This window comes from Vigna umbellata, chromosome 6 (assembly GCF_029865625.1).
Source record: "Vigna umbellata cultivar VRB3 chromosome 6, Vumbellata_1.0, whole genome shotgun sequence".
NCBI classification, from domain to species: domain Eukaryota; kingdom Viridiplantae; phylum Streptophyta; class Magnoliopsida; order Fabales; family Fabaceae; genus Vigna; species Vigna umbellata.
Window position 1 is genome coordinate 27,033,758 of NC_142170.1, and position 72,089 is coordinate 27,105,846.

At 31.3% G+C, this 72,089-nt stretch overlaps 4 protein-coding genes across 4 annotated transcripts; 3 read left to right on the top strand and 1 right to left on the bottom strand.

Moving 5' to 3' along the window:
- Positions 1-31,860: 31,860 nt before the first annotated feature.
- LOC148197087 (transcription factor MYB13-like) lies at positions 31,861-33,537 on the bottom strand. Its single transcript, XM_088093365.1, has 3 exons — positions 33,290-33,537; positions 32,747-32,876; positions 31,861-32,500 (listed from the first exon to the last, which is right to left on the bottom strand). The coding sequence occupies exons 1-3, from the start codon at positions 33,420-33,422 to the stop codon at positions 32,062-32,064; spliced, it is 702 nt and encodes a 233-aa protein (XP_087949491.1). The 5' UTR covers positions 33,423-33,537; the 3' UTR covers positions 31,861-32,061.
- A 6,137-nt stretch (positions 33,538-39,674) lies between these two features.
- Positions 39,675-40,247, top strand: LOC148197088 (uncharacterized). The gene has a single exon (XM_088093602.1). It carries the CDS (start codon positions 39,675-39,677, stop codon positions 40,245-40,247), a length of 573 nt encoding a protein of 190 aa, XP_087949728.1.
- A 94-nt stretch (positions 40,248-40,341) lies between these two features.
- Positions 40,342-44,799, top strand: LOC148197089 (uncharacterized). The gene is made up of 11 exons (XM_088093165.1): positions 40,342-40,487; positions 40,564-40,715; positions 41,934-42,090; positions 42,202-42,443; positions 42,542-42,748; positions 42,816-42,908; positions 42,989-43,090; positions 43,924-44,139; positions 44,238-44,279; positions 44,373-44,483; positions 44,560-44,799. Exons 1-11 carry the CDS (start codon positions 40,349-40,351, stop codon positions 44,611-44,613), a joined length of 1,515 nt encoding a protein of 504 aa, XP_087949291.1. The 5' UTR covers positions 40,342-40,348; the 3' UTR covers positions 44,614-44,799.
- A 25,014-nt stretch (positions 44,800-69,813) lies between these two features.
- Positions 69,814-71,582, top strand: LOC124848838 (uncharacterized). Its single transcript, XM_088093275.1, has 2 exons — positions 69,814-70,430; positions 70,577-71,582. The coding sequence occupies exons 1-2, from the start codon at positions 70,188-70,190 to the stop codon at positions 71,099-71,101; spliced, it is 768 nt and encodes a 255-aa protein (XP_087949401.1). The 5' UTR covers positions 69,814-70,187; the 3' UTR covers positions 71,102-71,582.
- The last annotated feature ends 507 nt before the right edge of the window (positions 71,583-72,089 follow it).

A 72,089-nucleotide genomic window follows, 5' to 3' on the forward strand; every position in this document is an offset into this window, starting at 1 on the left:
TTCCATAGCTGATCAAATGTGGGGAGATTATCAAAACTCGTAGTTATTGTATTATATTGTGATGTATGACTATTTTATATAAAAAATCAACTTCCTTTTATGGCTGTTTAATGTTAACTTCTTCCAATTGTGTTTATTAATTAGGTTTAAAATGAACCGAGGGAAAGGAGTTGACATTGAGTCCTCTGGTCCTATAAAGTGGACAGAGGACATGGACGCACGTCTTCTACACACCATGATTGAGGAATCACGACTCAATAATATAGTTGACGGAAGCTGGACATCCTAAGCTTATAGTAACATTATTGATAATCTTCATAGCTCTGGATATGTGGCAATTACGAAAAAAATGTCAAAAATCGGCAGAAAGTGTTGAAAGACAAATGGCGTGAGATACATGACCTCTTTACTAGTTTGAGTGGATTTGGCTAGAAACGCCGTTACTATGAGATTTGAAGCTGAGGACGAAGTCTGGGAGGACCTCATTCAGGTAAATGTTAAATGCTTTCTTATGGTGGATTCATAATATACATAATATTATCATAGCATTATGTGTAATGTATGTTGTTTCAGTCGAGGCCAAGTGCGGCAAAGTGGAGAGTTAATAGTATCAGACACTACGATTTAATGGTTGAGTTATGGGCTACGGATCGAGCTACTGGGAGTGGTGTTCGGACTGCTCATCAAGCACATCAACAACGGGTTCGACATCGTGTACAGGTTGATATGAATCAGAATATGGAGTACATTCCAGAAGAGCCTATCTATTCGGCGTATAGAGACCAAACTCCACCATCACCTCCTCCATGTGTGGATGAGTATAGTCCAGGGCAGACTCAATCTGTGCCTTCCGTCTCATCCGGAGGAACTTCATCCTCACGAGGTTCCAAAAGGAAGGCACCTATGGTCGATGTCATCGATTCTCAATTTGATAAGTTGACGACGAGCCTCGATGGTTTCACAAATGTCCTTTGCTCTATAAATGTTCATTTTGGTGTAATTTTTGATGCAGTCCTGCGTCAAGTCTCAGCAATGGAAGATAGAAATCAAATATTACGTTCCCAAACCGAGATCCTTCGTTGCTCCCCGACGTACACATATACAGAGGCCGACATTTATGAAATGTTGAGTGCTATGAACATTGCTGATGAAAACTTGCTAGAGCAATGTTATGATTTCTTATGTGGAAACCCCACATGTACAAAGAGGTTGATGAGACTTCCACCATACAAGAGGTGGAATAAGTTATGTAAAATGATATCAGGTGGTGACTGTTAGGATGTGTTATATGATTACTTGTATTAAGATTATATTATTATACGTACGTGTTTTGTAATTATGACTTATTGGTTTGGACCCATCTTCAATTTTGAAGTTATGGTTATGATGAAATGGTTTGTCGTTGCTTGTTGTTATTTTTAATATTCAATAATTTATTATGACTTACCTTGTTAATTTTTTCATTTATGGTTTTGTTAAAGAAATTGCAAAATGGCCTCAACATCAACCAAAAGGCCTAGAAAAAGTCGTAAGGGAAAAAAAAACCGTTACTGAGCCATCAGATGCAGCCTATGTTAGACCATCTGTTGCAGAACAATTAAATCAGTGTCGTTTCTTCAGTCACAGCCATCAGATGAAAAACTATGCAACTGATTTCTACACAAGGAATATTGTTGTTCCAAAAATAATGAATTTCGAATCATTTGCCGGTTCAGGGTTATTTTTTCAACATCATCTTCTATTTCAAGGGGTCGTCGAATTTATGACATTGCAGGGACCCTTCTATCCGAATTTGATCAAAGTTTTTTATTCAAATCTGAAGATATTTGGAAATGGATATTTGCTCACTAAGGTCAACAAAAGAAGAATTAGATTGAAACCTGCTGATTGGTTAAATGTTGCTAATATGAAGTATGGGGGGTAAAAAATCGTCTTTATCAAATATCCTAGATGAGTTTTCATATGATCGGGAGATGACATTAGCTACTATGGTCAGACCAGAAATGCAGGGTCAACGTGTTAAAACAGTTGGGTGTTTGAATATTAATGATAGACTTCTGCATTATGTTATTGTGCACATGTTGACTCCACGACCTGAAAATTTTGCAAAGTTATTGCAGGAGGATATCTTTATGTTATGGGTGCTTAAAAATAATATAGATATCAATTGGCCTCATCACATCATGCAGCATATGCTTAAATGCAAGGCCAGTGACACACCTCTACCATATGGTGTACTTATCACGCAAATCATGCAATATTGTGAAGTACATGTTGATGCCGATGCCAGCACTCATATTGGGACCCAACATCATTTTTCAATTAATTCTTTGAAAAGGTTGAATATTGTTAATGTCAACGGTGTTTGGCAACATGATGTCGGTGATGATGAAGAAGAAGAGCAACCACACCATCATGACAACCTTGAGCAACCTCCTCCACCTCTTTCAAATCCTAATATGATGACTCAAATGTGGGAAAGGATACAAGACTTGCAACACAGAATGCAGGGTATGGAACAAATGCAGGTGCGGGTTCAACATATTAAAGATAACTTGGCAAACCTTTCCCTCGACATGAACCGCCAATTTGCCACCTCAATCAGAATGTTAACTTAATTCTTCACCATTTAGATGATTAAGTTGATTATTATTCCGATAATGTATTACATGACTTTTTTTTGCTTAAATTGACTTATGTGTTTGAAATATTACATTACCTATTTTTCAATGTTATTATCTTTCACATAAGCTTTGCTAGTTTTATTTATTGTCAACTTAATGCATCTGCAAATTAGATGGATTCTCGAATCATTGATGAAGTGCAAAAAGAAATTAATCGAAGAAGAAGACTATGTGTTGCTCTTGAACGACAAATACAGGTCATGGAGCGTCGAAATTCCCTGTTAACGGCTAGGATTCAATCATCTAATCCAACCTCAAAAGAAATTCATAACTTATTATGGACTATGAACATTGAAGATCAATATTTATTCAGACAATGTTTTGACTTTCTATCTTCGCATCCATCCCATACAAGACGTCTAAGAGGGATGCCAATACAATATCGTTTCAATAAATTGCTTAGATACCTCACTGAAGCAACGTCATCATGAACTATTACAAATATATTTGTATATTATTATGTTACCACTTTTTTAATATTTGTTGTCATGTAATATTACAATCTTCGTATAATTATATGTTTCTTTAAAATTAATCAATCTCACTTCCATAACAAATAAATTGATACTACTTGGTACTAAATTATATTATGGTGGAATACTACATTTAAAAATAAATTCATTTTACTACATTATAATTTTTATAAAATTATTTATAATTTTGGTCTTTTTATACAAATTTTAACATTTAAATATAACATTAATAAATAACATTTTATATTACTTTAATAACTAGGGACATTTTGGTAATCTTTCATTTTTACCCATTAAACAAATTTTTTTAATCAGTCACATCAATCAAATCTTACACTAATTCTCACAAACTTTATTTCCAAATTTACTCTCAATTACCCACAAATCCATTCAAAAAAACAACAAATAAATTACACTCAAATCTCCTCAAATTCATTCAATTACTCTGTCCAAATCATCTTCCACAAATCAATGTGTGCGAACAAAGCCTAGATGACACTTAAAAGTGGTACATTTATTTTGTAACTTCCATTCTCAATAAAATCCGTCTACAAATTGTATTGGAAGAAGTTTAAAAGAAAGGCCACCGAAGTATTTGTGAATATCCTGTCCTACATTTTAAATAGGTTTAATCCTTTACTACATCCCTATTTATGTACGAATTTCTCAATTGGGTCCTCGTTTTTTAAAGTGTATCAAAATGGTCCCTAATTTTGAAAATTGATATCAATTGAGTCCTTTCCGTTAAGTTGGCTGGACGGCGTTAAAAAAATTGATGAGTGGATGCTGAGATGACAAACGAGCGCTCGTCCACCAGCGAATGAACGCTCGTCCAGCAGCGAACGAACGCTCGTCCAGCAGCGAACGAACGCTCGTCGACCTCTTACTGCTGGACAACCGTTCGTTCCACATTGGTGGACGAGCGTTTTCTGGTGGACGAGCGTTCGTTCTCTGGTGGACGAGCGTTCGTTCGCTGGTGGACGAGCGTTCGTTCGCTGGTGGACGAGCGTTTTGTTCGTCATCTCAGCATCCACTCATGAATTTTTTTAACGCCGTCCAACCAACTTAACGGAAAGGACTCAATTGATATGAATTTTCAAAATTAAGGACCATTTTGATATACTTTAAAAAACGAGGACCCAATTGAGACATTCGTACATAAATAGGGATGTACTAAAGGATTAAACCTTTTAAATATTACAAATGTCAGTGTTTGGGACCAATGTCATAACCGTGCTTCATAGGTGCTGAGCTGTCTTCGTACGTTGTTTCGTGCCAAAGGCCAAACCACAAAATGTGGTACTCATCCAAAAACCTTTTCAATCACAAACATGTCTTACATTGGGTACGGAGATGCTTTCTTTTAACTGTTCATATGTAAGGGATTGCGTAACTGAACAAATAAAATAAAATACAAATACATCATTCTTTTTTATCAGTGTTTTCCAGATCACTCCCACCATTAACTGCATCTTTCGTGCCGTTAATTTTAACTGAGCATAAACACGATGCAATACTAATGAAATATAGAAGGGCAGTGCAATGTTCTATACCTATAAATAAGACTGTTAGTTATTTTTAGTTTTACATGAAATAGAACGAGTAGTATTGGTTGTTGATGTGTGATGATGGAAGGTGTGTGACTTATTTAGAAAAGAGATAAAATATTAGAAGTAGTAATATAATGTTAATGAAGATATTTGTGTGTAGTGGATGAGATGATAAAATTACTTTATATGTGACGTGAGTCTTTGAGTGGTTGATTTATAATAATTTTCTAAATCTCTAAATATAATAGTTTATAATGTGTTATGTGGTTGCAGTGATCTTTCTGTTATAAACCATGTGTTGCACAAAATATAAAACAAACAAGTGAAAATGTTCAGCAATGAATGGTTGAATGTACTTTTGGATGTAAACATATTTTGATGTATGTATTGATATTTTGTTAATGACTAGTTCACATGTTTATTAGGAATCTGATCTATATATATATAAATATTAAAAGAAATTTCTCATTTTATTATCTTTGTTATACAATTATAACTTTTAAATATTTTTTAAAATAAAATGATTATTTTATTTTTAAGTTATTATTTATTAAATTTAACTATTTTTTATTTGATTGCTTTATAAAATTAACTATTTTTTAATTAAAAAATCATCTACGAAATAAATAAAGTAAAAATTACTTAGAACAAAATTATAAAAAATTATTCATTTTTAATTTTATAATTATAATAATAATAATAATAATTTTATTATAAAGAAAATGAACACACATGTCGTGTATGCATTTTCACTAGACAATGATAAAATAACTAATACATCGACACAAAATATAAAAGACTTAATTACTTTATTCGTTCCAAGTTTGATTGAAATGTTTTAAGTCGGTTCATAATTTTGTTTCAATCAAGTCTTAATATTTGAAAAATTGAATAAAAAAATAACAAATAAAAAGACTGAATTGAATATAAAATAATAACATTTAATATTGACATAAAATTAACATTGACACGTTGATACCGTCATGTGACTCATCATAGACCTGACATGTAAACAATAAAAATTTTGTTAACTTTTTTTTTTTAAAATATTACAAACCAATATGTAACATGTATTTAACATAGTTGATAAAGTACTAATAGAAATTATCATTAAATCAATTTAAAAAGAAAAAAAATTGATTGAAATAAAAATTGAAGTAGAACTTCAAACATTTCAACAAAATTTAGGATAAATGGAATAATTAAGCCTGAGATAAAATGAAAAAATTTATAAAAAAGTTAAAATATTATTTTTAAATAATAAATACAATGTAAATTCTCTTTATCAATCATTTAAAAATCATTTCATTGTCTGAAAATGACAGACATTTTGTAGTCAATATTCTATATAACGAAAACATTGCCACAGAGAATATGCATAGTCAATAGAAATTTATTTTTCATATTTCTTTTCAATTACTGAGACTTAAAGAAATAATATTGGGTACAAACAAAGTTTCACATCGCATAAAATATGAAATACACAGGTTTATATACACATAAGATACTTTCCTTAGTAAGAGGTCTTTTGGAGTAGTACCAAAAGTAAATCCGTGAGGCCTTAACCAAAAGCAGACAATATCTTACTAATGGGAAGATATATGGATATGTGTTCTTACACACCTTTTTCTCACATAGGTGGTGGTAAAGACTTTTATCAACTTTTCACCGCTTAATACATTTAATTATATGTTTTAAAATATGAGTACAGTTTCAGTATTTTATATACACAATTCCCCAACTACTTACATTAGTCTCAACCAAGGTCAGTTTACAGTAACCATTTTTTTTTCTTATTACATATTAAAAATATCATTTATGTTTCAATGCAAACATCACATTTTATACAGAAAGAATCAAACATTTAAGTATTAACATTCTATATTGACACACTTATAAGTATATAACGTTATAGTAAAGCCTTTGAATTATATGATACAACAATTAGAAATAATAAAATGTAGTTTATTGAAGTAAAACATGTTATATTTAATAAGGAAATATTTTTTGAGAATGTATCCTTAGGTGATATCTAATATTAAAACTAAGATAACATACTGGTAGGAAATGTACTCAAATATTCCTATCTAAATTTGTGACACCTGTACCAAAAATTGGTTAGTTAGTCTTTTCCGTTCTCAGTTTTTCTTTAATATCCCTTCTGTTATAGCATAAACCTGTTCTCAAATGTTGTTTTTTTTTTTTCATTCTGGATGTTGTTGTGGATTTTACCAAGTTACCCTTGCTTTACTTCATTGTATGACCATTTTTAATGTTATTTTCGTCTTTGCAGCCTCCTTCGATATGCGCCAACACTGTAACTGGTAGACGTTGTTGCCTCTGTTTTCAAATGTGTATCATTGGGAGAAAAACATTTTAAAAGCTCTGTATTTCGATTAAGTAGTGTAGGTTTTTTAGGCTTGTATTAAGACTTAATTAGTATATGATTTATTTTAAGCTAGCCATCCAAACTATGTGAAAAATATGTGTCAGGTGTCATGCTTTCATTTGAGAATATTTAGCTTTAGTAATAGTCACATGACACTTTAAGAATGAAGAGAATTTCTAAAAGTTAGTGACCACATGTCTTTCCCTTATTGGAAAGGAATTATGGACACTTGTCCATTCCTTAGAAGACCACTTAGGTAGACATGCAAAGTTTTGGTTTTTAGTCCGTAGCCTATAAATAGAGGTATCTCCTTCATGTATTCACCTTTGATGTTGAATAATATTATTATGTTGCTCATTTTTAGCCATACTACTTATCTTAAAATTAAGACTAGAGCAACTATGAAACTGCTCTAGTCATCTTCCTCTTAGAGTTGACTTAACCTCGCTTTGATCCTTTAAACACCACACTACCACCATAACACCACCCTAGGCCGTGAGCCTTCTTCCATATCCATCCATAGCTTTCACATTTCATACCTCTTTGCCCACCATTTTTGCACCTACATCTTCAAAGGGATCATCCTCCATATCAAATCTTATAGTCTAGCTTGAGGAGGTTGTCATCATTTGATAATCAAAGCTTAGGTTATTTTTGTTTCCCTTTGTGTTATGCTAAACTTGTCTTGTTATAGTTATCTTGGAATGATCCAAATCAACCTCCCTCACCCTATAGTAGACATTGACAAATTAAACTGCATCTAGCTTATTGGTTCAAAAAATACGTATTTATAGTGAAATGAAAGCCCTTTGAGTCTAGTTTCCGAAAAAAAACATATGATTTGGAATTATGTGGAGAAAGTTATGATCAAAATAGTTAGCAAAAGTCAGAACTGCCAGAATGTTATCATCAATGTTTTCTAGGTTTTATTTGGGTAGTTTTAGCTACTATTTGTGTGGTTTTAACTTTCTTGAGTCATACCATATATTTTGAGTTATTTTAATTTTTAAATCGTTCTATGTTGTCTAAAGTCGTGTCTAGTCCTTTTTATGTCATTTTTTCCTAGTTTAACTTTATAAAAACGACAAAAATATATGTCCAAGTGTGTTTTTTGAAACTGCATTATATATGTATTTTTATTTTACATATTTGAGTTCATAATTGTTGTTAGGTCATCAACAAGTTCTTAGAGTTAGGTTTCCTTTGTGTCATTTTTTTGAGTTTCATGTTCTATGTTGATTATAGTAGGATTTTCTTCCATTTGGTATATTTGAACTTGTGAACTTTCAAGAGAGTTTTCAAATATGAATTTATGATGTGTAATAGAGGTTTTATGAGCTTCAAAATCAAGACAAAAGAAGAGACAAAAGGTATAAAATAAAAAAGTAAAATCAAAAAGCAAAAAACAAAAGCAAAAGGTAAAAAATAAAAGAATATTCATGTGCTACTACCACTACTTTTTGGCGTGCACTCTCATGTTGATTTTGAGGTATTTACATGAATGTGATGTTGTTTTACAGCCTTGTCACTTTGCAATTGAAGGTAAAAGTGTGTCCATTAGGCACAATTTGCTCATTACTTGCTAAAGACAAGAAGTACCACTTTTAGCTTAGTATTTTTTTTTTTTTTGGTTTTGTGCATCTAATCTAGTGCTTTTCTTTAGGACTTTCTTTTTTTGTGCTAACCTTCTTTCTTGACCATTTATTTTCTTGATTACCTCCTTGTTATTCATAGTTTTGTCATCATAAACTCCTTGAGTTAGCGTTTGTTTATTTTAAACCTTTTATTGCTTTCTCCTTGGACTCCATCGATTTTTGTCGTGTTATTCTTTCTGTGGTGTAGGCTTTTCTTTGTGGTGAGCCAACACTTGTAGCTAGCATCCTAGGTGGTAAAGACCTAGTGGGAGCTTGAGGTCTTGGTGGAGTTACAAGAAGACAAAAGAGTAAACACTTGGTGAGGAGAGTGATTTGTGTATATTTCATTTTGAGTTGTAATTTTGTGCTTTATTCTTTCTTTTGGGCTTGTAATATCAACCTTGTTAGGTTGTCTCCTAACAAGAACCTTAAAATTTGATTAAATTGCATGTTTAGTTGGTAAGTGCGATGAAACCAAAGTTCCTTCTAACTTCACCATTAGGCTACATAGCCTAGCTTCACTCGCTTCCTTAATTGTGGTAGTTTAGTGCGTGTCCACTCGTATTTCAAGTTTAAATCCCTTTAAGAAATTTGGTACAAGAGGAGGTAAGCCTTGGCTATGAAAAACTTGATTTCTAAGCAATGCATAGTCATTCACCTCTCTATCCTAGAAGTGAACTTAAGCTTCTTTTGTCTCTTTAAATCTCTTCAGAAATTTTATTTGAAATACCAAGTTTGTTTGTGCATAGTATATTTTTAAGATGTGTTTTTACATTGGATTGAATTTAAGTCATAGTGAGAATGAGCTACATCATAAAGTTGAGAGTAACATTCCATTATTTGGTGAGAATATTAGTGCATTATCATATTTAGCTTGGGAAAAAAAGATATAAGAGCTTCATCCATTCTTTGTTAGGCATACTAAAAATATTATATAGTGTTAGTTTATGCATTTATAGGCTTGTAGGACATGCAAGTGAGTGGTGGAATCATAGACAATCAAGTGTTGAGAGAGGTAGAAAATTTCCAATTAAAGATTTGTATGATTTGAGAACATGCATTAGAAGAAAATTTGTTCCTTCTTCATTTGAGAGAAATCAAGAGCTAATGTGTGAGATAGAAGAACTCGTTAAAAGAGGAAAATCATTCATTAAAAGTGAAAAAGTGAAAAAGCTCTTGAGTGAAAAAAGAAAAGAAGAGAAAGAGAAAGATGAAATAAGTAAAGAGTGTAAAGAGAAAAGGATAAGAGAAAGAAATGAGAAAGAAAAGAAAGAAAAAGAAAGAGTTGAAAGGAAAAACTATCTTGCTTCATTAGAAGAAAAACTTAGGATTCTTAAACAAAATAAGAGAAGGATTCTTAAACAAAATAAGAGAGAACTCAATAGGAAATAAGAAAAAGTAAGATTAGGAGTCTTTAAAAAAGGAGTACAAAAACTCAACACCAAGCACACACTTTGAGAAGGATAGTAGGAGTGTCAATTAATATTATCAACCTCCTCCACATAAAATGAAAGAAGAGCTCACTAGTGAGGAAGAAAGCAAAGAATATTCCTTTTCTTGTGAGGGAGATATTCTCATGATAAGAAGAGTCCTTAAAAATCAACCATGTCCTCAAGTCCTAAACAAAGAGAGAACATATTTCATATAGGACGTAAAGATGCAAAAAATATTTGTTCTCTCATTGTGGAAAATGGCTTATATTGTAAATGTTGTAGTACAAGGTTGGTAGAAAAGTTAGGTTTCACTATCAAACCCCATCCTAAACCTTATGAACTTCAATCGCTTAATGGAGGAGGGGACTTGAAAGTGGACAAACAAGTGGAGGTCAAGTTCTCCATAGAAAGTTATAAATACAATGGTTTGTGATGTGATCCCTATATAAGCTTGTCATATTCTCTTAGGTAGAACATGACAATTTGACAAAAAAACTATTCATAATGGTCTTACTCATGAGATTAGTCTCACCCTATGGGAGGAAAATTTGTTCTTCATCCCTTGCCACCTTCCAAGGTTTTTGAAGATAAAAACAAATAAAGAAAAGGAGGATGAAAAAAAGGCAAGACAGAATAAGCGCATATACATAAGGGAGCAAGCTCCCAATTCATGCATCTAGGAAGAAAGAGAGAGTAGTACTCCTCCTAAGGTCACTCAAAAAGAGAGAAATTTATCAAAGAAAACTCTTGTTAGTGACCAACATTCCCTCCTTTTTTATAATTGGTAATTTGGTTACGTGACACAGGTGGGAACATTAGGCCCAAAAGAACAACCCGAAGGCCTGTAAGGTGGTCTAATTTTATCCATTCTTAAAATTTACCTTAGAATATTCTAGAAGGAGTTTGTTATAATTGTTATGTTTTTGTTAGGCTTGAGTGCCACGTAGCAGAGAAGAATCTTCTCTCATTCTTTCCTTTAATTGTAGTATTTTGCATTCAATGAAAGGGAGGAAAACAATATTCTCATCTTTCTATTTGTCTTTTCTTAGGAGGCAGCACTGACCTTGAATCCAATGCTTATTCACACACTTTAACATTTGGTGCTTTCATTGCCCTTTTCCATGGCTGATGGTACACGTTTGAAAAATCTCTTTGACAAACTTGATGATGTGCTCACACAAATGTCCCTTTTCTCCACCCAAATGACAAACATCCATACCTGTATATCTCACCTCGAAACTCACCCTTTCACCCCTCCTTCTTCACCGCACCGTATCCATTCTCGTGACACCTCCTCTTCACAACGTCATTTTCTGAAGCTTGATGTGCCCCGTATTGACGACACTGACCCACTCGGATGGATCTTCAAAATTACACAGTTCTTCGACTATCACAATACCCTCGAAGAAGAATGCATTATCGTTGCCTCGTTTTACTTGGACATTGCCGCCCTAGCCTAGTTTTAGTGGATGTATCGCAACGGCCAGATCCACTCATGCCACCTGCTCCAAGCTCTGGAAATGCGATTCGCTCCCACGACATTTGACGATCCATGGGGCAAACTGTTCAAACTCGCTCAAACCACCACTGTCTTAGATTTTCTCACAGAGTTTGAGACGATTGTAAATCATGTGGTAGGGTTACCCCCTTCATTCCTTCTCAGTTGTTTCATCTCGGGTCTCAAGCCAAAGATCTGCCATGAGGTGGTGGCCCAACAACCCCCAACACTATCTCATGAGGTTGGCTTAGCAAGGTTGCATGAAGAAAAAACTTGGGATCTCAACCGTGTCCCGAAGCCCAAATCGTTGTCTCCTTAGGCTTCTCCATCTATCACCTACAACATTACTTTCCCTATCCAACCACAAATTGCAAAAAATCTTCCCCCACTTGTACCCTCTCCTATGCCAAAAACCCGTTACCCACAACTTACTAAACCCGAGATGGCAGACCGCCGTGAGAAGGGTCTCTCTTTTAACTATGACCAAAAATATTCTTGTTCCCACCGTTGTCCAGCTCGTTTCCTTTTTTTCATTACAAAGGAAGGTGACTTTATTGGGGAAGGTGACTCAGAATTTCCAACTTTAGATATGAGTCATAGCGTGTTGGAGACAATGGGAGATAGCCCAAATCAGTCAACCCAAATCAGTCTTCATGCCCTTTCTGGCACTAGGGCCCCTAAAATGTTGCGACTTATGAGCCAAATTGGGCCTCATTAGATTAGTGTTTTAGTAGATGGGGGTGGTACCCACAATTTTGTTCAAAGGAAGGTAGCTCAGTTATTAGGCCTGACCCATTCTCCTTCACCTCCTTTGAAGGTTTTGGTTGGCAGTGGTGAGGAGCTGGCATGTGCTCATGTGTGCCAAGGGGTAGAGCTCTTTCTTCAAGGTCACTCATTCACATTAGATCTATATATCCTGGACATGGGAGTGCAGATGTGGTCCTGGGAGCCCAATGGTTGAAGTAGTTAGAGCCTATTTTAATGGACTATCAAGCTCTCACCATGAAATTCGTCTTCCATGAATCCATTATTAAGTTGCGTGGTGATTTGGGATTGAAACCCACTTCCATTTCACTTCACCAACTAAAGTGGGTTGCGAGAACAGATCCTTCAGCCCAGTTCTTTTATCTTTCGGTTCGTCCATCTCACCTTCCAAACGCTTCTTCATCTCATCCTAACACTCAAGTACAACATCTGTTTCAATCGTATTCCACACTATTCTCTGAACCATCCTATCTTCCCCCCTCACGAGCCACAGATCATGCCATTCCCTTATTCCCATGCCCAACCGGTCAATGTGCGTCCCTATAAATACCTCCATGCTTAGAAATTCGAAATCGAACATCAGGTTTCGAAGATGTTGGAATCAGGATGGATCCAACCTAGCATCAACCCTTTCTCGATTCCGATCCTTATTTTGAAAAAGAAGGATGGGTCTTGGCGCATGTGTGTTGATTATCGGGCACTGAATCCAATAACAATCAAGGATCGCTTTCCTCTCCCAACCGTGAATAAGCTACTAGATGAATTGGGCTCTGCTTGTTACTTCTCTAAATTGGATCTCACTTCTAGGTTTCATCAGATTCGGCTACAACCTAGTGATGTGCACAAAACAGCCTTTCGGATTCACGATGGCCACTACGAGTATCGTGTGATGCCATTTGGGTTGTGCAACGCCCCAACAACATTCCAGTCCACAATGAATGAGATTTTCATACCCTTCTTGCGTAAATCTGTTATAGTGTTTTTTTTTATGATATCTTGGTTTTTAGCACCGACTTTGAGCAACACTTGTCTCATTTGAACCAAGTTTTCCATATTTTAGAGCACTATCAGTTGTTTTTGTAGCCGCATAAGTGCTCTTTCTTCCAACCACAAATTACTTATTTGGGACACTTCGTGGCTAATGGGGGTGTGTCTCCTGATCCTGCGATACAAGTTGTGGTACAATGGCCTACACCCCAATGCATTAAAGGGATATGTGGGGTTTTGGGGCTCACTGGTTTCTACCGAAAATTTGTTCAAAACTATGCTGCCATTGCACTGCCTCTCACGGATGTACTCAAGGGAAATTTTCAATGGTCTTCTTAAGCTTAGTCAGCTATCGAAGCTTTAAAATCTGCCATGACGAGTACCTCTATTCTCAAGCTCTCAGATTTTTTTAAACCATTCTTTGTCCAGACGGATGCTTCGGGGTCTGCCATGGGAGCCATTCTACTTCAAGACAATCATCCAATTTCTTTTCACAGCAAGGTTTTTTGTCCTTGCTTGTCTAAGTCCTCTGCATATATCTGTGAGTTACATGCCATCACCAAAGCTGCAAAGCGGTGGCGTCAATATTTATTGGGTCATTTCTTCATTATACAAACAAATCAAAAAAGTTTGCGTAAGCTCTTAATTCAAGTAATTCAGACTCTAGAACAACAACATTACTTGGTAAAATTGCTTGGTTATGATTACGAGATCCAATACAAACCAAACAAACTGAACATTGTCGCATACGCTTTATCATGTTCTCAAGGACAGTCTCAAGCTAATCTTTTCACCCTCACTACCCCCAGTTTGTATTCCTGCGAGAATTGAAAGCTTCCTTGCTCACGGATCCTGAATTCATATTGATGCGTGATAAGTTTATTGTTGATCCTTCTTTCCATCTGCTATTTCGATTACACGAGGGGTTGTTATTGTACAAAGGCAGGATTTGGCTTAGTAATACATCTCAATGTTTGTGCCACTCTTATTGTGTGAGTTTCATGAAACTCCGATTGGGGGTCATGTTGGCGTCAACAAAACGTTAAAGCGTTTGAGTGCAAAGTTCTATTGGGGGTCTATGGCTAAAGATGTGAAGAGATTTGTTTCTCAGTGTGTTGTTTGTCAACAAACAAAGTACATCACTAAACTGCTAGGGGGGCTTCTTTAGCCTTTACCCATTCCAACAGGAGTTTGGGAGGACATCTCTATGGATTATATCACTGGGTTGCCTCCTTCAAAAGGTTACACGGTTCTCTTAGTGGTGGTGGACCGTTTTTCCAAGGCTGTACACAATGGTGTTTTACAATCCAATTTCATCGCCTACAAACTTGTAGAGCTCTTTGTCTCTATTGTTTGCAAGCATCATGGTTTACCCCGAAGGATCGTGTCCGATCGTGACCCTGTAAGATCCATAAAAAATATTTATAATAATAAATTTTAGCATTTTATTAGAAATAATAATTTTAATGGATAGAAAAATGTAAATTTTGGATATAAAATTATAGTAATTCTAGAAGGAGAGGTTCAAATTTTTGATAACTTATTTAGGATTTTTTTTTAAGAAAATTGAATAGTAAATAGTAAAATGAATAGTGAATAGTAAAAACAAAAAAAAATTAAAAAAATGAATAGTGCCAAAGTGATAAGAAAGCCACGTTGGTGCAAAGAGGATCAGATAGAATTTGAATTAAAATAATATTTTTAATAAAATAAGGAATTGTAAAAAAAAAAAAAACAAATAGTGCCAAAATTTTGGCCTATAAATAGAAATCAGAGGAATGGAGTTTTTGCACCAACAAGTAGAGAGAATTATGAGAAAAGAAGAAATTAGGAAGTTTTTGGAGTAGGAAGAAATTTTAGAGTAGAGGTTCTGAAGAGTTTTCGGGGAAACAAATTCGGAGCAAGTGAAGTCTGGAATAGAGGTAGGGGAGCTAACCTTTCTAAGCTTTTATATTCTGATTTAGTATTGTTTTATTACTACTCATGTCTTGAAATTCTATGTGAATACTGTAAATGCTTACTGTATATTTTTATATTGAATTTCTGTGTGAATATTATATGCTGTTATTTTGAATCTGTAAATAAGAAATTTGTTAAAACTAGTTGAGGAACACTTTGGCTAAGGAAAGACTTGGTACTTAAGTTGTCCATTGTGACACACCTCTCTTTCCTGGAAGTCTACTCGACAAGCTTTTAACTTAAATCTTGTTGAACAGATTATGTATTGTTAAACTATTGTGCAATATATCTCGTTGGAATGAATTCATGTTATTGTGGTAGATACGAAATTATGAATTTTAATTGTGATGATTGTAATTTATTATATTGGATTTAAATTTATGCGTCTGAACATGATATGAGTATTATGGAGAGATTTCGTAATGATATAATATGAGTTGAGGAATGTGAGCATTGTATGAATCTCGTGGAGAGATTCTGTAATGATGTGGTAATTGTGTATATGTTTATGTTGAGGGTCCTGTAGTTGGAGGTTATCCTGATACTCTAATAATCATCTAGTCTCAAGTAGAGAGGGATGAATTATGTGGTGAGAGGAGCAGGAGGTCCTGGTCTATGTGCCGGTTTTTGACATAGTGTTGAGGACTAACCTTGTGAATGGTATGGAGTATTTTGGAAGTGTATTTGTAAGAAGAAGTAGAAGTCATCACAAGTGCATAACCTCTCGTGACCGCTCATCAACGTATCATCCGGATGAGTGTCTTTTGGGTATTGTGGTGTTCATTGGGTATTGTGGAACGGGTGTCTAATAGGAATTGTGATATGATGGTTTGAGGTTGCCTGACATAATTATTATATGATGTTAGTATCAAAGCAATTATGCATGTTTTATAAATGATTTGTTGCATGTTAGCTCACCCTACTTGTTTGTGTTTGGGTATGTACGATGATCGTATAATTCGTTATACGGGAGTAGATGAAGGAATGTCGTCTGATCCAGTACCAATGAAGAAAGAGATCGAAGAATAAGTTAGAAGAATTCTAGTTATATTTAGGAGTTTATAGTTGAAATCTGAGTTTAAAATATGTATAGACATATATCAACTATGAATTTTTAAATATGAGATTACGGGATGTTACCGTAAATGTAATGTTACAATATATAAATTATGAATTATCCAGTGTGAGATATTGGGATGTTACAGACCCCATTTTTATCAGTTGTTTCTGGTCCGATTATTCAAATGCAGTGGCACACTCCTTCGTACGAGCTCTTCGTACCATCCACAAACGGACAGACAAACTGAAGTTATGAACTGTACCATAGAACAATATCTTCGTGCTTTTGTTCATCACAAACCTAGTCTTTGGTTCAAATTTTTGCCATGGGCTGAGTACCATTATAATACCTCTACTCATTTTGGTTCAGGTTTGTCTTCCTCTAATGATGGCTGTGACAATGTGCTTTCCTCCCGTGAAGAGATAATTTCTCTCTTAAAGTGTAATCTGTTAAAGGTGCAAGGACGTATGACAAAGCAGGCTGATGCTAAGCGTCATGACTTAGCTTTGGAGGTTGGTTCATGGGTCTACGTAAAACTGCAACCCTATAGGAAAATTTCAGTATCTAGTAACAAATATAATAAGCTTTCCAAGCGTTTTTATGGCCCTTTCAAAGTTTTGGAGAACATTGGCCTGGTTGCTTATCGCATAGAGCTTCCCTCCCACTCCAAGATTCATGATGTGTTTCATTGTTCTATGCTGAAGCCACATAAGGGTCCGGTTCCGTCTCTCATAGACCAGATCCCCCATACTTCTGTTAATAATAATCCTCTAATTTCACCCTTGGCAATCTTGGATTTCAAAAAGTGAATATGGGGAGCAACCCAACGAGTTATGCTTTGGTTTAGTGGGAAGGGCTTTCGCCCGACGATACTTCTTGGGAAAAATGGGATGAACTTAAATCACTCTTTGACCTTGAGGACGAGGTCATTGTCGAAGGGGATGATATTGATACAGTTGGGAACATTGGGCCGAAAAGGACAATCTGAAGGCCTACAGGATGGTCTAATTTTATCCATTCTTAGAATTTACCTTAGAGTATTCTAGAAGGAGTTTGCTATAATTGTTATGTTTTTGTTAGGCCTAAGTGCCACATAGCAGAGAAGAATCTTCTCTCAATTTTTCCTTTATTTGTAGTATTTTGCATTCAATGAAAGAGAGGAAAAAATATTCTCATATTCCTATTTGTCTTTGGAGGCAGCACTCACCTCGAATCTGGTGGGTATTCACACACTTTAACATTATGCTGTTTGTTGTTTTTCTTTCATTGATTATATTTGATTTTCCTTTTCAATTGCGAAGTTGCGTTACTCACAAATGAATTTTACATATTAGTACTAGGATTAGTTACATTAAATCTGGTTACATCAAATCTGCATGGCTTAAGTCAAGTCCGTACGCATTTATTTGACGTTGTGGAAGCCCATTTTTGCATTAGTAACAATTGAAATGTTGTGTTTTGCCATTAACTAATGATTTTATAAATAACTTGTTGCATTTTTCCTTTAAAAAAGTGAATTTTAAATTGTCTTTTATCGTTGCTAGTTGTTAGTAGGCTATAACACTTTGCATTAGTTATAACTGAGCTTATTAATTTAAGCATAAGTACATAGTTTACACTAAGCAGTGCATAAATAAACAAAATAATCCTTTCGATGGTTACTTATATGTATTATCATAAAACTCTCAGTATAAAAGTCATATAATGGTTATAGACTGCATTGCACTGTCTGAATCTTAAAGAAACTTTTTACTCCTTTCTAATTTAGTTCTTCAACTAATCTTTCATAACCAAACAAAGTTAACGAATTCAAATACAAGATATGCTAGAAATTTAAAATAAACTTAAAATAATATACAAATAAACATAATTAAAGTTAAAACTACAAAAGATGAATGGTTTTTTCCACACACACACACACACACATATATATATATATATATATATATATATATATATTTGGTGTGTCAGGTGTGTTTTTTCTTATTTATTATTTAAAAAAATCCTGTTTGCTTAATTACTTTATTTTAATGTTTTTTAATTGATTATCGTGGAAGGAAAATTAATCTAGGATGTGTTTTCTCAATACATTAATTTACTAAATTAAATTGATTTCATTTTTTGTGACGAATATCTTTAGTTACATTCATCATTCTCTTTGTTAATAATTTTATTTTTAAAATGTAAGTTTACCATTATAATTTAAAATGTAAGGTCTCTCCTAGGATTTTGACATTTAGGTTCACAATTATATATTATACACCTTCATGATTATATTAAATTAAAAAATTTTAAATAAGTTATAGATCATATTAGAGAATATTTTTTTTCCAGAAATAATACATTTGAAAAAAAAATCTTCAAATAGATACCTCTATATTTTAATTCCTTGTCACGGTGAGAATTTAATCTTTTGATAGCCGAATTCTCACCTCCATTTTGATGTTCTGGTGTAAAAAAATCCACCAGAATATAATCCAAACTCCGGGTAGTTATTGTTTTCTTTATTAGATTGGGGAAAGGAGAGAAAATGATATAAGAAATATAAAAAAAAATCAGGAAAAATGAAATGAAATTGAATTTGTGAAAAATTAAATTTGAATAATTAAGTAAAAGTGTGGAGAATAAATTTTATTTTTTTAGAGATGAAAAAAAAGAAAATTAGTTTTATAATATTATTTGAAATAATTTTTTTTATGTTTAGTACGATGAAAATTGAAAAACTAATTGATAATAGGAAACATAAATTGATTTGTGAAGTTTTGCATTTAAAAATTATTATAACGATATTTTAGAAAAAAAGAGAGTTACTGGCTGTGTAAAAAATTAAAAGTAAAATTAAGTGACCCATTACAAGATTTTGTTATGGATGTGCAAACATTTTATGAATAATTATTTTTTAGTTTTGATTTGATAATAACTTTTATATATCCTTGTACATTTTTTAATTCCCAGTGAAGATCTTCGTTGTTGTTATTACGATTAATGCTTCAAATTTTGAGTTTTGGTAATTATGATGTGAGAAACCTGGGATAAAAAATATGAATTTAAAATTTAATTTGGGTGGTATTGTAATAATAAAATCAATATTTTTTAAATTAAAAATACATTGAATATTTGGAAAAAATAAAGTTGCATGTGAAACGTGATTTATTTTACCAAATAATACAATGAAAAAAATATTATTTGGCATACATAATTTACGTTATGTGTGAGAGAATAGCAGACAAATCAAATCACTAACTCTTATCTTCTCCGTTTACTTATAGTATGCGCATGCTAATATGTGAACAATAAAAGAGATATCTAAATCCACTGATATATTCAAAACCTTATCCAAGGTCGTACAATTATGGATGACTGAAAAAAATAACGTAAGTTATCAACATAAACGTTAAATGATAACGTTGTTATAAATAAAATGATTAATATTTCTCTTCGTTTTAAAAAAACATAGCATCTCTGATAAGATGATAAATAAATCCTTCCGTGATATTATCTAAATCAATCATTCTTTTAAGTGGAAATATGTTTTGATTGAGTATGCATATGAGTGATATATGAGTTTTTTTTCTTCGTTTTTATAGTTATTTTAATCTCTTTATTTAAATTACTAAAATACTTATAATTTATTAAATAAGTATATATTATTAGTCTTTAGTTTTATAATATTTTTTTTAGTTACATACTTTTATTTTCTTTTTAAATTGTTTGACTTACTATTAAATTAGTTGTAAGGGCCTGTAAATTTATAAAGGGGCCTTTGGACCCTATGTGGGGCAGCCAGACCCATCAAACTAAGGCCAACTTGACCTTAGGAGGGGCTCTTCAGAACTCATTTTCTTCCCCTGAACTTCATTTCTCCTTCTCTCTAAAACTCTCATGCCCTAAACTCTCTCTGCCTTCTCTCTAAATTTCCAGCTCTTTGAACCTTTCAATCTTGAGTTGGAGGGTGCTCAGACGTTCATCTCACCGAAGGCTTCCTTTTGAACCGATCGCATTTTCGATTGGACCGGGTTTGGTTGAGTTCTCATTTGGTGAAACACCGTAAAGGAGTGTTCCTATGAGCTTGGTAGTTCGACTCTGAGGTAAGGGGAGCTAGACGTTTTCTTCTGATTTTATTGTATGAGGTGTATGTGTGTTGAAATCTGAACTGTTGTGCTGTTAAAGTTGAGTTTTAAGATTGAATGTGTAGAATAATATGTACTGACATGTTCTTATGTGAAACTGTAAATTATGTTATATGACACTGCCTTGTATGTGAATGTTGTGTGAACCATGAATTGAGGTTGTGACTGAATTTGGGGTTAACCATGTGGTAGTGATTAAATATGATGGAGAGCGTTAATACTGTTATGATGGTCATTTTGGGAGGGATTAAGTAAACTGAGGTAGGAATTTTAGTTACTATGATTGGGAGTGTGATTGAAGTACTGAGATAGTGTAGAGTGGTAAATTGGGACAGGTTGAGAGCACTGTGTTGGTAGGATAGAAGAATCTTAAAAACCTGAGTTGGCACATCCCTGATCATAGAGCAGCCCTGGCCTGGTCCAGTCAGTTGTGACTAGTCATATGTGCTGGCGTCGAAGGTGAGACTGATGCGTTCAGACATCTGATTCTTCTCCGATGACCAATTGGGTTAGGGAGATGTGGTTGAGGTGGAAATCCTGTCTTAGTCATGTTTAAAATGGTAGAATCAAAATTGGGTCCTTGGGTTGATGAACTTGGAAATTTAAGTTGAAAAACTTGGTAGTAATCACTTTAGAATCATGCTAAGAACGTTTATAATCATCTAGACAAGTTTAATTAGGCGTGATACAAGAATTAGGAGGGTTAGAAGTTGGGGAAATAACTGGAAGTGGTAAGGATTAGTGTGAGTGTGTGATTCTGCAGAATTCACGTTCTGCAGATTATGCAGTGTCGCTATGCGAGTTGTCCCGCATAGCGAGACCCTGTAGAGGGTGCTCACTGTCTTGGTAATTCGCTGTGCGAGTTGGTGCGCTGTGCGAATTATCAGAGGTTGATGCTCACTGTTTATGGACTCGCCATGATGGAATCCTGTCGCTATGCGACTGGTGGTGGTATGGGATCACTGCCCATTTAATTCGAAGAGCGAGTGGGGTGCATAGCGAGAGGTTTGAGGTGTGATGTATGCTGCGAATTAATTCGCCATGCGAAATAGGGTGCGCTATGCGAATATTAGATGCCCCTTTGTCAGGAAAATTCGCCCAGCGCATCAAGGGTGGTGCGCTATGCGAATTTTAGCTGAAAAACACTTTCCCGTCAGGGAAATTCGCTCAGCGCACCAAGGGGGGTGCGCTGTGCGAATTATGTGTGGCAGATTGAGTGTTTTCGGTGTTTTTGATGTTTTGGGAGTTCCGGATGTCCGTTTCGGATGTTCTTTAGTTCGTTTTGGGGGTTTTGGACCTTTCCGGAACTGTTGGTCATGGTTTCAAAGTTGTTTTCTTTGTCTAAGTATGAGTTTAAGGGGTTTTGTGTTGTTTAGTGGTTCTTCTTGGACTGTTATTGCCTATTAATGTACAGGGAATGGTTTCGTGTGATTTTTGATGACTTGTTAAGTTGTTTGTGGTCTTTTGAAGTATAATTAGTATTATATCTATGTTTGTAAGCAATGTAAAAGTGAAAGTATGTGGTTTCTGAAAAGTATGATGGATTGACGTAATTCCATGATTTTCAAGGAGAAGATTCATGGTGGTGCAGTAGTGTTTAGAATGATCTACAGGGAAGCTCAGTCTTGGGGGTTATCCTGACGCTCCAATGGTCTTTCTTCTCATGTAGAGAGGATTGAACCATGTGGTGAGGAGTAGCAGGAGGTCCTAGTCTTGGGTGCTTCCATATGATCCAAGGTGAGTGATAACGGATTAACCTCGTGACTGTGGCCCGGCGGTAGTGCCTAAAGTTCCACCGGGCGGTAGTGCCCAAGTTTCATAAGCCACCACGAGTGCATGACCCGCCATAGCTCGGTAATCATTCTAAGTCCGGACGAGTCAAGTCTAGTTTATGACGTGTTTCTTGGTATGATTTAACTTGCTTGGCGTAAAGTATGTATTTGATGAATTGTTTACTCTAATATAGTATGCTTGTTTGTAAAACTAGCTCACCCTTGCTTGTTTGTGTGCTTGTGGTATGTGTTTTCTTTTGCAATGATCATCCAATTGGATGTGAGCAGACGAAGAAGAGGTGTCCGTGGAGCAAGCGCTGGAAGAGGGTGATGCATCAGCTTAGTTTATTTAGAATCTTGATGAGTAAACATTCGACAAAAAAAAATTTCCAGTGGTCCTCTGTGGTTAAGGGACCAACTCTAATCTTATTTTTGGATGACTGTAACTCTTATAGTTTACCTTATGTCTCTAACTGCTTTCCAATATTATGACTGAATGACGTCTTTATCATATATGTCTGCCGTATATTTTAAGGATGTCACATTAGTTCACATCAAATTATTTTATCTTTTATTAGAATCTTTGTGCTGCCGAAATTATGTTTATAAATTAAATATCTTTTATGTTTTATATTTGAATATTTTTATTCATTTTTAATATTTTTACTTATTGTTTATTTTTTTCACATGAAATATTTAACTTTCAATTTAAGTATTTAATAGTAGAAATTCTTCATTTGTTAAGTAATATAAAAAAGTTATCTTTTTTATACCGTTATTCTTAATTTTTTTTTTCACTTTAAAAATTCTTTTTGTTTTTGTTAAAATAATTTTCATTATTTATCAACACTTCGACTAATTTGATATATAAAAGTTTTCTTAGATTTCTAAAGTATTTTTCATCTTACCATACCTTTAATTATAATTTATTTTCTTTTATGCGATTTATTTATAGTATATCAAATTATTTCTAAAACACAAATTTGACTTCTTTTTAATATTTTTATTTGTTATTTATTTCTATCATGTATAATATTGTTTTGATATTTTTTTATAATTATTTTTATTTTCTAACTCGTTATCATGAGTAATTTTATCACTACAATTGTATAAAAAAAATTAATTACTATAATATGGTAATTTAATATCATTTTCATGAATTATTTTTATCATCATCTTATATATATATATATATATATATATATATATAAGTTAAAAAGATGAAATTTATATGATAAATTTCAATTATTATTCATTTAATTTTTGTTGGTTGTGTGATTTCATTAAAGTAGTGTATTATAATTTTTATTAGTATAAAAAAGAGATATTTCATTAGAATTTTAAAAAATGAGAGTAGAAGAGACATTTAAAATATTTTTAAATTTTTATATTTTGTTTTCTTTTTGTAATTTCTTGATGATATTTTTAAATTTTATCAATTTTGTTTCATTAAATTTGAAAAATTAATAAATGTCCCATTCTCATAATATTTTATTTGATAATTTCTTTCTAAGTCTTTGATATTAAAAAGTGAGAATATATCATTTTGACAAAAATTAATTAATATTAAAACATTATGAAACCATGTACGTTATGGACACACTTAAGAGTATATCTGTTATCTGATGCAAATAAAGATGAAACAAAAATTTAATATCTATTAGATTTTGATAAGGATGAGACTAATTTTTTCAAAACTCGTGTTACGTTCCATTGTTATCTCAAACCTCTAGTTTGATAAATCGGTGAAAGAACCAGGAGAGATTTTTTTCTAAAATAATAGTTTTTAAATAAAATTTAAATAGATCTAATGGTCATTAAGTCTTCTAATGTACCTGTTTATGTTTTTCTGATTTTTTTTCAAAATAAGGTAGAAAAAACATAATTAATAATTTAAAATAATTAATTAAAAACGTATATTTAAATTTTTAATTACTTAAAAATTAAAGGTATAAAATAAAACATAATTTATAATTTCTTTTACTATAATTTGAAATTAAAATTTTTATTATTTAAAAAAAATAGAAATATTATAATAAAAATATTTATGGCAAGTAATAGTAACAATAATAATAATAATAATAATAATAATAATAATAATAATAATAATAATAATAATAATACTGTAAACTTTTAAATTTATATTTTAGTTCTCATCTATTCTTCTCTACATTATAATAATAACACAATTTATTTTAAAGTATATTACAAAACCTTTAAAATATTTTTTAGTTTTTTTCCCAAAGCAATTGCCATTTAATTTCAGACATGTCCGACATGATACTATCATTGTTGTACAAGACATGTCCGACATGATATACTTAAGTATTCCTACTATATATGGTATCATTAAAAAAAGTTCATGTAATCGATATAAAAGATATACTATTTATAGGACAAATATTGTTGATTAATTGTTTTTTTTTTGTATATCACAAATTGTGAGAATGTCTTTCCATACACTTATTTTTACTAATTTAGAAAGAGCTTTAAATGTTATTTTCAATATGATAACAGGTAAATATTTGATGTTATAGGTGAGACTAATTATAAAAATTAGTTATGTGAGACTTTAGAAACTTTAATAATTAAAAAATTATAAAAATATAGTTAAATATTTTAAGTAAAACATAAAATTATTTATTAATTATAATTTAAAGGACTTATTTTAATTTAAAAGATTTATTTTTTTAAAAATAATATTTGGTCAATAACTATTGAAATAGAAAAAGATATTATTAGATATAAATATTATAAGATATTTTTGGATGTTATTATATTATTATATTATTATATATTGTTATAAATTAAAATATATCCTTCGATATGGTTAGATATTATGAGATGTTTTTATATATTGTTATATACTATTATTATGAGATATTTTCTTTAAAATATTAAATTTATAAATAGATGGGAGGACAAATATATGGGAGGATAAGATTTATGAGACAGTTTCAATAGAAGCAATAACAATTCAAGAAAAAATGGAAATTTTAAAGATTGAGTTTTTATGAAAGAGAAGAAAGAAGTGAAAATTAAAAGGTGTGAAGAGCATACATTATTGTTTTAGTGCTTTCTTGTTAATTTAGTTTAATCTATATCCAAGTGAGTTGAGACCAAAAAAGCCTACAATTAAAAGAGTTCACAGAATCAAGAAGTCCACAAAAATCCTGTGGACCAAGGCCAGTCCATCTTAAACAAAAAATATATTATTTCTTTATAATATATTATTAAACTTTCGATATAGGTCAATCTATTTTGTCCTTAAGTCAAATAGTTAGGATTGACCTTGAGTTTGGACATATCCATCTTGATCTTTGACCCAAACTGACCTATCTCGAACTTAACTTTAGCATAGATTGTCTCGAGATGACCTTCAGTTTGACTTAGACTAACTTGACAAAATTTCAGTCGGAAATGCCTTAGTCAAATTCGACCAAGGCTAGTCCATGTTAAACACAAAAAATATATTATTTCTTTATAATATATTATTAAACTTTCGATATAGGTCAATCTATCTCGACCTTAAGTCCAATAAGTTAGGATTGACCTTGAGTTTGGACATATCCATCTTGACCTTTGACCCAAACTGACCTATCTCGAACTTTAGCATAGATCGCCCTGAGATGACCTTTGGTTTGACTTAAACTAACTTGACCAAATTTCAGTCGGAAATGCCTTAGTCAAATTCGACCAAATTTTGGTTCATGTCAAGTTTGTCAAAATTTGATCAAAGCCAACTTCGCGCAATTCGACCGAATTTCAACAGGGTGGACTTGGTTGAATTTTATTAAATCTTAGCCTCAATCGAAGCTCGGTAGAATTCGATGAGTCCTTACCAAAATTTGTTTGAATGAGGCCAATTTGACCGAGTCGACCTCAAAAGAAATTTGGCTAAATTTAGTCATGTTGACCCTAGCTTAATTCAGAGAGTAGGCCCCGACGAAACCCCATCAGCCCGATTAAAATTCGGAGGAATCGTTTGATTTGGTTGCGTTAGCATTGTTAAAAATTGACTGAATTCATATGTATTAGCATTAGTAAAAATTCTCCTGAATTTGGTTGATTTGGCCCTCACCGAATTCGGTAGGTTAGAACTGCCTAAATTTTGCTAATTCCTTCTATTTTGGCCAAGTTTACCCTAACCAACATTCGACCGAGTCATGTTGGTTAAAAATTCAGTTGAATTTGACCAAGTTGGCCCGTCAAGAAAATCGGTTTAAGCCGGCCAATCTCAACCTACACTTCTGATCCATCCTTCTTTAACCTTCGGCCCGAACTGATCTGTCTTGACCTTCGGTCTATTTCATTTCGTCTCGACCTTTGATCCTAGTTGGTCTGTCTAAACCCTTGGCCAAGCCTGAGTAGTCTTGACATCTGTCTCAAGCCAGCCTATGTCAACAACCGACATGGGATGGTTGATCTAGACCATTGGCCTGGGTTGGCTCGTCTCAACCTTCAGTTCGAGTTTATCCGTTTATATCTTCGATTTGGGCCAGCGCATCTAGACCTTTTGTTCGAGCTGGCTTGTCTCGTTCTACGATTCAGGCTATCCCGTCCTAACCTAAAGACACCAAGCTAGCCCATCTCCAACTTTGTCCCAAGTCGACTCGTCTCCGCCTTCAATCCGAGGTGACCTATATTGACATTTAGCTCGAGTTGACCCATCTCGCCAATTAACTCATTTCGGCCTTCGGCCCAGGATGACTAATCTTGATCTTTGATTGAGACTCAAAGTATTATTTTTAAGAGTTAATTTAAGTTTGTTAGTGGGACCAACCACCTTAGGACATTTACCAAATTGATGAATGTGGTTTAGGACATTTACCAAATTAAACCTTTAAGTGTGGATAAAGGAAGGAGAGTGGGTAAAGGAGGTAAATGTGAATGAACTTACCTTATTTCTTTTAGTTTGATTTCAATAAACAAGTACAATAAGAAGAATTTTCTATTCGAGAAAAAATTGAAACTAGTTGAGCAAAAGTCATGTGTCCTTAAAAATATTTGTCAAAGGCTACGCTGACACTAGATTTTGTGTGTACAATATTTTGAATTTATAAGTATAAATTATGTCAAAAACAAGTGAAGTTTAAGAAAGCATACATATTACATAAATTAGTCTAAAACATGTAGTATGTAACTTTCTGCATCATTTATGTGTTAAATCAATATGGAAAGTCTTAAACATAGCATTGATTCTTTAGATACCCAATACTGTCAAACATGCATTAATAAAAGGGAAAACATACAAAATAAAAAAAGTGAAAAATAAATGAGTAAAGCATGGAAGACAATGATAAAAAATTGCTCTTCACAAAACATAACAAACTATACCTATTATGAACAAATCCTAAATAAATATGAGATAAAACATTAAACTGCTTATATTGTTCTCTATGAATAAAAGTCAAATTAGCTAACTTATCAATACAATAAATTTCCATACAAAAGTTATGAAAAACTTTGAATTGCATATACTTACAAAAATGGAAACATTGACACCATCTCCTTATAAGGATTTAAGGAACTACTTAATCATAACAAACTAAAGTAGAATTACTCTCTAACCAAAGCCTTTGAAAGTTCTCCCTTGAAGTGTGTTCCAAAACATAAGTAATCCTTATAAACTCAACATAAATAGAAGTTTACATCTCTATAAAAGTTAAAACTAATCACATATTTATCCTTCTTCTAAAAATGTTAGCACATGTAGCTAAAGTAGAACAATCAAACTTGTCATACTTAACAAATGAAACTTGTCATATTACATCCGTAAATGAAAACCAACATACTCTACCTAGTTTGAATTTTGAGAAAAATTTTAGCAAAAGAAAATCAGAGACAATATTACCCATATGCTTCTTATATTCTCAGTCATAAGCATCAACTCCTCAATTTGAAAAACATTAGAAATAAAAACAATTATAATCTAAAATCTATTATGGTTTCTCATCCTCCAAATCATCTTAGATAATTGGAGTAATGATAATCACTTTCAGATAATGACTATAAGAGAATTTATAAAATGAACAACCAAATCGAAAGAGAAAAACTACAAATTCTAAAAACTTCCTTCAACCATTATAATCGTATAATAATAGAACGTGAAATAATGAAATAAAAATTCAACATTATTCCTACATAAAGAACGCATAGAACATAAATTCACCTATTTTTGAACCTCTAAATCAATAGGTAAATGATCATATAATAACTTTCAAAGAATCAAAATTTAACCAATAACATAATATTTAACCAAATTAAATTTCCTCAATCCACACATTTCGTATTAAAATGATTAAAATTAAAATAAAAATTAAATGCAAGTATGAGTATTTCAATTAGTATTCTAACAAAGGTTTAAACTATAAAGGCATCAATGACACCTTATATTAATTTGTCCTAAAAACAATAATTTTGAAGAGTCTAAGCATAAACTCATAGTAAATTATGACGATGATAAGTAATTTCTAAACTCAATATAAACGTAAAGAATTTAACTAAAGGATATTATTACTTTTATAACTTACATATTATCTTTACAAAATTATTTTCATTCATTTTAATTTATGTCAGAGAGAGGAATAATTCACAACGAAACAAGTAAAAATATTAAAAGGTATATAGACAACTAAATTCTTAGAAGTTAGAAGTAGATAAATCATATATTTCTTTATGTTTAAATAGAATTTTTTAGGCTTAATAGCTTACTCGGTCCCTATGTTAGGTGGTTTTTTTTCAGTTTAGTACCCAGTTTTAAAAGTGTATACTTTGGGTCCCAAAGTTGTCAAAATTGTATGAATCAAGTCCCTTTCGTTAAGTTGACAGAAACAGAGCTAACTCCCAGCTGACGTGGCGAAGGAATCTGCACATTTTCTTCTCTCTCTTCTGCTTTTCCTGTAATGACCCAACTTTTTCTCTTTTTTCTATATCTTTATTAAATATTTTTTTTCTCTCTCTCTCCTTCCTCCACAACCTCTACCTCTGGAATTATTAGAAAGGTAGAGAAGAGAAATTGAATGAACGGTGTTAGTGACTGAACAGTGTGAGTGACCGAATGGTGTCAGTGACCGAACGGTGTAAGTAACCGAATGGTGTCAGTGACCGAACAGTGTGAATGACCGGATAGTGTGAGTGACCGAATGGTGTAAGCCAATGACCGAACAGTGTGAGTGAATATTTGAGGGTTCCAATATTTTATTAGTGTTGTTAAGAATATTGTAAGCCAATGACCAAACGGTGTGAGTGAATATTTAAGGGTTCCAATGATCGAATGGTGCGAGTGTTGTTGATCGTTCATTCAATTTCTCTTCTCTACCTTTCTAATAATTCTGGAGGTAGAGGTTGTGGAGGAAGGAGAGAGAGAAAAAAAAAAGTATTTAAGAAACATATAGAAAAGAGAGAAAAAGTTGGGATATTGTAGGAAAAACAGAGAGAAGAAGATGTGCAGAGTCTTTCACCAGGTCAGTTGGAAATTAACTCCGTTTCTGTCAATTTAACGGATGAAACTTGATTTATACAATTTTGACAATTTTGGGACCCAATGTATGCACTTTTAAAACCGAGTACTAAACTGAAAAAAAAATCATTTAACATAAGGACCAAGAAAGCTATTAAGCCAATTTTTTATTCCATATACAATATGACTAATAGTTATGGTTTATGCTAATTTATGAATGTTTTTAATTTTTAAACTATATTATTGTTTGCATAATAGTGGTTTTGATTTTACATGCTCGGAATAACCTAAAAATAGGTATTAGAAAATAATTCTCTATTGATTATTGGCATTATAGATAATAGATATTGAAAATATTTGAAATTTCACATAAATTATGCTAATAATATTGAATATTCTAACCTTTTATGTCGGCAAGAGTATGATCAATATGAAATCTCCAATTTCTACGTTAGAATTCAAAACCAACATTGAATTTTTTTCACTTTCAATATTTCTTCTTACTTGTCGATTCTGAAAGTCGAATCATTTCTATAACCCGCGTTGAAGACAGCAAAGGTGACAGCGGAGGTTTATGTTTGTGTAAGATTAACCCGTTAGTTAAGAAATAACTTTTTTCTAAAATCATTTACTTAAAATTCATAAATAATTTTATTAAATATTTAAATAATAGCTTAACAATCCTATATATCAAATTTTAAGCAAATAAAAAATACTTTAGTTACATAATGTTAACATCCACTTGTATTTTTATAAAACTTGTATTGTTTAGTGAAGCACCAAATAATTTCAAAATAATTATTTATTTATTATTATTATATATAAATTTCATGCACTTATTTCAATTTAACACTAAAATTAATATAGTTCATATAGTAAATTATAATTTACTCATAAAAGTTTTTCTTTTTCTTACATTTAACATTTATATTTATATATGTACATGTTGAAATAGTTTTTACATAATAAGAGCTGTAGCTTTAATGTTATTAAAATAATTAAGGAATTTTGTTTATCCTAAGAAAACATATGTATTGCGAAATTATACACACATTTTTTATGTATTAAAAAATTTTGTTACTCTTATGTTATTTAAAATTTTATTAATTTCTCAATACAAAAATTATTAATATCACATTCACACATTTTTTAGAAAAAAAAATAGTGCCCCATGCATTATATCAGCTGGCTGAAGATTGTAGGACAGTTCTAGAAAACACTCTCATGAGATACAAATACAACTACAACTACGTCTTCAATAACTATGAGCGGACATCACTCACTGCTTCGATCCATAAAAGAAAAGAGAAGCTAATCCATCAAAAAAAAAAAGAGAAGCTACAATATAAAGATGGTTAATGTGATATGTTAGAGAGCAAAATATATATACTGCAAAGATTTCAACAAGCACTTCAAAGCTCCAAAGCTCCAAAGTTCCAAAGCTCCAACTTCAAAGATACTTGTCCTTTTTGAGTGTATTTGTCTTCTCCTAACCGGATATAGGTGGTGTTTACAGAAGATATATGTCAGAAAATAATAGATATAGTAATTAATGAAAAACATAACCTATTAAACTATAATATTTACACTATTATTTATGACTTTTTACCTGGATGGATCTGGTTCATATGTGTCCACGATAGTACTTGTTGATGCATCATATAAGAGTTCGTTGTTACATATATATATGCTGTTCAACATGTTGAGCCATATTGCTGTCAAGTAGGTGTTGTGGATGAGCAAATATTGAGGATTATGAATTGCTTCACACTTGTGAGAACGATTGAACTATAAGAGGTTAAAGCCAATATCTTACCTTTTTGTGAGCACGTGCAGATGACGACATACTTCCAGGGGAAAATATACAATTTAGATGCTGTTATTTTTTAATCAGATTTAAAGTTTCACTTAGGTGATTACAGTTGATTGAAAAACAACATGAATAGGACTTATCATGTTGTATTTAAATTCCATATTTTGTCATTATGTTGAGTTACATTGTTCAATTGCAGGTTTTCTGGAAACAATAAAGGAGTTTATTGGAACAGGATCAAAATATAAAACTTACAAAAAAAATACCATGGTTTTTTAGGAATAGAATTACTCATTCTGCCCACAATGTAACACCCCTTTCATCAAAATAAACTGGTATGGTTTGCCCCAAAAGAACAGTAAGAAAGAAGAAAAAACAAACCGTTATATATCATATTCCTGTTACTATCCGAACCCCCCCAGACATCATAAACTGGACAAAAACTTTCAGGTTCAGTACGAAGGAGCGAGAAATTCACATAAATATGAAATTTCATAAAGTTCTTCCCAAGAATATGCACTGATAGGATCTGTGTTTTGCTCCATAAAGTCAGCAAAGTTATCAGTAGCCAAATTCCCGTTACTGGCTGCTTCATGTTCAAGTTCAGATATCATGCACAAAGCATCTCTCAATGATGTGTGCTGGGGCGATTGAGAATCACTGTCAGGAGTTTGGGAAGTAGCTTGGCAACTGTTCTGGAAACTGCTTGCAACAACTTCACCAGATTCCTCTTGAATTGATTCTACTAGGGAGTGCTGTTTTGAGGTGGAAGCTTCAACTTTTTCATTTGTTTCTGAATTGTGTTGAAAGCGCTTCTTAAGATGTGCATGCCAGTGATTTTTTATCTCGTTATCTGATCTTCCAGGTAAGTGGGAGGCAATCACTGACCACCTAGGGAGTTGAAATAAATAAACACTATGGTTTATATTCACATGCAGTGAAAGAAATTATATGATGTAACTTGCGCAAAAGTCCAAGTAATACTATAAGTGCATCACATATCATATATGACAAATTAATCGATTGATATTTATGATAATCCTCTGAAAAGTCATATGCAGCATGACCTTTTATCAGTTTAAAGGTGAATAGAAATTAAACTCATGTAACAATCATGTAATCTTGCTGTGCGTATACCTATTTCCATGAATTTGGTGCAGTTTGATAATTATCTCTTCTTCTTCGTAAGTGTAGTTCCCTCTTTTGATGCCTGGCCTTAAGTAATTCATCCACCTCAATCTGCAGCTCTTTCCACACCTAGAAAGACCTGAAAACATGCTGCACAATTATATTGAATCCAAACAGTAGAATATGAACTCAATTTTCCCTTTTTGGTGCCTGGCCTAAGGATGAATATGTTGAGATTCTGGAGACAAGTAGAGTTTTTAAATTCCCCTCACAGTTTAAAACAAGAATCAAATTAAGATAAATACGCCATGGATCATGTCTTTTTTCGAAAAAAGAGAGTGATATGAAGTTGTTTATCTATTTAGAAAAAGAGAAGCAAACAGATAGCTTTTCTGTACCAAGTCTTGATTCAACTCATATGATCTAAATGTTTCAAAAACAACAGTTTAAAATTTAATTAACCATCAGTTTAAACTTCCCACACAGATGTGAAAACTTAACATGAAATTAGTATTCATTCCCGAAGGTAGATAACTGATGCAGTTGTATTACCAGCAAACTTAGGCAATTGGCGCCAATTCTTGTGGCCATGTGTAGTGACATAAGAAATCAACTTCCAATCTTCTTCTGGTGTCCATGTTCCTTTTCTCAGTCCATTATTGTCACAGTAAGGGGTTCTCACCATCTTTCTCAACCTATCAAACTCTCTCTCACACTATATATGTAACAACACTCTGAAGGTATCGTTGTTGATTCTGTGTGGGTTTGTGTGTGAGAGAGAGACACTCGAGAAAGAAGAGAGTTTGGCGAAAGACACTTGCAGCAAGACACTTTACCTTTATATACCATGAGAATGCGTGCAGGGAAGAATGAGGCATACATGAATGTTTTCATGCTAATAAACTAAGAAAATTGGTAACCATGGTCTTAAAATATTACTATAACTGCAATTTGTAGTCAAATTTTGATTATTTTAATTCTAATTTACACTCAAACAAAACACATCCAGCTTCCATTTCGTACAGTTGGGGTTGAGATATTCAACAGAATAAGTGACATCTAACATTTTTCTTAGTCCGTGTGAAAAAACCTTACACGGTTGTCGTTCAGAAAGAGGTAGCAGTTCAAATATTAAAATAGAAAATTTTCATGGAAATAATGCTTTTTAATTACTGCACTAATGGAATCTTTCTTCTTCTCTATAATAAAAATTCAAGATTGTATTCATTATTCTTTTGCGAATTTTTTTACGTGATGTGGAAATGAAAAAGGTAAAATAAAAAAATCAAAACTATTTTAGTAAAATCAAGAAAACTTAGAATATAGGAAAATAGGAGAATACCTTTTTTATAAAAAATTTATATGATTTTTAATAAAAAAATAATTTTTAAATTTCTGCATAAGTGTTCTTAATGCAATGGTGATGACGACCCTTAAATAAAGTATACTACGAAATGAAACCTGGAATGAATCAAATTGCGAAATAGCGACCCAAGTTTTGTCGTATAATTGGAAACTTGAAGCCACCTTCCTTGGTTCGAAGGGGTCGTTACCCAACCACTTAGTTGAATGTTCTTCCTCGCTTCCAGTGGATTAGATTTCAATAAAATCGCGTATCATAGTCAACTAAAAGGTTTTGGATAGATTGCAGTATCTTATAATAATTATAATATAAATTTTTATAGTAATAACACAAAAACTAATGAATTCCGTGCATCTAGATTATTCTTTAGTCGCATGAAACAATTGAAATTGTGCTTAGGAAGAAGAGAGGAGGAATAAGTGGAAATCTAAAATTTCTTATCTAGAAATAACAAAAAATTATATATATGCAAAAGAAGGGATAAAATTATCTAGAAATAACATAAAATTGTGCTTAAAAAACAAACACTTTCTTTTTAAACAGAGAAAGAAATACTATGATAATAACTGACAGAAAAAAACTGATTCTTGTATAAAATAATTTTTTTATTTATTGGATTTGTAAAATGAGAATTTTAAAACTGATGACAAAACTATACACCTAAATCATGTAACAAAAGCATGCCATCTTTATTATATCGATCGGTATAATATGTGCTAATAAAGTTTAAATATTGTGGAGTCAAATTTATAGCTGTAAACAGCATACTACATGTTGAGAATTTTTATACATTTATGTATATATATATATATATATATATATATATGATAAATTTAATTTCAATATATATAAGTTAATATTCTTTTCCATTAGTTGAAAAATAGTCTTTATATATCGGAAGTCTTCTTATTTTATGGGCTTTGACTACTGAAAGTGTGAAAACATCCTGGTTTGTGGAACTAGTATGTTCTCCTTTTCACTCTTCATTCTCAATCAGAGGAAATTAACTTGTGAATCGCCCAGCTTGTAACCCTAATCAAGAGGGTTTCGTTGGATGCATGTTGGTTTTGGTTTGCATTTAATCAGATTTTGACATACTTTTTTCTTCTTTAACATAATACTTTTTTCTTCTGTTTTCATTTTAATATTATCAATTTTCAAAGAACAAAATCCTTGTAAATTTCTGCAACAAGGAAGCAGGAATTAAGAGCAATTAAATAATTAACTTTCGGAATTATACGCGCTCCGATGTACTAAACACTTACTTCCAAACTCAAGTGAGGTCACTTCCACAATATAATATGATTGTGTTTAAATCAACAATATACAAAAATTAATTAATTAATATATTACTAGCTAGGTCCCATGCATGCAGAAAATTAGTAACTTCCTTGGCTTCCAAGTCACTTTCTAGAAATGGACCTTACATAATTAGGGTATAATAAGTATCTTCTCTTCCATATTAATATATGATCACAATTAATCAACTTTATTCTAATTAAGAAAGCTAGTTAACGTTATTTAAGTTTAGTAATCATAATTAAAAAAATCTTAAAGTTTTCTTTATTAAACTTTGATATAAAAAATATAAAAAATTACTGAAAATATAATTATAATTAGTTAAAAGATATGTGTAGGATGGTAGTATTATATAAGATAAAATAGTTAAATTTATTTTTACTTGAATTTATCACTTTTTTTTCTTATAATTGAGTCTTGAAAAATATTGTTGAATGTTGGAAATGCTGAAAAGAGTGAGAAATGTTTTCGTAAAAGTAGTTAAGAAATTAGGAACTATAAAATTTATTGGTGCATCCAAGCCTCCGAAAAATTATATTTGTAATAAAAGTGGGATGATTATATATCCAAAAACAATTTCATATTTGTTTTAATGTTTTCCAAAAAATGATTTCTAGATCAATAGGGTGCAGGGATATTATGTTGCACGAAGTAATAGCCGTAGATTGACCCACCTTGCATCACTACAAAAATAATATATTTTAGGAGGGGTTAGTTTCCGGCGGTTTTAGAAACCCCGAATAAATTCCGGCGGTTTTGACTAAACCGCAGTTACCCCCTTTTTTAATTTTTTTCAATTTTTTAATTTTCTTCAATTTTAATGAAGGTGCCTTTCATTTTTTCAATTTGGGGACTGATTATGAGTATGAGTAGGACTGATTATGTATCCCCGCGCCTTTCATTTCTTCTACCTTTCCCTGATTCTCTAATTTCTCCCAATCCCTAATTCTTCTACCTTCACTCATTTCTTCTACCTTCCCCGCTCCTTCTCTGCACCATCTTCGTGTTGGTCTCCCCTTGTTAGGGCTGAGCAAAGTGTCGAGGTGTGGAGGCATTTGTGGGTTGAGCGAGGCTTCGAGGCAGCGTGGAGGCGCCTTATTGTTCGTCGAGGTGCTCTCGGAACTGAACTGTAGATTTGCTCTTGGAATTTCTCGCATCTATGGTTCACGCGGCTTAGAAAGCGGCGAGGTCACTTCATTTTCTCTTCGTTCATTTTCACTCTACACGTTTGTCTCCTGTACCTTAGTCTATTGAACGCGTTCATTGATTCGATTGTGTCTAACTCTTGTATTTTGCTGCTGTTGTTAACTCTTGTATTCGATTATGCCAACTACTGTTCCGACTGCCCCACATCCACCGGCAGTGTGACCTAGAGTTCGCGCTAGAAGAGGACAGGCTACTGATCCACACAGTATAGCTGAAAGAATCAGTGTGGAGCTAAAGTTGCCGAGAAAAGAAAAAGTTGTGAAAGGTGAGCTTATACTTCCATAAGATATGTTGGCCAATTCATGTATATATGCCTGGAACTGTTAATAATTTGTCAATGCAAATTTTACTCAATGTAATCGTCAAAAATTTCTTCCATGTCAAATGTTAGCTTCTCTGTCTTCTTCATGCTATTAGATTTTCTTTAAGTAGAAAATATTATATTGAAGAAATTTATTAAATTACATTCCACTTAAGATATGTAGTCATGAGATATGAAACGCACACACACTTTGCGGAACTGCCTTTACTGCTTGTTGGAAGCATATCAGATGGGAGTGGAGTGGACATGTTGATGATGCTGTGTCCACCAGACCATCATAGTTGGTACACACTACATTCTAACTTAGAGCAAAGGTAGTTAGGATACTGAGTGGTTAGTTAGGTGGTGTTGGTATGAACAACCATTCAAGAGTTTATTACTATTTGGATTATAATTAATGAGGCACTCAACCTTCTAACAGAATTAAAAAAGTCTAAGTGTGAGCAACAAAATAAAACTCTGGGAATTTATGAGAAAGCGGAGAGTAATATCTGAGAATATCTAATGAAGCTTTTCATTTTCTTATCTGGTGAAATAAGCGATGAGACATTACATCTAGTGTTTGTTGTACAGTAGGTGAAAACTGTTACCACAGCTAACTAACTCCAGAAAAGCTATTCCAACTAACAACCTTGAACAACAACTAAGGCTTTCAGAAATAACTCACTTCTGTAATAGAATGTTATGGCCCAAGCTACTGACCCTTTAAGCCCAATTGAGCTGACAGACCAACTGGAAGCAGCAGGACCAACACGACAAACTGCATGCAAACGTAATAGTGTTAAGCCCAACTGTTTCAAGGGCTATGAACAATTTTAGTTTTGCAGAGAGTAATAAGAACAAAACTACCTGCAAGCGTGAGAAGGATTTCATTGCAATTTTGTTTTGCTTAGTCGTGAAATTTGTCACACATGATTGTGCTATATGTAATAGTAGGATTAGGATAGAATAAAAAATGCAGAAATAGAATGTTCAGTTTGTTTCAATTTTGTTGCAAGGAGGCGGCTCCCCTCTAAAGAAGCAATTTTTCTCTTCTGTTATTACTCTTTTGCTTGCAGTACCTTATACGTGTCTTAGTGTGAACATGGATGATTTTAGATTGAATTGACACAATAAGACTCTAAAAAATTGATGCAGTAAGCAACTTTTAATACACACTTACATCATCATTAATCAATTATATTAACCTATTTTCTTTTTTCTATTTTTGAATTAATTTACTCTATGAATTATTGTTTTGAAATATTTTTATTTTTTATCTTAAAAGTATATCATCTTCTTGTTGGTTGAAGCAGAGGTTAATTTCTAAAAGATTTAGATATGTTAGAACTTGGAAGGTAGAGATTCCTAGTTTCCGTACTTTTAAATTAAAAGATTGGTATATTAGGAAAATAGACATCTAAACGGCCTACTCTATTTGTTCAAATGTTTAGATTTTTAAAACTAGAAAGGAGTTGAATTGCATTTAAAGTTGTATATATAGTAATGAAGTTAAATAATTGCATACTTTTTTATTTCTATTTTATTACATTCATCATTACAATATGTGCAGTTAAGCTACATAGAAGTGATTGACAAGTGTTTTTGGTTAGTTAAAAATTGTAATTGCAACATACTTTAATGCTTCATTTTTCACATTATATTGTCTTTTCTTATTTAGTGTATAATCTTTTGGGTGGTTACTTTAGGTTAGATTGGATAATAATTTTTATACTTAAATATATTTTAAGTTTATGCATTTACCTGAATATTATATTTTAGTTCCTTGTAAAAAGTGTTTTTTTATTAATAAAAATGTATGTTTTAGAATATGATCATACATCATGGCCAATTTTTAGGACCTGTGACTTGACTTGGGAGGACGATGGTTCCTACCAACACAGTATGGTGAATTAATAATAAATCACTTTCTTTTTTTCTAAAATGAAAGTAATGATGAATATTAAATTGTAATAATTAATATTATAAAGCAGAAAATAAGGAGAGAGCGTGAAAAAGAACTAAGAAAATGGAGATTTAGAATTAGTCAATTTGCATATGGATGCATATTTAATGTCACCCTCTTAGGTGTTCTTGATCTTAATCAAAGCTTCACTCATTTTTTTAATTCTCTTTGCTTTGTTCAATCAACATTAGAACTTTTCATATTTTGTGAATTTTTCTGTTGGCACAACAACTTATGTTGGGAGATCAATTTCATTCTTTTTAGTAAGTGTATTCTTGTATATATTCTAATTTATTTTGATGATCTAAAAATTCATAATCAATATTATAACAACATTTTTGTATTCACTTCTTGTGTATCAGGGAGTCCTATTAGCTGTGTTACAAGATTTGGAGACTATTCTGCTAAAAAATCTCAAGTGGTAATACAAAAAATTCCGACTTTGTCCTCATTTTTTAAAATACTTGTATTTCTTTATGTTGTGTATTATTTCCTTAATATTACTCCTAAAATATTCTTTCCTTAAAATCTGAAGTTCCTTCTTCAAATGTTGTTAAGAAATTGGAATGATAAGCTGGTAGTTTGTCAAGAGTTTATAATATGATTTATGTAGATAAAAAGTGAAACAAAATCAATCCTAATAAAGTAGCTAATTGTGAAATTAGCTCGTGAAATAAATCCCTTGATCTAAGGGATTGTGAGTTGACTTTCCCCATAAAAGGAAAGTCGATTGTAAATGATTTTCCTTGGATTAGTTCTCAAAGTTTAGTGATTTCACTCAACTGATTTCAAATTCTTAGCCATGGGTCCAATTGATATTGCAAAGCGATATAGTGCCTACAATGTTAACGGATTCAAGTTTAGGATCTTGGAGCGTGACTTATGGCTTAAAACACAAAATAGTGGAGTGTTTGGTACATTTGGAACCAGGAGTTATGCAAGTACTAGTGATAATCAAATGCAATTTGGAGGTGTGCCTTATTATGGTCGATTAGTGGACATAATTGAAATAAACTACCATGGTCGTTTCTCAATTGTTTTGTTCAAATGTATGTGGGCTAATACAACTACTTCTAGGGGGATTGTGACTGATGAGTTGGGATTTACAAGTGTATGTTTTGGACGCTTGATTCATACCGGTGATAATGATGATGATGAACCATACATTCAGGCATCAGAAGCACAAATGGTATATTATGTAGATGATGAGTTTGATAAAAATTGGTGCATCCCTGTACATATAAAGCCTAGAGACTTGTACAACATGGGTGAAGATGATGTTGACAAATTTCATGAATGTGAACCATTTCAACAACAAAACTTAGAAACATTATTTCCCGATGATGAAAGAAATATACCATTAACAAGGTTTTAATTTTAATTTTAATTTAGTTATTCTGTTTATTTTCTTCTTTATTATATCTTATATAGGTGGTTTAATTTTTATTTATGTAATTGTTTGTAGACCACTTGAAGATGAAGAAAATGACATTTAAGAAGAAGGAGAGAAAACATCATACACAGCAAAGTGCCTCTCATACATGGGGTCACACAACTAATCATCCACCAGCTCCTCAAGTCCAATCCTCACCCTCTCTTTCTGCCCCTCAAAGAAGTAAGTTCCTTTTTTTTTAAATGTCTAATACTTGTTTTATTCATGTTATCATTTTTTGACATTCATTTATTTATAGGAACATACAAACTAAAGCTACCTTCGACAAGCCAAAGCACATGCACTCCTACTCATATTGAGTCCCCAAATGCATTTGCTTTTCAATCAGCATGGACTCCTGCACCTATTCAGTCCCCAGATGCATTTTTTCAGTCATCAGTTCAAGTTAATGTAAGTGTTTCAATTACATTAGTAAAAACAGTAAACATAAAATTTTATTTAAAGACAAAAATTGTGGAATCTCTAATCAGTAGCAACAACAAGGGAATTTAGTGTCATACCAATAAGAGAAGGCAAAACTTTTAGAAATGTGGGCAATTGCTGTATCAGAATTTTAGTAGTGATTGTTTGCTGTTTTATGTAATGTTGTTGGATGTTTCAGCATTATTTCCTTGCTGTTTTATACCAGTAAATTTTTCTGTATTGGACTGTAAATATGCCACATTAAAATCTTTGCTGGCTGTTTTGACTGCTGTTATGTAGTAAAATCCTGACTGTTTTGATTGGTGTTACTGCATTAAAATCCTTGTTGTATTAGACTGTTCTGACTGTTGTGTCTGCACTAAAACATTGTTGTTTTGTAACTTTATTGGGCTGTTTTACTCATATTAAAGCGCTTCTGTTTTTATCTCATATGCTGGTTGGTTACATATGCTTGATATAACTTATATGGAATGGTCAAACTAATTGTTGATTGTGCTGTTATGAAGTATGTTAAGAGGATTGGTTGCTGTGATCTTATTTTTTTTATCTCTCAAAAGTACATTAGATGTGTTATATGTATTATTTGTTGCTAGTCACGTTGAGAAATCTTTTGTATTATACAAAGTGATATTTGGACCTTAAAGGTTAGGACAATTATGTTAAAAGTCTTCTGTCATTTGTGAGATGGCTAGAGAATTACTCTTGAATTATCCAAGAAGGTTTTGTATGATAAAAAACTAGAAGTAGTTCTGTATTAGAATCTTTTAGAAGAAGTACATATGATAAAAAAAATGCTCTGAAAATGCAAAATCAAAGCTGAACTAAGAATTGGAAATCAAATGAAGTGCACTCACCTTGGCTAGAAAGTGCCCAATGCATAGGTCATAGTCAATTGGTGCCGTCATGCCTTTGTTATGAACTATCTCTCCAAGGATACGATCAATAGCTGCTCCCTGTTCCAAAATACCAAGTAGGAAGAAAATGCAAAGAAGTGTCAGGTGTTAGCATGTAGAAAAAATAAAGGTTTTTGTGACTACTAAAATGTTAATTGCTGGTGCAGATGGAATCTGACAACAAATGCCTGAAATTCAAAGAAACGTGACTCACTAAGTTAACTCACTTTTTTGTTGAAATTTAATAACAATAATGATAATTTCTTTTGCTTTCTCATCATCCCTTGTGTAGCCCTCAAATGAAGATGCTCTTCATTCACCACCTCAAGTAGGAGAAAATTCTCATGTACAAGATGAACATGAACAAGATGAAAATCAGGATACTCAGTTGGAAGTTGAACAAGAAAGGCCACCAACACACAAGGGAGCATGGTTGGTTGATGTTATTGGTAAGACACAAGTTCAACATATTAATGCTTTCATTATGTTACTTATATGAATAGTTACTGCTGAAGTTGTTTGACACAAGAGTATTTGACACAAATTTTCTTTCTTCACAGATGACCAACGTAAGATGACTACCAAACACTTAAAAACAAATGATGTTTGGAATTTGCCTCAAAATGAAAGGATTATTGTACATTGGAATGAGGAATATCAACCAATTGGAGATGGTGGCGCATTATTGAATCGATTCTTGGGAAGTATCGCTAGAAACTTCAAGGTATTCCCTATTTGTTATTCTTCTTGGAAGAAGATTCCCAAAAGTTACAAAGAAGACATGATTCAAAATACCATTCAAGTAAGTAATGTAAATACAAAATACCATTACAAAAAAGACATCCAAAATTTATTTATTGGGTAATTGTTGTTAATTTTTTATTAAAATTTGTTTTGAAGACAAAGTTTGAAGTGAATTCCGATATTCAAATCAATTACATCTTGAAAGCGCTTAATCATAAATGGAGAGATTGTCGGCAAGAATTATGGCAACAAAGAGATGATGGGACGCGAACTAGAGATGAATTGATTGCCATGGCTCCAGAAGGCATAGATAGAGATCATTGGGCTTCTTTTGTTGACTATCGACTTGATGAAAGAACAAAGGTAAAACCTACATTTCTTTTCATAAAATTCTTTTATGATTTAATAACTTTTTTTATCACAATGTTAGGAGATTGCCCTAAAAAATAAGCATAATAGGACAAAACAAACTCTTGCTCACACAGGGGGATCCAAGAGCATTGCAAGGAAGAGGGAAGAAATGGTGAAGTGTTATTTATCTTCAATTTTTTGTTTCTCATAATATTTATGATATACCTAATAAGCATTTGTTAATTTTCATAGGAAAACGAGTGTGGGCACAAAGTTAGCAGAGGAGAAGTTTGGATAGCTACTCATAAGAAGACCAATGGAGCTTTTATCAGTGATGAGGCAAGGGAAATTGGTGTAAGTTCCAATCTTTTTTTTGTGATTGGTTTAGTTATATATCTCTTTATAGTCTCGTTCAAATGATATTACTTAAATGAAGAACTCAATGTCATGTGTACTATATACATGTCTATAGATGTCATGTAATAGATACATTATAGGAAAAAAGAACCTTTTTACTATAAGTAGTTGGTTGTTCATGTGTTTTGTGTTTTCTGAATTATTGATGGTTAAAAGCATTGATTCTAGTAGAAATTGACACTTACACATGATTGCTATTGGTATTAAGATTTAAGTTCCTTAATATGATTGTCATTACAGACTTCAATTTGAAGAATGAGTATTAATTGGTCCCATCCATGATGTCACGTGGATACCCTTCTTTCAATCAATCTTATATGGATTTCCAGTTTTATTGAAATGATGGATTTCTTTTCTGAGATCTATTGACCTTTTACTGGTTATACAACTTTCTTCAAATGACTAGTACCTTGTATCCTGACTTAGTTAAAGGTTTATATGCGAATGCTAGATTAGAAGATGGAATTATTGTATCAGAGTGAGAGGGATAGATTTGGTCCTGAATAATGATGTATGGACTATTGTTGGTTTTGGGTTAGGCGGGATGAAATCTCATAACCCAAGTATAGACTTTGCACTTTTGACCCTGGAAAATATAATAACCCAAAGATAAGATTTTGAAGATAGTGAAAGTATACTCCTGTTTTTGCTACTGTTTTTGCACACATCTTAAGTTTAAATATAAGTATACTACTGCCAACTCAATAGTTTGTCTCTTTATACAAATGCAATGTTTTTAATGTTGGCATCATTGATTATGTTGTATGTAGGAAAAAATTCAAACATATGAATCTACAACATCGTCTCAATCAAAAGAAATATCAAGTTTAGATTCATTAGCTCATGTTTTAGGAAGCCAAGAGCATTGTGGTCGTGTTCGCGGTCTAGGTTTGGGTCCTTGCCCATCTAAAGTCTTTGGAGTCCATGCTCGTTCTCATTTTGGATCATCTTCATCTACTCCTTCTAATGTTGAATTACAAGCTCAGGTTAATGAATATTTAAATATTTATTTGGTTTGTTCCCTTTAAGATTAACATGTTAGGTATCATATTTCTCACTTTTTAAATAAATTTTTTTGTTATAGGTATCTTCATTGACTTCTTCTAATGTTAAATTAGAATCTCAGGTTAATGAATATTTACTTGGTTTATTATTCCTTTTAAGATTAACATGTTAGGTATCATATTTCTCACTTTTTAAATAAATATTTCTGTTATAGGTATCTTCATTGACATCACAAGTCAATGAAATGAAGGCAATGATGACACTTTTGTTGCAAAATCATCAAGGTTCATTGCCTTCACAGTTTGTAGTATTTCAACGATCATCGGTAATAATTATTAAATTTATTTGTATGATTTTTTTAATTAAATATATTATCGACTAACTATTATATTATATTGTAGGTATCTGATCAAGGGAGTGGGCCAAACAATAGATGTAATGAAGAAGAAAATTAGATATTGTTATTGAATATTTTTATGAGTCATACTTTTAGTATTGAACATTTGTACTGAACATCTATATTGAACATATGTAATGAACATCTTTATTTTTAATTTTTATGCATGAACAATTAGTTGTATGAATGATATTAGGTTGAACAATATAGTTTATTTTATACAATATTATTCAATTTTAGTTCATATTAATTTATTGTTTGTTTTTTCAATAAAATCATTTTTATCATAATCTAATTTTATCACAATAAAAAAAGAATGAACTGTATAAATTCCCGGCGGTTTTAACCCCAGTAAACTATACATGCAAAATAGGGACGGTTTTGAGATAACCCTAGCTAGTTCCGGCGGTTTTTGAGTAACCCCGTAATTCCCGGCGGTTTTCACAGAACCCCCGCTAATTCCGGCGGTTTCGACAAAACCTCTGGTATTTCCGGCGGTTTCCGGAAACCCCCGCTAGTACCGGCGGTTTTTTCCAGAACCGCCGGTAACTACTTGGCGACGGCCGTGTTCCCAACGGTTGGTCCAACCGCGGGAAATGTGATTTGCGGGGGTTAAAACCGCCGGTAATATTGAAAAAAACCCCGGTAAAATTACATATTTTTGTAGTGCATAATAGTGGGTTTGTAGACTTAGATCAACATAATTAAAAAATATTTTAAAAATTATAATATTTTTTGTAATTTTTTAATTTTAAATTTGAGAATCTTATGAAAATCAAGTTTATTAATATTTAATACATGTATAACAATTACAAATAATACTTAAAAACTAATTATTTGTTTTTTATTACAAGTAAAAAAATTACTGTGATGCCACTTTTTTTTATAGTGATGGCAGATCAGTCCTATAAGAAATTAACTTAAAACTGAAAAAAAAATCAATTAAAATTTAATTATAATTCCATAGTACTGATTAAAAAAAGTTAATTTCAAATCCATTTATTCATTTTTTTTAATATCCCTTATTTATACTTGGTACGTCCTGTAACATCCCAATAAATAGTAATTATCATTAATCAGAACTAATCACATTTACAGAAAATACAGTGCAGTCTTAATATTTACAACAGCTGCTCAAAAATTAAAACTGGACGTACTACAATTACAGCGTTCAGAGTCTATCAAAAATACAAAATCAAATCTGGATGAAACAGTTCTGCAAAACTATATACAGAACTTCCAAAATTCAGTACAGAAAATCTAACAGCCATTACAGAACGAGCACTCTACTGCTCAGCTTTAACTTCAACTTCTACCAAGTTGACATCCTCCAAATTTTCTTCTTCCAGCATTGTTTCCAGGGGTGCCTCACCATCTGCTCACATCCACAACGGATGATCATTGCATTGACAAGACGGACATACAGAAACAGTAGACAACACAAGGAAATTGCAAGGGTAAGCTTAGGTAATTTAATTCAATACAATCAACATATTTTAACATAGCAAATCAATCATACATTTCATACAACATTAGACATATATCCACGCATACAGTAACTCATTCAGATTCTCATAATTAAAGACTGTCCGGACTGTATGATCCATGTATCTACAGGCGTTCCTGCACCCGGGTGATGTAGTAACTGGGATACCCTCAACAGCTGCCACCCGAGGTTAACCCTTATCAGCCCAAAGTACTATGTAGGACTAGAGCCTCCTGCCATTCCCACGCATGAACTACTCTCCTCTACATGAGGATAAGCAATCACGGAATATCAGGATGAACAGCCATCAGTAGCTTATCCATGGTCATACTACACTACTTCTCATATTCACATCATGGATACGTTCCTCCTTGGAACGCTCATTCACAGTCCAATCCCATAAAATTCATTCAAATACCATTCGCACATATTAACCAGTTCTCTTATTCACATTTTCATTCTATGTTCCACTCTCTTAATTTAAACAAAGTTTATCATTTAATAGATTCAGATGATTGTATTACAGTACACTGCTATCAAGTTTCTGAACAAAAGAAACGCACCATTATTCATTCACAGACGTTGAGACAATTGACTAATTTAATTGAAATTGAGTCTAAAAGATCCAAATAATACTTAGGAAAATTCTAAGTATAAAGACTTGAGGTTAAATGAAAAGGACCATCACAGTTTAAATGATTTCAAATAAATAATCAGAGCATTAGTAAATTCGGAAACGAACACTGCCAGTCAAAGACCGAACGTTAATTAATAAATTGAACGAACGCTGTGAAGTTCGCTCACGAGCAATGATAAGGACGAGCGTTCAGTAGAAACTGAACCCTCCTTAGGACGAACGCTAGGTCAATGACCGAGCACCAAATAGAACAAACGCTCATCGGAACGGACGTTCGGTATCAGACCAAACGCTAACTAGGACGAACGTTCAATCTAAGACGAGAGTTCCTTTGGACGAACGCTCAGTCTAATACTAAGCGCTGCTTATGACGAACGCTGGTAAACAAAACCGAGCGTCCTAACTATACTTCAATTTATTTTCAATCGTGGTACAAGCTAGGCCAAGCCGAACGCTCACACTTAACTCTTGACACCAATAACGCTCGTTCTTAATCAGAGTCCTTTCCAAATGAAAGAACCCTTATTCTAAAGGAAATTGCAGGGAAACCGAACGGTATAAGACCGTTCGATAACGAGCGTACATGATCAATCAGAGAAGATCAAAACCTCCAGATTTTTCAAATACGATAATTTCACAGATTTCATATGATTTGAACTTTAATAATTTCACCTTCACTATAAATCTCATACATTACAGAATTCATATTAGAATCTCATCAATACAGTATTTTCCAGTTTCCCAGTTCAAACATCTCATCATTTACATACAGTTCAAAACAATATCATTCCACACCATACAGAATTTCAATCACATTCCAGAATATACATCTTATTCTCTGCATACAGCTCAACCAATAACATCATCAACATATAATTCCCAAGTTTATCAGTCATATACAATCAGTACAATAGACTCGTGCTTGCATACTCCAAAATTCATAGATTTCATACAATTCAAACATTCAGTACACTTCATTGCTGTCATAAACATCAAACAAGTATTAAATTAAATTACTCAAGCTTCCCTTACCTGGTCTAGCAGTGTACTTCCAATTGCTTAAGATTTTCTCTCGATCAATAACAGCTTCTACCCAATGAATCACTCCACGATTTTCACTAAATCTAAGATACCAAAAATGACATAAGATTAAAACCTATAACCCATGCATGCAACCAGGATTTGGTTCGCATGACCTAAAACAGACAAGTGCAGGGACGAGAACTTACCAGTCCAGATTTTTGGTTTTTGTTCGGTTCAAAACAATGCTCACAGTGCAGGGAAGGTTTCTACGGTGTCTGAAATGATATTGGAAGAGATGATGGTGAGTTCTTTCGAAGAGGAGATGAAAGAGTGCAGAGAAAATGCAGAGAAGATGGAAGATCAGAATTCGAGAGGAAGATGATGATTGCATGTAAGGAAGAGAAGTGTTTTTCAGAGAAATCATTTTCTCTCCCTCGTCAAACGGTTGAGCAGTTACACACTGCCACCTGGTTTCCACTACAGCTTTTAGAAGCTTCCAAGATGACATATGGCATTCAGTGCATGCTGAGAGGAAGTGAGTGGATTTTGACGTGGCAAGGTGCAGTAAAAATGTGATCAGAGAATGGATTAGTGTGCATTAGTTTATCAGGTTCTCACACGTCCAAACTCAAAATTAGTCGTTGCTAGTTAAGTTTACCTATTAGATTCATTCACGAAATAAAAAAAATCATGAAAACTCGAAGTGATTATGATCCATTAAATATGGGCAAATTCAGTTGACTTTTTTTATATTTTTTAATTAGTTGATTATGTACATTAAATTCATAAAGAATAATCTTACATTTAAAATTATGAACGAAATAACCTCGGCCAAAACCCTAATATGTGTTTTGTTATTTGCATTGTTGTTGCTATTACTTTTTACGGGAGAAAATATTATTTCGATAGTAGATTGTGAATATTATTTTATCTCCTTTACAAACAAAGTAAAATTACAGTTTTCTATGTACAGAAGTCTCAAAGTTTCACACACATGAAAATATTATAGTCAAAGTTATACTTTTCTAAAGGAATTTTAAAAATCATTGCATGGTCTTTTAATAATATATAGCATTAGTTGTGTACTATATAATAATCTTTTTAACTAAAAGATAACGAAAATCTTTGGAAAATTTGGTGGTACGTGTTTGATTTTGCACCTACCCTATCTAATATCATCAACATGTAATTAACTAGCTTTCTGTATTTTAAGGTTCTTATATTTACTTTCACTCTGGGATTACAGGTTTGATTTTGTACTCTTTATTATAAGTATTTATAGTTGAACCATTTATAATAAATGATACTTAAATAACTTATAGTATTATTAAAATAATATGATGGTTTTAAAAATACTAAAAGTAAAAATAAAAATATCATTTTATTTTTATTTTATTTTCAATATACAAAATAAACATAAGATTCTGAATAACAGATATCATAGTGCTTATATTAATAAGTTATAATATTATCCACTAACAAGAACAAATTTCCGTACAAAATAAATAAAAATGATAAATTAATATAAAATTATATGGATGTAAGACATGAAAAATATAAATTGATATAAATGACTAAAGTATATACGTTGTATAACAACAAATAATTAGTTCAATATGTATATATTAACAAATATAAAGTTGTATTTATTTATTTCAATTTTTTAAATTAAATATTAAATCTATAATGAATTTCTCTTGAAATCAGCTATTATTGAATAGTATGTCGTTATCCTCTATATCTATAATCATATATAAAGAGGATACACTTTTCGGTATCTTCTTTTTTTCTAATTTTATTCTCTTTAATACTATTTTTAAAATTTAAATAATTATTCATAATAAAAATCTATTTTTTAGTTTTATCATTTTACTAAGTACTTTTTTAATTTAAATAATTATTTATTGTAAGAAAATTATTTACACTTTTATCGTAACCACTTTTTCAAATTTAAATAATTACTCATAATAAAAGAATTATCTACACAATATTATTTAATATTTTTGTTTCAATAACTAAAATTTATTTTGTTTATAGTTACATTTAGAACTAATACACACTTCTTTGGTGTTCTTTCTTATTTTTCTAATTTTAGTCTTTTAATTACTATTTTAAAAATTTAAATAATGATGGATACCTATTTTATTAATATTAATATGCTATAAATGTTTTTTAAGTTCAAATTTAAATATCATTTTGAATAAATATAATTAATTATTATTTTAAAACATATTTTTTCGTATGAAATAAAAAAAATTAAGTGAATATATTTAGTGTAAGGTTATATATTTTTATTTGTTCTCAGAAAAAATATATATTTTTGTTTTCAACTGGGTAAAGATGAAGATTGTAGTGATTAAGGTTGGGAAAAAAAAGTGTGCAACTTTCAAGTCAATAAAAATTGTAGCATAAAAGTTGGGGAGGAAGAGTTTCTATAAGTATGTTTACAAAAATTTATCCATAGTTTGTTCAAAAATGAAATAAATTTCTTCATAAATTAGTTTACACATAATTTACTAATAAATTTATTTTAATTTTTAAAGAAATTCATTCATCTTTTCCCTCGTTTACTAATGTCCTCTAGAAAGGGGAAAAAAGTTATTTTGGTATCTGCCAATTGCATTGTTTTATAACATATATCCATTTTATAATAAATTTGGAAAGTTTTCATGGTCTTACACACAGATATTCTAGAGAGCTTGGGACAAAAAGACAAGCACTCTCGAATTTTAAGTATTAGCTATAACAACGTTGACCAACATATATAAGTACAAGTTCGTTGTACTGTTGTCATTGATGATGCCTTTTGTTTTCTAAATGGACAGTAATCATAAACAAGGTTTTTCTTCTTTTTAATGAAACATCATAATCTATAGTGATGTTATAATGTTAAAAATTAAAACTCAGAAATTTCCGTTTAAGTTCTTGAAATGTTTTTATGGTTTTTTATCCCAACAGAACAAAATCATAAATTATAATTAAGAAGTTTGTGTGTGTTTTATCATTGAGGTTAGTAAATGTTTAATTTAGAAATATATTTTTTTATATATTAAATAAAAACATGGATAAAACGTCAAAGCATTCACTATTTTAAAATAATTTAAATAAAAAGAACTTAATTTTACCAACTTGTTTTCTGTTTAAGTAAAATTAAGTTTGTGAAATAATTTTAAGTAAAAGATTATAAATCAAGAGAATAAGATGAGTTTAAGTAAAAAACGTGATTAATAAAATTTTAAAATAAAAACTTTAAAAATAAACTTTGGGTGTCCACATTTACATGATATTGATAAATAGAGTGGTAACAAAAGACAACTTAAATAATAGAAATGTGTAAATAGGTAACCTTGTGTTCTATGTGGGGAAGTTGAAGAATTAATGAATCATTTATTTTCTCAGTTGTGCAATGTTTTGTAAAGCTTAGAATTCATGTGCTTGTTGGATGAAAATTGTCAACTTTAGCAAAATTTGATGCATTTTACAATTATGGATTTACATTACAAAAATATAATCTAATTTGGAGAACTACATAAATTGTCCGTTAATTATGAATAGTCCCCTAATTTAGAAGGTATTAGACCAAAGAAATAGAGGTATATTAAATAATAGAAAAAATACGAAATAAATATCTTTAGTTTAGCACAATTAAAGTTAAAGGTATGAGCATGATTAACCAACAAATTTCCTAAGTCTTATTTCTCATTTTATCATTGGTGTGTCCAAAAATATATATATATATTCTTTTAATTTTATCACAAAGAAGGGTTTAACTGATAAGGAATCCTCAACATATATGAATTTGAGGACAAATTTTCTTAAGAAAAAGGGTATGATAGATGATTATCTCTTGAACATATATGAGAAGAATTTGAAAAAAAATATTTGTAATTTAAAGGATCTATAACAAGGTCAAAGATCAAAACACATATTTTTTAATCTTATAATGTTCTATTTTTTAATTTTACATAATGTTAAATTCTTTGGACGAACCAAAATGTGTTTGTTGGGCAAGCGAACCTTGCTAAGCAAAAGTTTGCGTATGTAATGTTTATTTTCTATTATTTTTATGTGTTTTGGGCTTTAGGCTTTGGGCTTTATTTTAAGGTTTCTAGATTTACTTAAACTTATGTGCCTATATATAGAGGAACCAAAAATTGATGTAAACATGTTTGAGTCGTATTATATGCATTTATATTCTTTGAGAGGGGATTCTCTTGGTTCTTGGATTAGAACTCTTATCAAATATTAACATCTTTATGACAAATCTTCACTTGACTTATAAATAAGCTAGATTGTGGGGTCCTCATGTCTGTCTTATTCTGTATTCTTCTCTAAATTATTCTTGTTGTTCCTCTTAAAGATTCAAATTCACAAAATATCGTACTTTCCCTATACATGATCGTATCATTAAGTCTTAGGAGGTTAAACTTCAAGAGAAATATTTATAGCCAGTTCAAACTTAAGTATAGGGGAAGATGATTTATAGCAAAGAAAATATGGCTTATTTAGGTTTCAAGATCTCTACTTTAAAGCGTGAATGTAATTTAGTTATTTTGGTTGTTTATGTAATATCTATTTATTATATTTCCTTGTCTCTATAGTATTAATAAAAATGAATAGAGTCATATATGGTATCAACTTTAGATCCAAGGGAATGATAATATTTTGAAACAAATCTTTTTACTAATGATTAGCGTTTGCAAAACTTTGTCAATAGATTTTAATCGTGTAAAAATTATAATCATGGAGTTTGTATGCTCAATCAATAGATTTTATACTAATGGTTATGTGTAGGGAAGATTTTTATTTGGTGATTATGTTAGAATGTTGTCAAGACAAAATCGTCTATGTGCCTAAACGCTCTCATATTTTGAAGTTTAATCAAATAACATTAAAATAGGATAATAATCTGAAAACAATTTAGGGTGAAAACACAAGACCTAGAACCTGAATCTCCAAACATAGAAAACCTACACAAAAACTTATAACTAGAATCCACAACATAGAAAAACTTAGGAAAACACTTAGGATCTTAGGTAAGAGAAAAACATCTTAGGTAAAAGGCAGAGAGAGGGAGGAGGGTCGTTAACCATTTTCTCTTTGTCTTCTCTCTAATTTTCTTTCTTTACACCTCATATTTTCCAAAATCTTTTCACACCTTGTTCTAGTTGAAGAGCTAAAAATCAATTTTAAGTAATCAAGTTTTCAAACAAAGTAATTTCTTGTTTACTCCAAATATTTCTTATTCTCTTCTTTTCCTTATGATTTTGTCATCAATATTGGTCATGTGTATTAAGAAGAGTAATCCTTTCAACATAGATAAGTCATACTACAATTTGATTATGATTGAATACTTTGTTATAAGTCTCCTTTTTAATATTTATCTTTCATCATTTTATCTTACTCAATCTTTTTATGCATACTCAAGAGGTAAAATAAAAATTACTCTAACTTCACTCACTCCGTAATTGTAAAATAAATTTATTTCGAGTTCACTCACTACATAATCATCATAATATTTTTTATTGATCACTCAAATATTGTACATATTCAACCTCAATCAATTGTTGAGCTACCTTGTGATTATTTCTCTAAAAAAATTATTCATCCCTTCTTCACTGAGATTTTTTCATATATTGTTCCTTGTCCAAGGTGTCCTCATGTACTTTTAATATGTATTATGATAGAAAGACCTTCCACCCCATTATATGACAATTAATCAAATACACCTTGATTACACATATAAAATGAATGATAAAATAATTATCATTCATTTTTACCCATTAGCCAATTTGTATTTCTACATACAACATAATAAGTCTTAGAAAACTTTTACTCATTCTCAATGAACATCTATAGTCCGTTTGGCCTTAAAGTTATAATTATGATGTTGATTTTTTTTTTTGTGTTCTTTTCAACTTCAAAGGTTTTTATTCATTGCACCTAGTGTAACATCTCCACCATTTTATTTTTTATGATGTAAGAAATCACTTAGTGTTGCTTCAGGCTTTGGAAAATTTTTCTTTTATAATTGTTCAAATTCTTTTATTTTCAACTCAACATTTTCCTATGAAAAAACACTTCAAACATGTCATGAATTGATATAAAAGTCATCCTTCTTTGTAGGTATTGGATTGATATACTTTCAACAATATCAACCAATAAAATCAACTCAACATAAGATACTTTGTATGGAATAGATTTTTGTCCACCTTCATCTATGCGTCTTGAAGCTTTAACCTTATTACTTTGATTATTTGTTGAATGAAATTCTTAAAATGTATGTAATTATTAGTCCAATAATCATAATTTGTTTTATATTTGTAATGATTTCTACATTTTCTCTATTCTAAAATAGGTAATTTATTATTTTCACTTAATTTAATTTGTATCTTTTAGGAAAATATAAAAAATCTATTTTCTTTAATTACATCAAAATTATTTTGTCTCTAACTTCCCTCGCTGCAATAACATATACACAATTTTGTAATTTTGTCAATAGGTTGTGTTAGAATTAATTTACGAATTAATCCTATAATGTGACTCACTTAAAATATTATGATGGACCTAAATGTGATTTAATAAGATATAAGTATATATTGGTTATTATTAAAAGCTATAATAAAATAAAATAAAATAAAGATAAAATAAAACCTAACTTGATGGATTTTGGTTTATAAAAGAGATTAGAATTTTGTATCTGACCATAAAATTCTTTCGCAATAAGTCATTAAAAAAGTGTGAGAGAGAAAGAAAGACAAAGAAATACCCTGTGAAAAAAGAGATTGAAGTATATTTTCATTGGACCTCTTGTGAATCAATGTTACTATCCTGATTTATAAATGTTAATGTGTGAGAATCTTGAATTTTAAGATCTAAAAAATAGATTTTTGAAAAGAATTAAAAATCTAAGAAACTACAAATTAATTTACAGGTTATTCACATAATGATCCATCAATTAAATTTTTAGAATAATTCTTCTTGAGGAGGTTTTTCGATGATAACTTTTTTTACTTTCATGTTTTCCTTTCTTAGATATTTTTCCTTCTATGATATTTTTCTTAATTTGATGATTCTTGTCAATCTTATTAAAGCTTTATTCAACTTTTTTTTCTTTATCACATTTACGGGTACATCTTTTTATGTAATATTGATGCTAATAACATGTCTATATTCTTAAATTAGTCAAAATTTAAAATTAAATATGTAAGTTAAGTGTTATATTATCATATGTTTACAAAGCTAAACGAAATTAAATGGTTAAATTCTTCTACGTAGATGAAACAATTACAAAATTTAAGTGTTTTATTTAAGAGTTAATTTAAAAAAAAAACAATATAACAACATTATCCTTTCAGTATCAAAATACTAACTTTTATTTTTCTTTTAACTAGGATGGGTTTGGGAAGTAGGTGTTTGCGATTTTAGTATAGAGGGAAAAAGTGGTGTTAATGGCATCCAAGAGAATTTTGGGCTTAGGGAGATAAAATCCAGAGACTAATATCTTTTCTTTGGGTGTTGCTCCCTCCACCATCACACCTTTCTCCTTCCACCTCCCATTTACTATTTTGTCCTAAGTAAAATTTTATTTTTAGGGTTATTATTTTTTAATTTTACTCGTTCACAACCTATTCCACTAATAACCTATTCTAGTCCCCCGTACATGAGTAAAATACTTTTCTTTCATTTTAACATTATATTTCTTCCTCTCTTTCTTTCGTCGCTGTGAGATACTACAAGTTGCAAAGGTTGGTGGTGGTGGAAAGAATTATCAAGCAGTCTCTCTCTCGTGGTGCAGTGTCGCTCTCATGGTGCAGTGCGTGTGTTGCTTCCTCCATGTGCGTATTTGAATAAACCTTCAAATAAAACCCTTAAATAAAAAATGTCACCTTTAAACGGAGGTAACATCCTTCAACGGATGTCAACATCCTTCAACGGATGTCAACATCCGTTTAAGGAACATCCGTTTTTCCTTAAACGGATGTTGACATCCGTTGAAGGATGTCACCTCCGTTTAAAGGTTATGTTTTTTATTTTAGGGTTTGTTTTATTAGTTTATTCTTTATTTTGGAAATATTTTACTAATTTAATTAAATGTTTTGATTTATTATTTTTGAATATATTTTTAATGTATTTTAATAATGTAAGGAAAATGAAGAAGAAAGAAACGAAGGAGGAGAAGTGAAACGGAGAAGAGAAACGGGGTTGCAGAGTAAAACAGAAGACAAATTGTTAAACGGAAATGAGAGATGGAAAGATTGGGTGCAGGGAGTAAAGTAGGAGAACTAGGTTTGAAATAAATTAAAATAGTAAAAGTAAAAAATTTTAATCTGAGGATATAATTGGAATTAAAAAAAAATGGAGAGGTGGAGAGAGAAAGGTGTGGTGGTGGAGGGAGCAACACCCCTTTTCTTTTCACTACAAATTTGTCGCTTATATTTGGACCTCCCTTTCGTCTTGCCCCTTTTTCGTGTGTGTATGTTTAGCCCATTCTGTTGGCAACACCATTTTTCTTTTACATTTTTTAATTTTTTTATCTGGATTTTCAAAAGAAAGGACTACCACTAGAAAAAAAAAAGTGCAAACAGAATTCCCCTTTTCAGTAGTAAGTTTAGTTTCTAATAAACTCAAGCCCAGCCTATGTTAATTCGATTCATTTCTGGTAAAGGCCGCAAGGGTTTTATACCATAGGTCATGTGGCCATTTCTTCCTGCATCTCATTTTTTATTCCTGCACCCCTTAAATTTGAAACTTCCCCCTTTACCCTTATGAAATGATATTAGAAAATAGAAATAAAAAAAACAAAAAAATTTCTTCTTCTTTTTCTTTCTTCTCGAGCATGTTAGCATTAGTTTAAATATTATAACATTTTCGGTTCCTATTTTTAAGGAACGGTTCATTAAGTCGTTATTTTTTATCTTTTAACTGCATAGAGGTTATGGAGCAGTTATTAATTTTGTTTCAATGTAAAAATTATTTATTTTGAATCCTATGATGGCCAAACTTTATATAAGGGAATGAGTTACTCTCAGTTTTTATCACTAAGCCTACTCCTTTATTCAGAAAACACACCATCGAGTTTGAGTAAGTTAAGGTTTAGAAAACAAAGCTATCTGTATTTGGATTACAACAGTAACAATGGCAGGAGGTACACACATTATTCTTTCGTTTTTGCTTCTGCTATTCTTTTTATATGAATGTGTTAGTGTGATGTTAATATAACATGTTTAGGTCAAATTTTATACTGTGAATTTTTTTATCATTTGGTATCAGAGCCTTTGTTTATTCCTCTGCCTTGCATGTTTTCGTTGGTTTGGATTTTTAAATTTATGAGTTTTGTTGTTAACTCATTTCATCCAAACAAATATTACCAAATGTATGGCAATCCTGATTACTTTTTCCTGTAATGTTAAATAAAGCTTCTATATTTAAAAGCGAAAATAAAATACAAGTCGGATCGCCATTAGGTTGCAACCGGGTAAAGAGGATCCGACTAAAGCTTGAAGACGATGAACAGTTTCTGTTCGTTTTTTCTCTCTCTCACGTTTCAGGATTTTTATCCATTGAAAAATCCTTTTACTTTTCTTCATTTCTTTAATTATATAAAGAGGGTCTGTGTCAGTGAACCCTATTTATGCGTTTCAGTTTTTGGGTCAATTCATGATGTGTTACAACATTGTAATTTTTCTTGACGCGTGTCTCCATGTTAATAGCTGGTCTTAGGAAAATTCTCGGTTTTCTCTTTTACAGAATTGCAGGCTTAGTAAAGGAAAATTAATTATTGAACGTGACTTGCGCCCATTGAGGCAAAGAGGTCTTACACGTGTGTATATTTATATGAACCTTAATTGTTATATTTGACATACACAAGATCATATTGACTAACATAAGGGTTTCTGGAGTCTCTAAACCCTATCCTTTTTCTTGGTTTTGATTATTTTATGGGTCAATTTAATATCCGCAAACATTAATTGTTGTACGAATGGTGCTTTATGTTTAATTAAATTTAACATATAATATTGAATACGTAACAGGTTATATAATATATATTTAAGTGTTTTTGGATTAATAATTATGTATATTTTATGGATATTATATATATATATATATATATATATATATATATATATATATATATATTTTTGTTATTATACGAGCAAATTAGAATATGCATTATTATTATTTTATTTTCATATTACGAATTTTATGTAAATATTTATATATTATTAATGTTTTAGTAGTAATATAGTTTTAATAAATTAAAGAGTAGCCACAATATTATATGAGAAACATTAATCGTAAATAATTGTATCTAATATGATAAAATCTACCCACAGGAATTTTTTCATATTTATATGATTAATTAGGATAAAATATTAAATTATATTTCTTAATTTACCAACAGGAATTAAGAAAAAGGAACATAATTTGATAGTTTTATCATTAAGATAATGAGTCTAATTGCGTAAGACTTTAGCCCACAAGCAAATTTTATGTTAATAAACTCATTGGTAAAGACATCTTTGCATTGGTAAAACATGACATTTATTTTAGTATCAAATTATTGAATAAGCATGTAATTTTGAATTTGCAGTTTCTCAATTTGTGAATTTTTCTGATATCAAGTGTGGTATTCCCGAGTTGAAAGGTGATAATTATAAGGTTTGGAAGGAAAGAGTTCTTCTTCATTTAGGCTTGATGGACATTGACTATGCTATTAGAAAACCATAACCACCGGGTATTACTAAGACTAGCACTTTAGATGCCATTGATCTTTATGAAAACTGGGAGAGGTCAAATCGTCTCTCCGTAACGTTAATAAAAACCAACATTCCTGCTGGGATTCGGGGTTCAGTTGACTAGTATGAGAATGTCAAAGATTTACTAAGGGCTATTGATGAGCAGTTTACGACATCTGATAAATCTCTTGCCAGCACCCTTATAATGCAATTTTCATCCTTAAGGCTCATTGGAATTAAGGGAGTATGTGATCATATCATGCGAATAAGGGACATTGTGGCTCAACTAAAAGCTTTGGAAGTTACCATGTCTAATTCTTTCCTAGTACACTATATTTTGTGCACTTTGCCTCACCATTATGCCCCCTTTAAAATCTCTTACAACATACATAAGGATAAGTGGTCTATTAATGAATTATTGAACATGTGTGTTCAAGAAGAAGAAAGGCTATTGATAGAAGAAGGGGAGACGGTGAACTTGACCACTTCTTTTGAGAATAAGAAGAACCAAGTTAATAAGAAGGGAAAGATTCCTGCTAAGCCAGTTATTAAGAAGGAGTCCAAATGTTTCTTTTGTAAAAAGAAAGGACACGTGAAAAAAAAATTGCTTAAAATTTAAGAATTGACTTCATAAGAAAGGTACTCCATTTGCTTTTGTCTGTTATGAATCTAATTTGACTAGTTTTAATCATAACACATGGTGGATTGATTCTGGTTCTACAATTCATGTTTCTAATATCTTGTAGGGTATGCAAAAGGAGGCTAGTGGGAAGTGAGCAATACATCTACTCAGGGAGTAAGATGAGTTCACATGTGGAGGCCATTGGAACGTGCAGCTTAGTTTTAAGTAGTGGTTTTATTTTGCATTTGGAAAAGACATTCTATGTTCCTTGTTTTTCCAAAAAATTGATTTGTGTTTCAAGACTTATACCTTTGGGTTTTTCTTTTAATTTTTTAGATTCTGGTTTTACCTTAATGAATAAATCTAAAGTTGTTGTTTTGGTGAATTATGTGATGGTCTTTATTCCATTATTTTGCAAAACAATATCGCTTATGATTCTATGCACGTTACTGTCGGGTTAAAAAGATGTGTTATGAATGAGGATTCTTCTGTTTTATGGCACCGAAGATTGTGACATATCTCCATTGAGAGAATTAAGCGATTAATAAATGATGGAGTACTTCGTACTTTAGATTTTGTTGATTTTGGGACTTGTGTGGATTGCATTAAGGGAAAGCAAACTAACAAGTCCAAAAGAGATGCTAAAAGGAGTTCAAGTTTACTAGAAATTATTCATACAGATATTTGTTGTCCGGATATGGACGGAAGTAGTCTGAAATACTTCATCACCTCTATAGATGACTACTCACGTTATATGTATCTCTACTTACTTCGTTCTAAGGATGAAGCCTTGGATGCCTTTAACATTTTTAAGGCTGAAGTTGAGCTACAATGCGGAAAGCAAATCAAGATTGTGAGATCAGATAAAGGTGGGGAGTATTGTTGTAGATACGTAGAGAATGGACAAGCACTTGGTTCGTTTGCGAAGTTTCTTCAAGAACATGGAATTGTTGCCCAATACACTATGCTTGGTTCTCTAGATCAGAATGGTGTTGCAGAAAGAAGGAACAGAACTTTGATGGACATGGTGAGAAGTATGAGGAGTAATTCAAAACTTCCTCCATTCTTGTGGACTGAAACACTAAAGACGGTTGTTCTATATTAAACTGAGTCCCAACCAAGGCCGTCTTAAAGACACCGTTTGAGTTATTCAAAGGTTAGAAACCAAGTTTGCGACATATACGCATTTGGGGATGTCCGTCTGAAGTGAGAATTTATAATCCACAAGAGAAGAAACTAGACCCAAGGACTATTAGTGGGTATTTCATTGAATATGCTGAAAATTCTAAGGGGTATAGATTCTATTGTCCATCGCATAACACTAGGATTGTGGAATCAAGAAATGCAAAATTTCTTGAGAATGACATGGTTAGTGGGAGTGATCAGTTTCCAAACATTGGGAATGAAAGGAATCACTATGAAGCTCAACCCTCTAGCTCAAGTGATAGATTGGCTGTTATTCACACCCTTCAAACACAAATAGGTGTTAGACAAACAATAATTGAAGCTTCACAACCTGCTGAAAATGACCTTACAGATCAAGTTGCTAATGAGGAACAACAAGATGATGTTGAACAACCTACTGAACAGTGGCTTGAGCAACAAGTTCCTCAAGAAAATGATAAGGCATCATTAAGAAGATCTACTAGAGTTAAAAGGCCAGCAATTCCTAGTGATTATGTAGTGTATTTGCAAGAAGTTGACTACAATATTGGAGCTACAAATGATCCTGAATGTTTTCACAAGTCATGTGTTCTAAAGAATCAGACCTATGGTATGAAGCCATGAAAGATGAGATGGATTCTATGGCATCCAACAAAGTCTGGAATCTTGTTCAGTTGCCTAATGGTGTAAAATCCATTGGATGTAGATGGGTCTTTAAACCCAAGAAAGACTCAAAAGGCAACATTGAGAGACATAAGGCAAGACTTGTTGCCAAAGGGTTCACTCAGAGAGAAGGAATTGACTACACAGAGATTTTTTCTCCTGTATCTAAGAAAGATTCTTTCCGAATGATTATGGCATTATTAGCTCATTTTGATTTTGAGTTACATCAAATGGATGTGACAACGACATTCCTTAATGGTCATCTGGAAGAAGAGGTTTACATGAAACAAACCTTAAGAATTCTCTTCAAAAGACAATGAGCACTTAGTTTGCAAGCTTAATAAATCCATTTATGGATTAAAACAAGCCTCCCGCCAATGGTATGTAAAATTTCATGATGTCATCACGTCATTTGGTTTTGAAGAAAATGTCATGGATCAATGTATATACCAAAAGGTCAGTGGGAGTAAGATTTGTTTCCTTGTATTATACGTGGATGATATTTTGCTTGCAACCAACGACAAGGGTTTGCTATATGAAGTGAAACAATTTCGCTCAAAGAACTTTGACATGAAGGATATGGGAGAGGCATCTTATGTCATTGACATTAAGATCCATAGGGAAAGATCTCGAGGCATTTTGGATTTGTCTCAAGAGACCTATATCAACAAAGTTTTAGAGAGGTTTAACATGAAGGATTGTTCACCAAGTATAACTCCCATCGTGAAGGGTGATAAACTCAATTTGAGTCAATGTCCAAAAAATGATTTTGAGCGGGAACACATGAAGAATATTCCATATGCTTCAACTATCGGAAGCCTTATGTATGCTCAGGTTTGCACTAGACCTGACATTCATATGTTGTTGGAGTTTTGGGAAGATATCAGAGTAATCCAGGTGTTGACCACTGGAAAGCTGCAAAGAAGGTAATGAGATATCTTCAAGGGACAAAAGATTACATGCTTATATATAGACGAATTGAATGTTTGGAAGTGATTAACTACTCTAATTCAGACTATGTTGACTGCGTTGATTCACGAAAATCAACATCTGGCTATATTTTTATGTTACCTGATGAAGTTGTATCTTGGAGAAGTGTCAAGCAGACATTAACTACTACTTCTATTATGGAACCTGAGTTCATTTCTTGTTTTGAGGCTACCTCGCATGGTGTATGGTTAAAAAGTTTCATTTTTGGGCTTAAAGTTTTGGACTCTATTTCTGGGCCATTAAAGTTGTACTGTGACAACTCTGCTGCTGTGTTTATGGCTAAGAACAATAAAAGTGGATGTCGAAGTAAGCACATTGACATCAAATACTTAGCCATCAGATAACGTGTTAAGGAAAAGAAAGTGGTCATTGAACACATTAGCACTGAGTTGATGATTGTTGATCCTTTAACTAAAGGCATGCTACCAAAGAATTTTAAGGATCATGTAGTGTGAATGGGACTTGGTTCCACGATGTAATTTCATTATCAGTACATTTATTATTTTCAATGAAACTCTTATTCAGTTTGATGTTTTTCTCATATGTTTTTGTGCACATTTATTTTGAGAAGATATAATTTTGTTTTGATCTAGCATAAACATATGGTTTAGGCATTAAGTTGAGAGCTAATGTTGAGAGAAATATATATTGTGGTACATGGAAGATAGAACTCTCTATCAGATGACCTATCATCATGACTCATATATTTTGTCACTTGTTGTGGTTAATAATTGGATAAATGGACCAAGTGGGAGAATGTTAGCATTATTTTAAATATTATAGCATTTTCAGTTCCTAATTTTAAGGAACATAAAGTGGTCCATTAAGTCGTTATTTTTATCTTTTAACTGCATAGAGGTTATGGAACAATTACTAATTTTGTTTCAATGTAAAACCCATTTATTTTGAATCCTGTGATGGCCAGACTTTATATAAGGGAATTAGTTACTCTCAGTTTTGATCACTAAGTCTACTCCTCTATTCAGAAAACACATCATCGAGTTTGAGTGAGTTAAGGTTTATAAAACAAATATCTGTGTTTGGATTACAAAAGTAGCAATGGCATGAGGTACGCACATTATTCTTTTATTTTTGCTTCCGCTGTTTTTTTATCTGAATGTGTTACTGTGATGTTAATATAACATGTTTAGGTCAAATTTTATACTGTGAATTTTTTATCAGAGCCTTCACATTCCACTTCATTATTTCATTTTGTTCTCCCTTGATTTTGTTCTTCATTCTGTTAGCATGAAGGGATGGTTTTTCAGCAAGGAAGACATTGTAGATTTTCTTTATTAGATTTGCAAAGAGTAAAATTAAAAGAAAAGCTAATTTCATTTTCTCTATCATCAAAGAAGACATCTCATTTTTAGCACAATGAGATGTCATCAATCCTACATTCTTAATGCTGATGTTGAGCTTTGAGTTTGGATTATCACATTTTTGGTTGATCGATCAGTTGAAAATGACAACAACTAATCTAAGGGTTTGTTTGTTCAAGCCCTTCAAAATTGAGGTCGTGAAGTTTGTCATTTAAAAGTGGATAACAAGTGATTATGGTCAAGTTAAGGGTTGGTTCTTGGAGTTTGTGAAGATGATTATGAAAGGTGAGTTGATTAAACAATTTTTGCCAAATTTTAAATACATTTCCGTTTCACTTTGAACTTAACTTCTCTTAGTCTAAGTTCTATAGTTGATGGGTTGTGTTTTTGGATTTGAATTTTGTACAAATAAAACAAACTTTTTTTTTTCTTTATCCATTATCACATTCGTCAAGCCAACACTAATATTAAATTTATTTTCCAAAAATATCACCATGTGTGGATCAAATTAACGCTAGGTTTTTCTGGCCAAGGCAAACACCATTAGCATCCAGGTATGGAGGGCCAATTTTTGGCATCCAGCATTGGCTTTTCCCCATTTGTGTGGCCTTTTTTGGAGACGTTACTTATACTTCTTTTCTTGATACGATATTATGGGACAATAGATGTATTAAAAATAAATAATTGGTAGTGACTAACTAATGTAGATGTTGGCTAAATTAGAATTTAGACCAAAGTATAAAATATATGATAAATGTCCGCCAACATTAGGTTTAATTATAAGGATTTGGAATTTGAGATATAATAAATTTCTTAATTAGGACTAATAATAATATTAATATTAATAATATATCTTTAGTTATTTAAAATTGATTTAATGTACAAAAAATTGAATTAAAATTAATATTATATCATTTTCTCTAAAATATATTAATGTTAGAAAAGCTAACATGATAAGGTTCATTCTTTTACCGTCTGTGACGTTTGAGAACACAAGTTACCATATTGAAGAGTTAATTGGTGTTACTTCCTCCACCACTTCAAATGTTTCTATACCTCTTCACTATTTTTTTTTAATTTAAAAAGTATTCTACACTTTCTTACTATTTTCTTTTATTCCAAAAATACAATACACTCTCCTGTTATATTTATCCTGTTATATTTAATAATCTTTCTCTCTTTTCATATTAACGAAACATTCACATGTGATAAGAAGTCAGGGTCAGACCATCTATCAGCACCACCCATTATTACTAACTGCACATGTTTCCTTCCAAGTGCATCGTTGCCGTTTTTACTGTAGTAATTAATCACCGGTGTACCTCCATTTTTCACTACAGAGCTTCTTCTAAAAAAACATACTTGTTTACTGAAAGCTTATTTTTGAATGTGTTCTAGAAAGGTTGTTGTAGACTTCAGAAAGCTTATTCTGAAAATTCTATTCCAAAAAACTCATTTCATAATGTAATTTGTAAAGTTTGTTCTGAACATTATATTCTGAAAATCCTATTTTAAAAATTCTATTTTAGAAATTTTGAAAAAATTATTTCGAAATATGTTCAGAACAGATCATCCCAAAATCACTTTACAAAAAAAATAAGATCATCTTTTTAAAAATTAAAAAAACAAATGTAGCTAGAAATTAAGAAAATGCAGGAAGAAGAAAATACGTGGATTGAAGACTGGGACATTAATTTATCCAAATTGGTAATTCTACCAACTATACAAATAACTTCCTAATGCCATGCTCAGTTTTGGCATTAAAAAGTTGGTAACCCAAGGCTTGTGATTGACGGACGAACCTATTTTTTTAACTTTTTTATTTATAAAATGTCGTTGTTTTGAACGTGTGAGGTTAACCACTTTAATTATTTAATTGATAGATGGGAGTAAATAATGACATATATTTATATTTATTAAATACGTGTTATAAAGGTAAAATAGTTATGAAAAAGATGAATTTTTATATTTTTAAAAAGAAAAAGGAAAGTAAAAATTAAAAATATATTAAATAAATGCAAATAATTTGTGTGTTAAAATATTATTTTTGGTTGAATTATAAACTTTAAATTATTTACATTTGAAGTATGTATAAATTTTGTTGTTGTGAATTTTATTATGTCATGTGATTTTAAATTTAGAATATAGATTAATAAAATTATGTTAATAATATAAATTTTAATTTCAAAATATATCCAGTTAATTGACTTAACTAATGACCTAAACCGGTTAACAAAACTTTTGTTATATTTTACCAACAATATGAACCTATTTAATCTACCAATCTTTATAAATAATTTTACACAACTTACTTTACCTGAATCTAATTTCTCCAAAATTATGAACTTACATGTTATATTATTTAAAAGTTGTGTTATAACACTGAGATCTTATAACTCGTGTTCCTATAAATTTTTGTTTCTACTTCAATTTTTACAATTTAAAAAAATTACTTTAATTATATAATCAAATATTATTTTATTTTAAATCCAGTTTACCCATATTTTAGATTTAAGAATTTCATTATATGATGTTAATAAAAAAAATAATATGAAACGCATAAGTTTTATTTCTCTTTTGGGGTGTATATATTTGGTTTCTATTTTACCTTTTAAGTGTCGTTTCTTAAATTAAAATAATTATTTTTACTAATTTTATGTTTAAGTATCTTTTCTTTTAAAATTTTAAACTAAAATAAATATTATAATAAAAAAGTTATCTAAAAAAATAAATATTACTTACAATAAAATTATAAATTTATTTAAATTTATTTTAATAATTACAATAATAATAATTTTATTATGTTTTGATATCATAAAAAAGAAGTGAAAACAGATGGCCACCACCAAGATGTCTTAGTTCATAAGTTTCCTTTAAGCCAGTGAATTAAAAAAATAAATAAAAGAAGTTACTAACACGCAAGTGGTTTCCATTAAACACATATTTTACTCATTGAACATGTGCCACACAATTTAACTTGAAGAAAAACAGTTTAAGGGACGGAAACACCTTCGTAGAAAGAATACCACTATCAAATATTTTAAGAAGAAATTTTAAAATCATTCCAAAATTTTTTGGACAATAAAATGTAATACAGTGATGACTTGTGAATCATGTGGGGGAAGAAAGAAACAACGAAAGGAATAAGGAAACTTTACTTTGCGCCTTCATCATCAAAGGTTAACACTGATATATATACCAACAAAAAATATTTCAGCATCTATATGTACTATATATTATAAAAATTTTATTAAACTATTGCTAGCAATTTTTTCAGTTTAAATACATAAAAAAGTTACTATAGAAATGTAATAGTATCAACCATATTCATAACTTTTTGACTTGTATGGCACCACTGGACGAGCTCTGCTGTAAGCAATTGCTTTGCAAATCGAATAAATATCCATTTGAATAAACTTCAAAATTTTTCAAATTGTATAAACTAAAATTAGTTCATAGTTTTCCTAAAATTATCTTTTATTAGATATATAAATTAATATAAAAGAGTCTATCTTACTATTTTATACCTAAAGTAATTTAATTTATAATTTTTTTAATAATTAATTATACTTTTAGTTTTTTTTTAAAAAAACTTTTATTATTTTTTATCACTAAACTTTAAAAATAATTGATATAATCTTTTTAACTCAATTACATTAAATTTTTATATATCAATTGTTAGTATTTAAGTTATTATTTGACATGTATCTATTTCGATTTAAAATTTAACACATCAAATAAATTTAATATAATTAAATTAAAATGATTATATGTTTATTTATTTTTTAAATTTAAAGACAGAAATATATTAAAATTTTAAACAGAAAATAATTTTAATTATGGGTCAAAATTAAGAAACTATAAACATATATAATTTTTTAAAAATATTTATCCTGACAAATCTTAGCAAGAAATTAAGGAACGCGTAATTTTTCAGGACGCGATTATTCTTTAAAACATCTTCTAGAAACATTCCTTCAACGGAAGCATAAAGAACTTGTTGCGCTTATATAAATTAGCTGGTAAAAGTAGGGTAAAGAAATTTGTGTCTAGTTTTCTTTATTCCTTGTCCATATGTATTCAATCATTTTTTCAAGAGTCAGTATTTATTAAATGTTTCTGTCAACAAAACATCTCAAAAACCTACATGCACGCAGAATATTTTAATTTTGAATATTTTCTTGAACTATTTTACTGCTTCAAAAGTTGTTATGTCTGTATTCGATCATGTTTATATCATTTGGATGAGAATCTATAAAACAATTTCCAAAGAATAAAAGCAAAACAATATAAAATTATTATTTTTTAAATAAAATTAATTTATTAATAAGTTAATCTGTAAAAATCTTTTCAAATATAATGTATCTAAAATTTTAATTTTAACCTTAAGCAAGAGTTTCTTTTAGAGGTTCATCCACAAATAAAACGCTTAGCAATTTGTATAACTTGGAGTTTAAAGATACCAATAAATGATAGAAAATACGCATTATTTAAAAAAGAAATTATTCACTTTTACTCCTTCGTTCTTATCGGGTTTTTCAATAAAATGAAATACTTATATTATTTTTTAAATTTCAAGATAACACGTTTTTTAATTATACTTTGTTTGAAAGTAGGTGTCGATCATCAAGAAGAAGATTAATCATGCTATAATTCTTTCATTATAGCAAGATTAATCACCTCAGAGACATCTCGAACAAAGTCATTATAAACAATAATAATTAAAAAATAATAATAATGTTAAGTTTAAAAAATTTAACTTTAAAATTTTTTTTAAGCACTCATCCTTCTTCACTATAAGAAAGAAAAGAAAGAAAAGAAAAAGAAAAGTGATTATTATTTACTGATATTTATATATAAATTTTAATCTGTATATACATACAGATGGTGAAAAGTGAGTTACATAAGGATTTTACCTACCAATATATCCGTATGTAAGTAGACGCAAGTGTTACCTATCGATGTTACATATCGATTTGGAAATTCTTTTATTTTTCAAAAAATAGAATTTAGGTTTCATTAATTCCAATCCTGTTTGTTCGAACACTCTGTTGTCTCGAATTTCTCTCGATCCCTGATTCCAACTCTCCTATCTCGAACGCACTGAAACTCTCTTATTTGGATTCCTCGTTCAGTCTCGCGCACTCAGTTCCCTTCGTCATCTTCTTCGTTCAATCTCGCATATTCTTTGGTGGTCACCATTGTAGATTCGCGTAGACGAAGAATCTCGTTCTTATTACGCATAGTGAGTGTTATTGTTCTGGAGTTCGTTTATTGTTAATTCCTCTGGTAAGCAATCTTATTCGTTCATTCCTAATTTTTAAATTCCTAAAATTCGAAATTTATGGTATGTAACTGTGATTTTGTTCTTGTAGTACTTGCTTATTATTCAAAACTTTTTTTCTCTGTGCTCTCTCTAATTTTTAAATTCCTAAAATTCGAAAATCCTAATTCTTCTATTTTTATGGTATGTAACTGTGATTTTGTTCTTGTAGTACTTGCTTATTATTCAAAACTTTTTTTCTCTGTGCTCTCTCCCCCTATATTTCTATCTTTTTTTTTTTCTTTCAAAATATAATTGTGTAGTTATCATAATGGGTTAGCTGAATTATGTTTAACGGATTAGAAAGGAGATATAAAATACACACAATAATTTATCTGGCTTGAAATAGTTGGACTTGTCAGTAATATTTTTAATTAACTTCACTTGATCAAACATGTGTCTAATCGGTATCAAACACGGAGTAATATGTGTATTTATAATTTTAGTTTTTTAAAAGGAAATATTTATGAAAAATATATAGTTTAAGAACTAAGGTTAAACATCGTATTATTATAATTATATATGTTTTCAAGTTTTATAAAATCAAATTAAAATGGCAACAACATAAAAGGGAAGAAAAAACAAAGGTGGGTTGTGTTGATTTAGATTCATCCAATTTGAAAGTATTCAATATCTCTAACCAAATATAATAAAACCACATTTGTATCTTTCTTATTAATTAATTCAAAATCTTGAACCAATCCACATTTCTAATATTAAAGGTTGATTATGTTTACATAATTAAGGATGCTCAATCCATACATCTAAATTCGTTTTATCTTAAATAAGTTCGATATTCATGATTTTTTTTTCTTTTGACAGAAGAGAAATCTTAGTGAGTCTAAACAATAGTTAAATAGTCTTTTAATAAGATCTAAACCTAACATAAAGAAAGCTTAATGGCATATGAAGCGATGAAATCCAAACTAGAAATTGGATAACACGACGCTTCTGGTATCTATAAAGTGTGTTTAGAAATACATTAAATAGGCATGTTGTCCTTGCAAATCGCATCAAATAATGGAAATCATGATAAAAGTTATAAATAATTTCAAATCCTAAATGAAAAACAAACTGTTTCTGTGTCATGATCTCAATCCGAATCCAAATTAAACCATCTTAAATACGGAAAAATCCTTCGTACCATAAAATTTAATGCACGACAAAGCAAAACCCTTCGTTTAGACGACACAGCAACAGTACATATATTCTCCACGCCACCTGACTCACTATCCATAAACATTAAACATTAAAGACTCTCTTTTTCTCTCTCACCTTTATGCTATTGCAAAATTAAACCCTCTCTTTCTTTCTCTCTATAGCTCTTTCCCAAAAGAAAAATATATATTTTTATAAGTCACATCCTTCAACATCTTCCTCACACACACACCCCAAAGTGCTTCTTCCTTTTCTTCCCCCACTTTCTACCCTTTCACTAAAACAAAAATAAAGAACAAAAATAAAATAAAAATAAACCTAATAATGAACGGTAACCAAACCCATGTCCATGACCATCCCAACGTTATATAATGTCCTCTAACCACTGCTTCGTCTTGCTGTAAAACCAACGAACCAAATTCCCGAAAATCAAAAGCAGAGTTTGTCTTGTCATCTTCATCTTCTCTTTTGGAGTTACACACAAATATCTTCATCCAGAAAAATCATGAGGAGCTTCTCAAAGAACAAGTTCCTATGTTTTCGCCCTGTCGTCGACATAGATTGCATGTTAAAGTCCGAAGTTGCTCCTCATCGTTCTTCTTCTCCCAGTCATTTCTCACGCGTCCCCACTTCAGAGAAGCAACAAATGGTCAAGAATTCAAAACCCAAATCTGTATACTTCCACCACGTTTCACCTAAACGGACGATTTCTCGGGTGATCAAAGCTGCGTTCTACGAAACCATACTGGTTAGTCTTGGATTCATTTTTTCACTGTTTTATCATTTTTTTTAGTTTAATTTCTGCCATCAGTCACACAAATCATGATCGCGAATTTTGGGATGATATGTATAATTTTTTTTTCCTATTTTAACTTAGATGTTTTTGTCTTGCAGAATAAAAGAGATCACCATAAAAACCGCTACATCCATGATTCATTTGGGTACAAACACAAGAATTTGAAGTATGGGGAAAGAAAAACCCTTCAATCGCCTTTGTCAACTTCATCTTCAGCTTGCTCCGGCTCACACGCGTCATCAGAATCAACGAACGTTTCAAATCACTACTCCACCGAGGAAAAAGGGAAAGAGGGTGGTCATGGAAGCCCACTGGAGAAGCAAAAAAGGTTCGAGTGCTATGGAATATACTTGGTTCTATTCAGCTTAGCGTTTACGGTATTTTGGGGAAAGCTTTTTGGTATTCTTTTGACTTCAACATTGCTCTACTTTTTGGCCGTTTGGGACTCGAGTTCTCCGTGCAAAAAAAGGTCACCAAAAGTTCCAAGGCTCAGAGAAAGTCCACAAGACAAAGATACCAGAAATTATCATGACATAGTTCAAGATTATCGCATGGCCATAGTCCCGTTTAGTTTTCACGTGACACATGATCGAAAACTTGATCGTGTGTCAGATGATAATTAACAATGACTATACTAATCAAGAGCTTTATGATAGTTTCTGGTTAATTATGGGAAGCAAGTTCGCAGGGAACTATTAGGATGTACCATAATGGGGCATTAAATTTTGACGAGAGAATGGTCCTTTTTCGTGCTTGGTGCATGCTTCTACATTCTCTGCTCTGCTATCTCTATGCTTAGTGTCGAAGCTTTCTTAGGCATAGCCCAAAAGACAGTGACATGAGTGCTCTTCCAGTGGCTAAGATTGGAAAGGATTGTAAGGGTGGGAGAGACAGAAGCAGCAGTTCCACATTTATTTCCCTTTGCCATGCTTTTGTTTGGGTTTCTGACATGACAATACATATCTAACCGATGCAAAGTAGGAAAAGTAGTTAATGAAATTTGATAGGGAAAGATGTTGGTTGTTGTATTGAAATTAAGTTTGATTTGTACAGAATTTACTTCTGAAATAATACGAGTGCATTCGTGATTTGTAACTTATTAAATTATCTTGGGCAATCAGATTCTATAATATGGTTTTGAAATAACAAGTACATATTCTCAGCAAATTGTAAACTTAGATTATTGTTTAAATGATGGATTTTGTGTGTACATCATATGTAATTTTGGTAAGGTTGATGTATAAAATTAATTAATATAGTAACACAGATTTTTGTTTTTTATAATATTTTGATATAGTATATATGTGATTTCTTTATTAGATTTAAGTACGTAAATACAATAATAAATAAATAATAAATCAATAAAATAATAATATGTGTGTTATGTTATAAAGTTATTAAAATATCAGTTTTAAAATTTATTTTTTCCATTATATAACTACTCATAACATATATGCATATTAAATTCTTTAGCAATTAAATGCTTACATATATAATAAAATAAACTATAGTTTATTCAATAAGAAGGCTTTACAAAACATATATATTCACTAGTAAAATATGAGAAAACAAAGTAAGCCAACCTCTAGTATCACTTTCGGTTCATCTTCT

Bases quoted from the DNA above. Each gene is read 5' to 3' on its own strand.
- LOC148197087 (XM_088093365.1), bottom strand. From the start codon at position 33,422: ATGGTGAGAACCCCTTACTGTGACAATAATGGACTGAGAAAAGGAACA. The intron at 32,877-33,289 runs GTAATACAACTG...GCATGTTTTCAG, and splicing joins CCAATTGCCTAAGTTTGCTG to GTCTTTCTAGGTGTGGAAAG. The intron at 32,501-32,746 runs GTATACGCACAG...TCAACTCCCTAG, and splicing joins CACCAAATTCATGGAAATAG to GTGGTCAGTGATTGCCTCCC.
- LOC148197088 (XM_088093602.1), top strand. From the start codon at position 39,675: ATGGGTCCAATTGATATTGCAAAGCGATATAGTGCCTACAATGTTAAC.
- LOC148197089 (XM_088093165.1), top strand. From the start codon at position 40,349: ATGAAGAAAATGACATTTAAGAAGAAGGAGAGAAAACATCATACACAG. The intron at 40,716-41,933 runs GTAAGTGTTTCA...TCCCTTGTGTAG, and splicing joins AGTCATCAGTTCAAGTTAAT to CCCTCAAATGAAGATGCTCT. The intron at 42,444-42,541 runs GTAAGTAATGTA...TTTGTTTTGAAG, and splicing joins TGATTCAAAATACCATTCAA to ACAAAGTTTGAAGTGAATTC.
- LOC124848838 (XM_088093275.1), top strand. From the start codon at position 70,188: ATGAGGAGCTTCTCAAAGAACAAGTTCCTATGTTTTCGCCCTGTCGTC. The intron at 70,431-70,576 runs GTTAGTCTTGGA...TTTGTCTTGCAG, and splicing joins CGTTCTACGAAACCATACTG to AATAAAAGAGATCACCATAA.